This window comes from Sardina pilchardus, chromosome 20 (assembly GCF_963854185.1).
Source record: "Sardina pilchardus chromosome 20, fSarPil1.1, whole genome shotgun sequence".
Taxonomy (NCBI): Eukaryota; Metazoa; Chordata; class Actinopteri; order Clupeiformes; family Clupeidae; genus Sardina; species Sardina pilchardus.
In genome coordinates, this window is record NC_085013.1 from 16,132,616 (window position 1) to 16,203,847 (window position 71,232).

At 42.0% G+C, this 71,232-nt stretch overlaps 5 protein-coding genes and 1 long non-coding RNA gene across 8 annotated transcripts in view; 4 read left to right on the forward strand and 2 right to left on the reverse strand.

Annotated features, from left to right (window-relative positions):
- Positions 1-7,026: 7,026 nt before the first annotated feature.
- Positions 7,027-32,711, forward strand: LOC134067625 (filamin-A-interacting protein 1-like). 3 transcript variants are annotated; one of them, XM_062522997.1, is made up of 8 exons: positions 7,027-7,150; positions 7,625-7,790; positions 15,856-16,144; positions 22,144-22,323; positions 22,599-22,676; positions 23,047-23,225; positions 28,508-31,292; positions 31,933-32,711. In XM_062522997.1, exons 3-8 carry the CDS (start codon positions 15,863-15,865, stop codon positions 32,140-32,142), a joined length of 3,714 nt encoding a protein of 1,237 aa, XP_062378981.1. In that variant the 5' UTR covers positions 7,027-7,150; positions 7,625-7,790; positions 15,856-15,862; the 3' UTR covers positions 32,143-32,711. The 3 variants fall into 3 exon arrangements, with proteins under 3 accessions (XP_062378981.1, XP_062378983.1, XP_062378982.1); XM_062522999.1 differs by lacking the exon at positions 22,599-22,676; XM_062522998.1 differs by lacking the exon at positions 7,027-7,150 and having other exon boundaries at positions 7,425-7,790.
- A 427-nt stretch (positions 32,712-33,138) lies between these two features.
- LOC134067645 (cell cycle control protein 50A-like) lies at positions 33,139-37,730 on the forward strand. Its single transcript, XM_062523029.1, has 7 exons — positions 33,139-33,591; positions 33,735-33,854; positions 34,611-34,718; positions 34,894-34,981; positions 35,093-35,239; positions 35,338-35,550; positions 35,990-37,730. The coding sequence occupies exons 1-7, from the start codon at positions 33,343-33,345 to the stop codon at positions 36,181-36,183; spliced, it is 1,119 nt and encodes a 372-aa protein (XP_062379013.1). The 5' UTR covers positions 33,139-33,342; the 3' UTR covers positions 36,184-37,730.
- A 4,503-nt stretch (positions 37,731-42,233) lies between these two features.
- Positions 42,234-42,847, forward strand: LOC134067662 (uncharacterized). Its single transcript, XR_009936536.1, has 3 exons — positions 42,234-42,252; positions 42,372-42,488; positions 42,760-42,847. It is a non-coding gene; the product is annotated as an uncharacterized LOC134067662 (long non-coding RNA).
- A 1,974-nt stretch (positions 42,848-44,821) lies between these two features.
- ctsba (cathepsin Ba) lies at positions 44,822-51,095 on the forward strand. Its single transcript, XM_062523032.1, has 10 exons — positions 44,822-44,950; positions 46,384-46,507; positions 46,807-46,892; positions 47,318-47,432; positions 47,666-47,781; positions 48,823-48,908; positions 49,355-49,501; positions 49,688-49,804; positions 50,137-50,265; positions 50,432-51,095. The coding sequence occupies exons 2-10, from the start codon at positions 46,385-46,387 to the stop codon at positions 50,503-50,505; spliced, it is 993 nt and encodes a 330-aa protein (XP_062379016.1). The 5' UTR covers positions 44,822-44,950; position 46,384; the 3' UTR covers positions 50,506-51,095.
- cgref1 (cell growth regulator with EF-hand domain 1) lies at positions 50,959-55,749 on the reverse strand. Its single transcript, XM_062523034.1, has 6 exons — positions 55,738-55,749; positions 54,924-55,032; positions 54,293-54,364; positions 53,641-53,711; positions 53,354-53,478; positions 50,959-52,830 (listed from the first exon to the last, which is right to left on the reverse strand). The coding sequence occupies exons 2-6, from the start codon at positions 55,004-55,006 to the stop codon at positions 52,291-52,293; spliced, it is 891 nt and encodes a 296-aa protein (XP_062379018.1). The 5' UTR covers positions 55,007-55,032; positions 55,738-55,749; the 3' UTR covers positions 50,959-52,290.
- Positions 55,750-67,250: 11,501 nt separating this feature from the next.
- Positions 67,251-71,232, reverse strand: part of kcnk2a (potassium channel, subfamily K, member 2a) — a 20,878-nt gene continuing 16,896 nt past the window's right edge. The window contains exon 7 of the mRNA XM_062523022.1: positions 67,251-67,607. Coding sequence (XP_062379006.1) covers positions 67,281-67,607 — 327 coding nt within the window. The 3' untranslated portion in view covers positions 67,251-67,280. The remainder of the gene's footprint in view (positions 67,608-71,232) is intronic.

Here is a 71,232-nt window from a genome sequence, read left to right on the forward strand (position 1 = left end):
GTGTTATAAAAATATGATATGAAACATCAATAACATGACCATAACAACTTAGAAGGGGCGACTGAGGACACCCCTGTTGTCTTGCTTCAAATGCCATATCCATTTGTCCAATCCTATTTTCCAACCTGGTCTCATCTCAGGATGTCATATCCCTTTCTCCAATGCTATATAGAAATACTGCATTTCTACAGTAAGGTGCAGTAAAGTGCAATGCAGTATCTTTATGTCCCAGATAGGCTACTTTATTTTCCTGCATATTAACTGTACATATTTTCCCAAAAATAAAAATATTTTCCCAGTGGAAAGCTCAGTGCATGTGTCTGCAGGAGGATCAATTAATATGACGTGCCCCTTTACACCAAAGGAAATATATTCCAATCAGCCTTTTGTGGTGTACTGGATTAAAGGAATAATTTGGTATTTTACAATTTAAGCCCGTTTTCTGTATTGCCTAGCATGAAAACGAGTGTTTGACAACGTTTGCACTTGATTTTCGAAATCCCTGAAGTACTTTTCAGATACCTCACAACAGTGTGTGCCCTAGGGCCTATGTGTGTGCCTAATATAACACAACAGAATTTGAATTTCACTGCGAAACTTGCTATAGAAGATCGTTGAAGACCAGTAACCACTCGGTGAGCTGCACATTTTTAAAAACGAACGTTTAGGGGTGTTTTTGAACAGAATAGCCCATGCACAAAGCGAGCAATGTTAAAGCCATACAGAGCTCCATAAAGCTGCTAAATTCCACAAACAGGCTCAATCGTCGAGATTTTGGTGTCAAACACTCGTTTTCATGCTAGGCAATCCAGAAAACGGGCTTAAAGTATAAACCACAAAGAACGAAAGAGATAGAGGGAGAGAAAAATAGAGAGGCCAACAGGTCCGTGTGACCTCTTGCCAAAGGAAAGGAGAGAAAAGAGAAGAGAAGAGTCATACTCCTTTATCCTCAATATTCACTCCTCCCCACCTGGTCCCACAGTTCACTGTTCATTTGGTGGGACAATACAGGTGTGAGGTTCACACGTACACTACAACTGTGCACAGATACATTAGATTGCAATGAAATGATGATCAGACTGTTGCCCACATTACAAGTATTCATCCAAACATGAATATATTACATTCACAGCAGCAAAAGCTCACAAAGATGTAAATTAACAACAAAAGGCATTCAGCCTTCTCTACGTCAGGAATGCAAAAACCTGGCCTTACAAGTACAAAACTTAAAGTAAAGTAATAACACAAGTATTAGCTTGTGTCTGACCCCTGTTTTGTATTTTATATAATTCCAAAATGGTACACATCAGAATAAAGCTTCGACTGGGCTCTTTCTAATAGTTCAGGCATTGGCATTTTGTAGATTTAGAGTACATGAAACAGCTGAGACAGATATTTGTATTGGCGTCACCACACTTCTACTACTACACCACTACTATCAGACAAACTTTAGCGGACACTAAGTACAGTGACAACAGTGTTGGGAAGGTTACTTTAGAAATGTAATGTGTTACAGTTGCAAGTTACCCTGTTTAAAATATAACAGTAGTGTAACTGTTTGAATTACTTTTTCTGAGTAACGTAACTAATTACTTTTGATTACTTTTTGATTACTTTTCCGATTTTTGAATGATATATATAGTCCCCAAATCCATGCAAAGATTTCAGCCTTGGTCTACACGCTGCCGAGCAGTTCTGTACAAGCGCACAAGGCAGCAAGGGCATTCAATACATGAATTAGCATCACATTTTTTGTGAGGAAAATATAATGATCATCATAACACATTTACAGGCAGGCATGTAGGCCTACGCTGATGGCGGTGTAGACGTGATAGAGCCTATCAGAAGGTCCCGTATCAAACTATGGCTGTGGAGGGAAACAGCTCTTTTTACATACAATATTCTTTGCAAGGTTTTGCTGACAATATTGAGATGTAATTTAAATTGTAATTTTGGAAAAATTCAAAATTATCTGTAATTGAATTACATTTTTTTCTACAGTAACTGTAATATATTACTGTTACATTTATTTTGTAATTAAATTACGTAACTCAATTACATGTAATGCGTTACTCCCCAACACTGAGTGACAACATGTATCGTTATTTTGCAGAGTGCATATAGGCCTACAAGAAACAGTTAGAAACTAACCAGAAGAGCAAAAGAGCAAAGAAGTGCAATGTGATCTGTACAATACAGACAGCTGGTGCAGAAGAAGCCACTAGCAGAAGGTGAAGAATATGGTAGAGTTGGTTTGCCGTAAAAACATTACATAAATAAGGACAATGTGTGAGCTGTAACTTTATGACAGCAGTAACATACATACATGCAAATGATATTCATTATAAACAGTATAGACACATAATTTAAGTATGTACATAGTATGTGAAGTGTATTAACATGTTAAGAGTATACATATAAGTGTATGAACTGTATTAACAGTGAGAGCAGTAGAATATGGCTATGCATAACTGCACTTATGTAAGGGATAACGGCCGACGAGGTGACCGGTTCGATGGAAATAATGGCTAGGTGGAGGTCTAGAACTCCGGCGACGTGCGAAGCACGGAGACGGAGTTACCTCCGCCGTGCCATTATTTCCATCGAACCGGTCGACCTCGAAGGCCGTTATCCCGCTTATCTCCCGTTTGCATTCATAACCTGTATATTTAGAACATCGTTTTATTCCACCGTTGCGTCCGTTAACATCGCTAAAACTGTCTTGACTGTGGGACTACTTTCCGCCACATATCAACTTTCTACTTGCAGCTGGACAAAACTGCCGTTACTAGTTCTAAATGGATAGTTGCTATGGCCAAAAGCCAGTCGTTAGTTCTAAATGGCTAGTTGCTACATATGTAAGGGATAACGGCCGACGAGGTGACCGGTTCGATGGAAATAATGGCTAGGTGGAGGTCTAGAACTCCGGCGACGTGCGAAGCACGGAGACGGAGTTACCTCCGCCGTGCCATTATTTCCATCGAACCGGTCGACCTCGAAGGCCGTTATCCCGCTTATCTCCCGTTTGCATTCATAACCTGTATATTTAGAACATCGTTTTATTCCACCGTTGCGTCCGTTAACATCGCTAAAACTGTCTTGACCGTGGGACTACTTTCCGCCACATATCAACTTTCTACTTGCAGGACAAAACTGCCGTTACTAGTTCTAAATGGATAGTTGCTATGGCCAAAAGCCAGTCGTTAGTTCTAAATGGCTAGTTGCTACGGCCAAAAGCCAGTCGTTAGTTCTATCTCTGCCGTTGTCAAGGGGGCATTTCCCAGGATTCTGATTAACTTTAACTTTGAAAGATCGCTACTTTTATAGCCTACATGGCATCCAACTAGCTACAATCCACCTCCGTCATATGCTACAATGTTACTATGGTTCTGCACGTCTGTATTTCAGCTTGGATGCAACGTGACAGTTCATTTAAACTTAGCAACGAGTTTGGCGAATTAATATTCAAGTGTGATACGGGAACTACTTCAGAGGTAGCAGGTTATACGAAGTTAATGGCCACCCCATCAGCCAATCAGAGAAGAGAATTCCATTGTTGAGGGAGATAAATATCTATGGTTGCTACGGCCAAAAGCCAGTCGTTAGTTCTATCTCTGCCGTTGTCAAGGGGGCATTTCCCAGGATTCTGATTAACTTTAACTTTGAAAGATCGCTAGAATTCTACTTTTATAGCCTACATGGCATCCAACTAGCTACAATCCACCTCCGTCATATGCTACAATGTTACTATGGTTCTGCACGTCTATATTTCAGCTTGGATGCAACGTGACAGTTCATTTAAACTTAGCAACGAGTTTGGCGAATTAATATTCAAGTGTGATACGGGAACTACTTCAGAGGTAGCAGGTTATACGAAGTTAATGGCCACCCCATCAGCCAATCAGAGAAGAGAATTCCATTGTTGAGGGAGATAAAGTATTTTATACATGTTAATAGAATAGTATGGATGGGTAGGGTAGTGCTATTGTCCAAAGGCAATTTACTAAATAAAAGTTATAACATATATTGCCATTGTGCAGAGTGCATGTGGAAGATGCAGAGTGCATGTGGAAGATGCTATTAGAATCTAGCCAGAAGAGCAGGAAGGCAGAGAAGTGCAATGTGATGTGTAGGCTACTAGCCTAAGTGTCTCTGGTTATACTTGCTGTTAGACCAAGCGTAAGCGTATGCGCCCGCGTGCGACCTGCCGTATCCTGTGTAGGCTACTCGCTGCATACGCACCCAGCTGGAGGTCTTCACTATGGGGAGACTATATAGTAGAGCCTAATATCAGATAGATGTGGCCATGTGCCATTGTTTACTCTCATGATTGCCCCCAGCTTTGATGTCGATAATGCATCTTGCAGTCACTTTTTTTGCCATGATCGCCCCCTACTTTCTTGTCAGTAGGCTATTGCATCTCGCGGACGCGTCATGTTCGCTTGCGACGACGTGCACGACCGACGCACTAAACGACCGCAAAATACGAAGCTGCCATGATGCGAACAGGAACGCGTTGTCTGTAGCAAGTAACCTGGCTTGACTGACTTAACCATATGGACTTAACGCTGCACTGAGTGGCAAGAACTTCCTAAAACTCCACCCGTCGCTTCCACATGGTGGCAGTGTAGGGGAGGATACAGGGGGCCCAATTATAAAGAAGCCACCAGTGTGCTGCTCTTTTCACTTTCCCCCTGCCATCTTCTGTGAATTGCCCATGTTCTTTAGCCCATTGTAACTTTTTCTTTTTGTTAGCCAGTCTGAGATCTGCCTTTTTCTTTTCAGCTCTTTGTAGAAGGCCATCATCCTGAAACTTGATGATGACACTATATCATTTCATTCATCTAATTGAGCAGCCTAAGGTGCCCCATATTTATTGGCAGTCCTGGTGAAGAGGAATGCAAAGAAAGGGAGATGAACAATATTTTGGCACTTTATGATTGTTTTCACTGTGAAGCTATGAGCTAAACGTCTATTTTGAAGGGAAGTAAATGTATCGTTGTTTCTATCATTGAAATTAATATGAAACGCTAAAATAGTGTTTTCTATGCCTTGTTTTGCTTAACTTTACCAGTGGTGTCAATGCATGTGGATGGCAATATACCTGTGAGAGATAATTGTTCCGCATCGACGGTTATTTATTCAGGAGAAAATTGACTGAGCATTAAGTTCTTTTACAGCAATGCCCTGAGTTTACAAACAAAGATGATTAAACAAAAACAATTATGTCCTGGATGGAGTGACATGCCTCGCCAGTGTACCCAAACCCAGCACAGACAGACATGAACAAATAAGTTAACAAATAGGTCTAATAAAACAGTAAACAATAAAGAGAATTCAGATGCTGGACAGAGCAGCATTACTTGCCAGTGTCCCCGTTACCCAGCACACTTATTTGAAATAATTAGGCTATAACAAATAATAATACAATGTAAATAAGTATACAGTAATATAATAATAATGATTAAAAAAAACCCAGACAATTCACAAAACAATTTTTTTAAAAAGATGAACACACACACAATGAAAAACAGTCTAAATCTAAATCATGGCAATTGAAAAAAAATTGGATTTGAAAAATTTTTTCCTCAAATTACACTAGGCTATGTAATATAACTGTATGTGTACAAGGATAAATATAATGCTATTCTGCTTTGTCAGTATTTTGTGAAAAAGAATCCATCTGGTTACACAATTCACAGGCACTTTGTTGGCTTGTCTGTGCCATGTTATTGTGGCAGTTGACCAAAAACCACAACGGTCCATTGTTTAAGACTGAAGAGGTGAAAATATGTATCATCACAGGGATTTTAGTTATCTAAGACACAGTGGAGTGGAGATAAATCTTTAAAAAACAGGAAATCCCTATCAAAGATTGTTATAGGAGCGGATAGGGTGTATTTATCAGGACATCAGGATTTCCTATAAAATATTACCCTAATGAGAGATTTGTAGCACCATATTCATCAAGTTCAAAGTATCAAGTTCAATGTTTTTAAGAATGCATGATACAATAATGTGAGCCATAATTTATATTCATTTTATAGTAATTGTGGTCACCTGCCTACAGAATGATGCTCTTTCAGTGATTTACCAAATGTTTTATTGTGGTTCTGGGATTGCAATTACGTCATACAAATGTAACATTTCATTCTGAATTGTCATAGTATCGCCACTGTGACAACCTAATTAAACTAAATAAACCTCTGTTTAAGTGAAACAGACCACATTGGGTGGGGACATTATGACGTTCAAAATACACTAAATCCTTATTACCTCAGCCTTGGCAAGATGAACCGTCATGATACCACAACTTCTGTGGGAAAGTCTGAAAAAGCATTAAGAGAACAGGCCGAATCTCTCGCTCTTTGAGTAATGCATTTTTGAATCCAAAAATATAGTCCATCAAAACAAGAAAAGTACATGGTGACATCCCAACGATTCAGTGAGGGTGTGTACTAAAAATCAAGTTTCAAATGTGTATTATTCTTGGAAGATGTTTACCCTTCACATTGTTGACCAATACTTCTTGTATACATCAAGACAGACAGATAGATAGATAGCCATACATCCAGCCATTCTGTAGTGTAAGGACTGCGTATGGATGGGGAAGTGGTGTTGTGGTACAGTAATGCAGAATGTTACATCATGTTGCTGAGAGTGCGCGGCAAGGCTAATCTTATGACACACACATGCATGCTGGTCTGTGCGGGTGTGGTTGTGCTCCACAGGAAGGCTCCAAGAGGAGTGGATCCGTTCCCCTGCCTGCTTATTCTGGTGTGGTTGTTATTTTTCCCATGAGCTGGTGATATGTCAGCAGTCCAGCCTTTTCCCCCATTGTATAACAGATGTCTCTTTTCATTTGTATAGAAAGAGAAGGTTCATGTAACGCTCAGGCAACATGACTTCCCCTTTCTCACATTAGTGTGGGTGGTGTATTTTAATAATGCTATAGCTATGGCCACAGACACAGCCACAGACACAGCTGCAGTGTTTTTCAATCTAGCCCATGTGTGTGCTCAATTCCAGGACTGGTCGTCTGGGTGGAGTAGCTGTTGCTGGACATTCCTGACATGAGAGAATGGGAGGGCTCAGCTGTCACGTCCGAGAGCCGCCCCCCCAAATCTCCCTCAGATGCTCACGGCTTCAAGTGAGTGAGCAGAGTGGCTAAATTTAGCTTTTATCCTCCAAGCTCCAGGGTCTAAGTGCAGGAGCAATGACAGAATAACGAAAGGAAGACCCGGACTCCAGATATATTAGATGGGTCACCCACTGAAGCAGCCAATTCAATTCGTTTATTTTAGCTCTGGGTGTTCTGCAGACACAGTTTTTTTTATTCCTGTCTCTTTATTCCTTTCTCTCCCTTTCTCTCCCTTTCTCACTCACACTTTCAGTTATTTATTTGACCTGTGTATGCTATTTTGTGTGTTTGTGTTTCTGTACGTGTGTGTGTGTGTGTGAGAGAGAGAGAGAGAGAGAGAGAGAGAGAGAGAGAGAGTGTGTGTGTGTGTGTGTGTGTGTGTGTGTGTGTGTGTGTGAGTGAGTGAGTGTATGTGTGTGAGAGCGAGGGAGGGAGAGAGAACCTTACTCTGCACTGAACATAATTTCCTTGACCACACTCCAGAGAGGAGGGAGTGAGCAAAGTGAACAGGCTCCTCTCTGGTGATGCCATTTACTCCCGATGTGGGCAGCTAAGCAGGGGAAAGCCTTTCACTGTTTGATTTTATAAGGACTTACTTCCATGCCGACGGATTATCCTCACCTGGAACACAGGGACCACAGTACAAGGGGTGAGTAGGCTGCTTTGATTTTTATAAGACCGTAAATGTTCCCAAGAGGACCTGTCACTCCTCCATGCCACTGTATTTAACAGTGTGTAAAAACCATCAGCCAACTGTGCTAATGGGATCTCTGGATCTTGTAAATGAAAGTTTTGCAATATGTCTCAAAGTTCAGAAGTAGGCTATATGGAATTGCCTGAGGTGGGCTGGCTTACTAACTCTATATAAGCAAACATATATTTTGTTACTGTAAATCCTTCTGGATGGCTGAGACCTTGCACACTGACATGCTAATCCTGACAAATTGTGCTCTCAAGAGGAACTTGGACGGTGAGGTAAAAACGGCTCAAATTCAGATTCTTTTGTCCACCTTTGGCAGTATTTACGTTCTAAAACGTGGATATCTGAGACGCATATTGTATAACCATGCTGTTTGTTGGCTGAGAGGTTCAGACAATGCACTCTTACGTTTAACAATGTCAAGAATGATGACATTTTAAAGCAGCTTTGGAGTTCTTAGTCTGTGTCTTTGTAGAACTGTCCGTCATCAAATTTCCTTAAACCCATTAGGCTTAGTCAACTTCTTGTCAATTTATTGGGTATGCTATGTTGTATCTTTCTAATTTACTTATTAGCATGACCATTTACACACAGCGTTATCCAAGCAAGTAATTAAAACAGTAGAGTAATATAAGTCAACTAATGTTACACAAGCAAGTCCGAAAGTCTGGTTGTTTTCAGGAACTTCGACCATTTTCTCATAGTAAACATGGTCCTCTCCTTCATTTTAAGATCAGACAGCTTAGGCGTGCATTAAGCAGCTATGGCAAGATGCATTAGTGGCTCCCTATGCTCAGTGCCTTACATCACTGCATTATTAGCTTCCCACATCACTTGTTCCCTGTCAAGGGAAATGATAAGAGAATGGAATGTGCAATCACTCCTCCGCTTGTCCACTCCAAGACACTGCCCAAGTCTTGAGCAGAGTTTTTCTAAAATAAAACTAGAACACATGTACAGTGTGGAATATGGATATAGCTCTGTAGGCTATGATGTAGGCTAGGCTACGAACAGTTGATTACATATTTCACAGATAATGTTACTCTGTAGTCTGGATCATGTATACTTTTTTGAGAGAGGACTCAACTGTCTGATTCAGATGGTAACAGATGGCTTTAATGGACCAAATGGAACTCTGACGTATTTTCATAGTCATGAGTAAAGAAGAGCAACATCCTCAACAAAAAGAGAAGGCACAAAGGACAAGAGATCAGAACAACGTCACATCACTCAGTGAAGTGAAGACAGGATAGAGTAGTGATGACATGACTAAACGTGGCTTGGACATTGCTTTTTTAGAAAGGCACGAGTAATGCTGGCAATATGTTATCCCACCGTGTGTGTATGTGTGTGTATTTCCATCCAATGTCACTACTCCCCAAAACAATAGCCTCACACCAATTCAAGCCGGTCATATGCCACTGCAGTCAAATCTAAAGTCTTAGAGGAAAAGTCAGACAGTGATCTGTCTGTTTCTAGTATACAGTCCTCCATCTTGTACTCCACTGGGGTTGGTGAGTGTGTGTGTGTGTATTTCCATCCAATGTCACTACTCCCCAAAACAATAGCCTCACACCAATTCAAGCCGGTCATATGCCACTGCAGTCAAATCTAAAGTCTTAGAGGAAAAGTCAGACAGTGATCTGTCTGTTTCTAGTATACAGTCCTCCATCTTGTACTCCACTGGGGTTGGTGTGTGTGTGTGTGTGTGTGTGTGTGTGTGTGTGTGTGTGTGTGTGTGTGTGTGGTGGCCTGGGACAGCAGAGTGAGGTGTGGCACGTCTGACACCAAAGCAAGCCCCCTGAGTGGAGCCAGACTGACTAGCTGATACCACTAGATCCCTAAAGGAGAGGCGACTCCACAGACTCTACAGGTTGCAGATATGGTTGATGTTAGATGCTGCGCGCAACCTACCATCTTGTATTACAGGCCCTCTTTGAAACCTGTGAAGTACTAGTTTGTCGTGTGTAGTTCATGTGGTACATGGTTAAACTCAAAACTCATTTAAAGTAACACAAGAATTCCCCTTTTCGTTAATATTCAGCATACTGGGTACCCATTTAGCGTTAAGGTTAAGACCTAATTAGTCCAGAACCAGTGAAAACTGCAACAGCACTGTGTAGTGCAATATCAGGCATTCTGGACATGCATTGGCAGGCAGTGGTATGAAAATGAGTTTGGGTCACTTATTATGAGGTATAAAAACTACATTGTGTTGCTTTACCTTCTAGTTATAACTTATGTGTGGTTTCACAACTGTGATATGTGGTTGACATTTGAGAAGTCTTCTACAGTGAAATATACAGGATTTTGAAGTTCACAAACATCAGCTGTTTAAACAGCCTTTGGTGTCTGTAATTTGACTACCATCCCATAAAGCAAATTTATGACTGTTTGTATGGAGTACCTTGGAGTAGCAAATTTGCTACAGTGAAAAGTATCTTTACTTGTAATCTATCAAATGAAGGCACTGCTACAAGGTTAATCTTGTGTCTTGAAAGAGTGTAGGCCTATACCTCATATACAGTAATTAGCTTGTCAGTAGATTAGGTTATGTTTTTCTTTGAAAACGTCTCCATATCTTGTAGATGAGATGACCTTTGTTCTCACACAAAATTATGACCGGTCATAACAGAAACCCAAAAGCTGACTGCCATTAGATCTGTTTTGTTTTTGTGGGAACACCATAGAGGCTGGCAGTGACTTTTCTGTTCTGTCATTTTCTTCAAAAGAATACGACTTCAACTTAAGTAGAGACTGGTATGCTAGGCTGGGCACTTCTTGGACGGTAATGTCAAGGCATTAGTCGATGTTTCTTCATGTTTATCAGCAAGAGGCTTCTGGTGCAAAAACAGCTTCGTGAGAGCTTAGCTGGAGTGGATCAACTTCTTTAATGTAAGCTTTACTTTTCATCTCTGGTTTTGGTAGATGTGCATATCAAAGTCAGGAATTATATAACAAGATCACTGAATGTTAGAGCTTGGTGTAGAATGTGGATGTGTTTTTAATCATCCCTCTTAGTCTTAGTCTTTAACTTCGTAAAAATCCACACAGTCTAAGTGCAGTGAGTCTCTACTCTACTGTACATGAATGTGCAAAGTAGAAATGAATCCTTTTGAGATGTGGTGATGCAATGAATGTCTTATTACACTGGATATTGGTTGTCCAGAAGACCAGTACTTCTCAGTGAAGGAACCTACTGACTTAGATTACAGTATTTGAGTGTCACCTTGGTGTCATTTAATGGTTCTATTAATACCCGACTTGAACCTGAACTTCGCACGGAACTCCTCCCCCTCGGAGGACCCTTTTAAGGTGACTTGAAATGATGTCATGAAAGCGGAGGCAGTGCGGCCTCTAGGTGTTGGCTTACGGGTGATATTCCCCAGTCTGCTTTCTCAGGAGGTCAAGCTTGTGGTGTAGCCGTGCAGCTTAGCCCATTAACAGTATTTCATTTACACGTTAGGCCCTGAAAATGACTTTTGCAATTACTTAAGGCCTTGTTTGGCCCTGCACTCGAATGAGTGACGTATTGCTGAGTGAGGTCACTGGCTTGAAATAGCACAGTCACTGTGGGCATGGTTGCAGTCTTAAAAACTCCCCAAACTCAGCAAGCCTGATTGGATTCATCGGTTTTATGCCATGCATAAAACACAACACACATGACCTCATTATTGATTGCATACTGCCAGGGCCAGAGAGCACTGAGCACATGGGTCAGAAGGACATAAAACTGCCTGAGCACCTCATGGAGCAACAGCAACTGCCCCTCTCATAGTTTGAGCACTATATTTCTGAGGCATAAAGAGGATACTACTAGTTGAAACCTAGTATGCAAAATGACATTCTGCCTGAGCAGGACATGTCAGCAAGAGAAATATTGCCCTGGGATATAAATAGAGGTCTATCACTATATACAGTAAGATCAACTGGAGATTGTCCAAACTGTTGATGCTGTCATGAAGCAAAAGGCACTGAGTGGAGTGGAGCTGAGGAGAGTGGAAAAAGAGCCCTCATGATTAGAAATGTTTGTAGGACATACCATGCAGTCTTTCAAGCAAGGTATTCCGTGACCAAGTCATGGGCGCTATGTGTGATTGAATGATTGAATCTGGGGCCATTCATATAGCCTATCACTGTTTTTGTTTCATTAAAGCAAAAACATAGCCTGACGTCGACATACTGAAAACGAATATTATGTCACTAGCAACCTACAGATGTAGATTCCAGCAGATTCTGTCCTCTGTCAAACACAGTTGCATGTTCAGCTCTGAATAAAACTGTTCAGGAGTTCTTTTGGTTCGACCTGCTCTGATTCGGGCATAGTTGCTCCACAAACGGAGCAAGTCCAGACCGAACTTCCCCAACTCAAATGCTGTGAGCGGGGCCAGGTTCGGCTGGCATCCAGACTAGCAAAAGCATTCTCTTACTGATACAACATACAGTATCTGAGGACCTCAAAGAAAACATGTTCTCTATTTTTGTGACATTGTGAAGCCTTATGTGTTTAGGCAGGGTGACAGTATCTACCTAAGGTTATGTCTAGGTCTTTCCCTCATGTTCCATTAGCCTCAGCCAGTGCTGTCTGCAGCACTTGCCTGTGTTTATGTGAGGAATATGCGCTGACATCCTCTCTTACGGAACGTCCGTGTTGTTGCCGGAGCTTCCCCGTGCCCTTATTTAGTCTCCCCGCAGCTGATGTGTGACATGTCCAATGAAATCGGTCATTTCTTCAATGGCAGCGGAGGAATCTGGCATTTGGACAGCTGCCCGGTGCAGCACTGAGAGGGATGATCTTCAAAAGCTGACTTCAGAGGCCAAATTAGGAGCACACAGCAGGGCTGTCTGCCGCCCCTTAGACCCCTGCGGGAACACAAACACCTTGTTTAACATGCTTGATTTCCCCAAAATAACACAGGACCACTGCAAGAGCAGAGATCAGCAGTGGTCTATCAGACAGCAGTGGCACACACCTCCACAGTGTTACAAAGCCGAGGAGCATTTCTGCAAATGGACTCAGTCTACCGAGAATGCCTTTTAAAGAAATCTGACCGTAGACATTTGCGCAAAGTCGGATTCCATTTCCATTATCGGAATGAAAAAGTTTGCACAAGGCTCTAATTTGCTCTTATTTGTGCAGAAAATGAAATATCAAATACAAGTTCAAAATTCACAAAGAGAAAAGTAGGATTCCCCAGACTCCTTCCTACCTCCCTCACCACCCCACTTTCTACTGGTGACCCCAACAGCACAGGGTGACCTGAGGTGTGGTGTGTCCCCGGGACACGTGGGAACATCTCAAACCGCCAGAGAAAGGTTCAAAATAACACCCATCACAAACACACCAAAATAGACGGCAAATGGGAATGTGCCCTGTCCACAGAAAGTGGCTCGCCCAGTCACAGAAATACTACTCTGCCATTAACGTCTGAGGGGTTGGGGTCCCACGCGAGAGTCCTAAAGGCCGAGTATTAACTACGAGAGATGTCGGTTGGAATGTTGATTACTGATAGGGCAATATACTCTCGCTGTTTCTCCCACCCGTCCAGCCCAAGAGCACAGGTGTGGGAAGACCCTAGAAATAGCCCAAGCTAACCAACAGCTGGAACAGTTGCACTTGTTGTAGCCAAAAGCTCTCAGTTTGTGGAGGAGATGCTGCCCAAAATCTTGTGCCTTAGTCCTGCCTTCCCACTGCATTTGAAATGAACATACTGTATGGAAGAACACACAACAACCTCGTTATGTTTAACATGGCGCTGGGAATTGTATGGTAGCACAATGGTTATACAATGTTTTGTGTTTGGGTCCCCAGCTTTTGTTCACTGCAGTTATGCTCGGTCCAAATACCCAACCCAGGACATGTGTAACTCTGAGTAGGCCTGGCTTCAGACTGAACATTCCCACATACTGCAGGACAGGAAGGAGACCTTAAACACAGGGTTCCCCGATGCGTTTTACAGCCTAACCCTGTTGCCTTAACCTTGATGGTTTGTGCAGATATTTAATACACCCTTTTTGCATAAACAACTTGGGTTTTCTCTGGTGTGTTTAGCCAGACCATAGAGACAACTATGTCCATAAGACAAATTAGAATGGCGGCAGAAAATTGAAACAGCATTCCATCAAACCCATTGGGTGAGATGGAGTCTCTCAACAACAGAGACAACTATATATAGCTGAAGGGTCAATATAGGCTACAAGCAGCTGGTCAGCAGAGCATAATTCTATCTTGCACACAAGTTTCAACCAGGCATTGAATGGCAGGCTTTAGGTATTATGAATGTGTGCTTATCTATATTGATTCTGACTTACATGACTATTGCACAAAAGCATTAAATGCATAATAAGACACAGAACCCTGATGGGTGTTTGTTGGCTTGTTTTAGCGTTTACCTTTCATTTTATGGCAAGACTGGCCCAGGCTGAATTTGCAATTCACTTATACATGTAAATTCTGAAGTTCACCTACCTGAAAGCCTTACCTGTGATTAGTTCAATTAAGAGATATTCACAGCGTCACTTGAACCTGAACGGAACTTGAACGGAAACTTGTCAAAGATGTCATGGAACGATAAATGTGTCTTCCTACGTAGGACTAGACATTTTGTATTGATTGCCTTGTTTTTAAATTCAAGGTAAAGAATGAAAAGAAATGTGCAAATACAACACCGCAACTCCCCAGATAGCCTATCCTGTAGCACAAAACAATCTGCAGTGTCCTTGTGTTATCACTCCCATGTTAACAGCTGAAGACAGAGGTTCTCTTCAAGGGTAGAAGGCTACCCAGCCTGGCTATACATAGGCACATATCTGTGCCTGTTGTTGTTTTCTGGGCGTGATAAACCTCCTCACATTCATGATAAGAACTAAGTGTGATTTGTTTGCTTCAGTACATGATGGAAACTGCTGTGTGAGAGTGGTGTAGGCTATTAGTGAAGGTTACTTATTTGACTGGGCATTTTCCCACACCCAGGTGCTGTGATGTAGACTAACAGGAATGTCACACGGGATCTTGAGTCAGTTTGTGTGCTTGTGTGTCTGATAATGTGATGGGGCAGGAAATCACCCTTTTATTTTCAGATTTGCATGCACTTGGGCCAAGTTAATGATTGACAAAAATGTGTTATTTCTGTTCATCACAGAAACTGAGCCAAGCAAGTAGTGTTCAATTTATATTCAATTTGGCATTGGATATAAAGAAATGGTAAACTGAGATACACATAAAATTCTGTTGGCAATCTCACCAATAGTTAGGCAGAGAAAGACAGTGTGTGCATTATACATAAACTTATCAAGACCATCTGCTAGCGTTAATACTTGTGTTTCGCTGGATATTTTACCAATAATTAGGTTATATTCAGCAACTATGATCCTTGGTAGTATCACAGCAGAATGACAAAAAGCCAGATTTTCCCTCTGTACAAGCCCAGGTTTGAGTAGATTGTGTTTTTACCCCCATCTTGTTTTCACTGGACAGCCTGACAGACGAAAGCTGTAATTACCGATGTGTCCACTCCCTGCTCTGTGCTACTTGGCTCCCGCGCCTGCATACGCATCCCAGAGAGATCAGTGCATGTCTGCGGTCAGCGCGCAGCTCCCAGGCCTAGCACAGGCGCTGAATAACCACAGCTCTGGGAGATGAGGGAGACAGAGGGAGAGAGTGTGTGAGCTCAGGGTGGAAGCTCCTGGCATGAGCCAGGTGGTGAAGGGAGGATCAATGATGTCAGCGGGAGTGGTGTTGGATTCAACACTTTCCTGCAAGCGTTTAGTCTCCTCTTGTTGTTCTAGTGCTTCGTACCTTGGTCACACTTCACAACATGCTTCATTTCCCTTCAGTGTAATACACTGGTAAGTGATATACATTAAAGCATGGTGGAGGTCCTAAGGCATATCTGTGAACCTTATTTGGGGTTACATGTTAGGTTAGCTATTGAAGTAGACACCAAATGACTTCAAATTGTGAAATGACTTTGCATTAATACTCATTTTCCAATGTCCTTTTTTTTATATAAAGGTAGAAGATGCGATCGAAAAGCACCGGCATGGACAGCACTGTTAATGGCGTGTTGGTTGTGCCATGTGGACCTCATGACATCAGCCAAGAGGAGGACTGCAAGCTGCATGCCCCTGACAAGAGTAAGAAACTGAAGGAACAGCAGAAGGATGACGCAGAGAAGGAGCTTTCAGGAAATGAGAAAGCCGACGAGAAGCCCACAGAAAATAATCACCTAAATCCCGGGCTGAGGGACCTGTCCAAAGATGACCTTCTTAAACTTCTGGGAATCATGGAAGGGGAGGTTCAGGTAATGTCAAAGGAAACATTACACTGACGTTTGTGACCTACAGTCAATAGATTGCTGTCCAGCAGTGCAGTGTGGTACCAAATTCTACACACTGCCCCCTCAGACATCAGCCTTGGTGGAAACACCACTTCATAGTGCAGTAATGGTAGTGAGTAAACCACTGAACAATTACTTTTTCCTAGTAAAAGTCTGTGTGCCATTTATCAGCATTCTTCTTCAACATCCAGCTGCTCATTGTCATATCACTTTGTGCGGCCGTTAAAACTGTCCAGTGCTAGGATAGTGGCGTGCACGCTGCACTGTAATTTTCGGACATTGAGCCGATAGCACTGTCAGCAGGCTCATTAGTGTAATGCTCTGGTCAGACCCAGGGCCCTTTCGGAAAACAGCCTTATTTCCTGGAAGCGATCTCGGGGCTGGGTGGGCCCGGGACTGGGGCTGTATTTGGTCCGCCTCCAGGCAAGCTCAGCTCTTGGCCTGCAGTTCTCCTCCGTCCCTTCAGCCTCCTCGGCGTGGCCTCTCTGGAGGGTTTTTCCATCGTATCAGAGGCAGGCTGTGGACAGCGTGTACTCAGGCTGGGCCAAAGAGCACAAACACGTCTAATAGGGGAGTGTGTGGAGCCCATTGTTCTTAGGTGACTAGATAAAGCACTATATAAATATAACACGTTGTTGGTATTACTGATGGTTCCTCATAAGGAACATGTGCCAATAGTTCTAAAATAAGTTTCAAGTATGAGGTAACATGGCATGGGCGTATTAGAAAATTAGATAAATAATTGGTTTAACCACATGGTGAAAAAACACCTGATTTTATACAACATATGAACACCTGAGTTTGTAAAGCAATATGTACAACCTCAATGCAATAGCTTGTTGAGTGTAATGATATATGTGAGGGCAAAGTGAAATAGGTTAGTGGTGAAAAATGCTTACTGCGGTCCCTGAATGGCATCTTGGAAGGAATATCTCCAATATGCAAAGCCTGATCTGTGTTTTAGGAGTTGGAAGCAGCACAGTGGCTCTGACACCTCATCAGACTGTTCCTAAAACTGGGATCACACTTCATTCACACATTCACATGTGTATTTGGGGCACATTAGATCATGGATGCTCACACTTACTTACAGATTTACAGTGCTAAAATATGATGCCTTTTTACAATGTGGGTGGGCCCACAAAAGCTGTTACTTGAGAACATAGGGTCAAAAGATTCATACTTAGAGTCTGGCTCCATCTAGTGTCTTTGATAGGTTTTACCAAGGATGACTATTCATCAGTGCAAGTGACAATATCTGCTCATGCCCATGTAGCGTTTGTAATGGTGGAAAAAAGGTTTTGTCTTAAAGTGCAGTGGCTTTCTGTGTGTGTGTGTGTGTGTGTGTGTGTGTGTGTGTGTGTGTGTGTGTGTATATATATATGTATATAGACTATGTTCTATCACTGATTCTTGAGATTAGGGACAAAAGTGCTTTTGAAAAGTGACCAACAAAAAATCTATACTACATTAATTTGAATTGGATATATTCATAAACACAGGTCTCATCTATCATACCATGAAAAGGCACAGGTTTTTTATTAAACCATTTTTCATAAAAATTGATATTTACTCACTTAGGAACTTAACATTTGTCAACTCCGTCAGACATATGAAAATATGTTTTTTTGTGTGTTTGATCAATTCAACAACACTGTAAAGGCTTTAAGTGTGTAGAAATGGTGAGCCTTAGCAAGGTTTAGTGAGAAATTGCATTGCATACACTTTTAATATAATTTTACATTGTTTTGGAGTGAGCCTTTTTAAATTATCTTAATTTAGTTGACTATTTTTTCATTTCTAATATATACAGTCAGTGGTTTAGTGCACACAAGACACTGATGCATGTAGATACATTGGTGTTTTAATGTATGAACACAGTCACTTGAAGAAAAGAAACATACATTTGTTTATATAAATGAAAAACCTCCATCTTACGGTGTTGACACACAACTGACGGTGTTGACACACAATTGACGGAGTTGACAAACTAATCGAGAATCGAACTAATTAAAGATATGTACCTAGTTTTGACATGGCAAAGGGAGAGAGTATCAAGGGAAAGGGTATCTACAGTGTCTCAGGCAGGTGAGTTCTTTGATTTGCTTCTATTTCTTTCAGCAAGTAAGTAAATACATAGACAGAGTTTTATCGGCCATTACTGCCTTCAATGTAGAGCCAAGTATTAGATATTTTTATATAATAGTTTGCAGTGATGGGCAAGCTACTTAGAAGATGTAGTGACCTAAGCTACCAGTTACTCTACAGTAAATGCAAGCTAAGTAATAACTTTCGCAAAAGTAGTTTACTACGTCAGAAACTACGTAATTTATGTAATTTACAGAAGCTATGTAATTTACAAAACAATGAACAACAACCAATAAAGTAAACCAGCTTCATGCCAAGTCAGTCACCTAGCCAACATAATCAGCACAACAAATACAGTAACTTAATTACCTTGAATTTCACATGTGGGCTATAACATACAGTATGTTCAGTTCAAAAACGATAACCAAAACTAATTTGAGAAAAACAGGCTCCACGTAGTGAAAATATGGTAGGGCCTACTGAGAGAGTGTACATATGTAGCCCAAATTAAATTTTGTAATTTCTTAAGTTGGCAGGATAAACGGCAAGCTAACTTTTTACTACAACTCAAGCTCTTAACTCTAAGCTTCACCTCTTGATTACCCCAGTTTCATTCTACTTCGCTGAAATGTTGGTGCTGCATTTAAAAGTACAATTACCCATTCAGTTTATCTTTACCATGAGCAAGTTAAAACTAATGCAACCAATTTTGACAGCCTATTTCATAGACTTTGCTTAACAAAACTGCTACCACCAACATCTTTTCATCAAGTACAATTTTGTTGCTTCATCTCTGGCTTGGAAAATTTGTTTGTTTTTCAAGTTTATACAGAATATACTGTAGCCTAAATGATACATTTATGGGTCGCCAGAATGAAGCTCTACTGTGAGCTCCACAGATCCTCTGGAAAATGTAGCGACTGTAAAAGCTACTGCACTACACAGTAAAACAAAATAGCTAATCTATTGAAAAACGATCTGCTTCAGAAAATAGTTACGCATCAAGCTACTGAGAAATGTAGTTAAGCTAGTAGCTTTGCAACAAGTAGTGAAGCTACTGCCCATCACTGATAGGTTGTCTAACCTGCTTGACTTGGGTATTGGACAAGAGATGTTGAACATGCCTATGCTCTATGAAGTCCATAACATTAGGGGCTATGGCATATCAGGAGCTCCTTGGTCTGGCTTGCTTGGAGGGGCCAAGCTGTCCCCGTTAGTTTCAGAGTCTTTTACTGGACAGAAACAGACATCTCTCCTCCCATATTTAGGTGAATATTGGCCTGTAGATGGTTGGACACAGTTTTCTGTGAATATCTTGAGAACTGCAGAGCCTAGGGGTCATGTCAACCCATCACATAACCACTCATTTAATGTTTAGCGCCACCTAGTCAAAACTGCATGAAATTTGAAGTGTAGGATCTTGATGACACCCTCTGAATGTATGCCAAGTTTTCTGTCATTTGGTTCATGGGGGACCATACAATAAATCAATATACGTACATTAAGTGGCTGTACACTACGCACACGCATACACACACACACACATAAAGATACATGCACACACACACGCGCACACACACAAGCAGACACACACAAACACACACATAAACAAACACAGACAAGCAGACACACACACAACATAAACACACACACACATGCACATGCATACATACAGTACACACACACACAGGTACGCACACACTCACAAACATGCACATACACACACACATACACACACAAACGCACGCACAGACACACATGTACACAGACACACACACACACGAATGCACGCACAGACACACATGTACACACAGACACACACATGCACATAAATACATACACACAGGTACGCACATGTACACACAACATGTACACAAACATGCATGTACACACACACAAATGCATAAACACAAAGACACACACATCCACGCACATATTCACAAACATGCATGTACACACACACACACACACACACGCATAAACACAGACACACACATCCACACACATACATACACACAGGTACGCACACACTCATAAACATGCATGTACACACACACACACGCATAAACACAAAGACACACACACAGTAGACAGGCAGGCGTACAAACGCACACACGGACCTGCACACACACACACACACACACGTAAACACGTACACGCACGCATGCACAAACACACCTGTACACACACACACACACACACACTCACACACACACACACACACACCATTACCCACACACACTCTCACACACACACACACACACACACTCTCACAAGTGAACATACACACACACACACACACACACACACAAAACACACACAAATACAGGTAAGCAGACGCACACACACATACACAGACATACACACAAGCGAAAACTCACAGACAGAGAAGCACACATACACAAAAGCAAGCACACACATGCACACACACACACATTTACATACATAAAAGTTGCAGTAGGAGATGGAATAGGAGATGGAAACAAATTGACAAGTGTGATTTATTTTTGCGGAGAGATTGTGCGGAACTGAGTGGTAGTCATATTGTGTACCGCTTTGCAGTACATCTAGTTAAAGTTATTATTTGGCATTTGGGTATATTAGATATTTCTGAAGTCAATCAACATGCAAACTTTTCAGTATTATCATGTTTTGCAGTTGTTATATGTTACTTAATGAGTATTTGGGAGCACTTTTCCACTCCATCAGCTTACATGTCAACACCGTCAGACGAAATATCTGACAGAGTTGACGTCTGATGGAGTTGACAAAACAACATGTTTTTTTTTACTTAATCATGTGTAGTAGATGGTAGCCGTTCTGATTTTCCTTAGTTGCTAGCTGCCACTAAACTAAACCAAAATACCAACTTTTATTTCAAACTTCTTGATTGAATTCATCCCTACTTTGAAGACAGTGTTGACACAAAAAAGCTGTGACCACAGGGTTTTCAACTTTTTTGCTGAATATTGACATTTTTTTTAAACTAGCGAGGCCATGTGTTGGACTGCTGCATCCATCAACAGGAAGAAGTCTAAGGGGGTCCTCAGGGTTAAAGCTGACCAAAATATGCCTGATTTATTTCGAATTTGAAAAATATCTGACGGAGTTGACATAAATTGAGGACAGATTTTGAAAGGCTGTTGTTAATGTATAAAATAATGCAATGTTCACTTAAAGTATTTTGTGATATTTTACTAAGTCATCCAATTAACCTCATAGTCATAATTGTGCATTCTGGTCATTTTAAACACTTTATTTTTGTAGTTTGATTCTGTCACCTTTACGGAGGACAAGTTCATTTGCATGGGCTTTCATAGTACAGTGCCGGTATTTTATGAATTTACTATGAAATAATATAAATATATACAAAACTAAGGGTCTGAACATACACAAATCTTTCATGTCCAACTTTTAAAGCCTTTTTAAATTAAATTATTTATAGTTTTTTAAGGAAAATGGCAACATTTTGATGGGGGACGTCTTTTGTCCCTTATCTCAAGAATCAGTGCTATATAGTTCAGATTTCTATTGATTTTATTGCATTCATCTGATTTTACAATTACCCTTTCTATCTCTATCTATCTATCTATCTATCTATCTATCTATCTGTCATGCTCAGTTCAGTTCAGTTCTCTCCAACCATAAGAAATGCAAGGAATCATATTATGATTTGGAAAAAAATATATTCTGACAATCTCAATCTAGTCTTGTGCTCATTGCAACAAAATTGAATCACATAAATGTTTTACACCAATTCAGTATTTGAACGTATTTGAAAACATACAGAAAGACAATCAACTCACATAAACCTTAACATTGTGAATTAACTACTTTCCTGTTCTGACTGTGACTCCATGACTTTGTGGCCACAGGCCCGGGAGGATGTGATCCGGGTGCTGAAGTCTCAGCATTGCCGAGGAGGAGCAGGGGCCCTGGAGTCCCGTTACGGCTCAGTGGGCCCCACCAAAGCCCTGCAGGCCCTGCACAGAGACGGCCTCCTCCTGCACTCCAAGGGCCACAAGGACGACGTCTACGAGAAGCCCATTGCAGCGGTATGTTTATCTTTATGTCTACGGCATTTAACAGATACGTTTGTGTGTGACTACTAGCACATCAATAAACATTATATTAATATTAAAATTAATATAGTTATATTAATATTACAATTAATAGGGAAATGAAATAGTCTGGTTAGCACACAGACCTTCTCAACTGGAATTGACATTGGGCCTGGAAAAGGTTCATTGACTTCCAGCAGGGGCGTAACTAGCAGTAAAATTAAACTTAAATAAGTGCATTAAACTGTATTTGCATGCCCGGGTTTTAGGGACATTGGAAATGGGCTTCAATAGCTTCTTGGCCAGATGGACCTGCAGAGCAAATCCCAAATTTGCCAATGGTTCATGTAGGTATTCCCAGGCTACAAATCAAATAGCTTCAAACAAAATGACTGGTACAGTCAGATCTTCTGTTTCTAAATGATAAATCTCACCAACGAATGTGGAGAACAATACAATGATTAAGTATCATAGAAAGAAAATGTAAAATTTTAAGTGATCGTTATACATCACAGTATATCATTAATATATGTTTTGCCGATTTGATTAAGAGCAGCGTACAGTCAGATTTTCTGTTCTAAAGTTACACAAGTAGAGAATAATGCCAATCATTGCCATTCAAAAATTAAACACGAATTTCAACAGATGTGATTAATAACCTTTGTGTGTGTGTGTGTGTGTGTGTGTGTGTGTGTGTGTGTGTGTGTGTGTGTACAGCTGGACCAGTTGCAGGATAAGCACAAGGAGGCGTACCGGCGTATGCTGGAGCAGCTCCTTATGGTGGAGAAATGCCACCGCCGCACCCTCCATGAGCTGGACATCGAGAAGCGCAAGCACGCCGACTACATGAACAAGAGCGATGATTTCACCAACCTGCTGGAACAGGAGAGAGAGAGGTGAGGAGAGGACAAAATTAGCAGTGGAGATCACACACTGTGATTCAGAATAAAAATCAAGAATTTGGCTCAAACTCTTGGTGGCTTTCAATCCATTTTCACAATAGACAAATAGAAAATAACAAATATGTTATATTTTGCAATGCAAAACAACAAGCAAAATACAGATGATATAAAACAGGAAAATACATGTATAAAGGGCACTGCATGGGAATGAAATTGAGATGTATTTACAATAGTCATTTAATGAGGGTGGTGGCATGAGAAAAGAAACAGCTCCTTCATCTGGTATTTTTGGCATACAGTTCTGTGGCACCTGCAAGACAGGAGAGGTTGAAAAGGGGTGTGTCCACCTTGTGAGGAATCTATAGGTTCCCGGCCCACCTCCCAGTCCATGAAGAGTGAAAATGCTGAAAGTTCACAATGCTTAGTGTGTCATCATTGGTCACAGGTTATTTGTTATTTTTCAAAAAGCCTTTCGCAACAAATGTGAAAGGAAATTCAGCAATTCAGTAAATCTCTTCATATCGGTTAAGCCCACTGAAAACCATGTGTCTATCAATCAATGATTGGGTCAGTGGGACACCAACAATCCAGACTGAGTTGAAGGTCCAGTCTACCGTCCCCCAAATCTCCTGCTCTAGTCTCCTCTGTTTTTGTGACGTTATCTCACAGCTCAGTGCACCAAACTAGGCTCCCATGACACTCAGTCCAAGGGTCACTGCACAGGGTTCATCGCCATGGCCACAGCAAGTGTGTCCCGCACCGCGCTCATGTAGGACAAAAACTAGAGACGGTTGGAGCAGACATGTAGAGAGGACTCGCTGGTGAGTCCACATCAATGGAGAAGGACATGGTGCGTGCAAAACAGAGAGAGAAAGAAAGAAACTGCACACATGAAAAGGAGAGAGAGGGGCCACACAGGGATCCGTGCCATCAAAGACAAGTGATTAAACTGTCATAAAATTCTACTACATACTACAGGCATTCATTAGCAGAATATGTCAGAAACACAAAAGAATGATTCAAAGTCTTAGACATAATGTTGATGTGAAATGTCCAGGGTTCATTCAGATTTCTACCAGACAAAAAGAAATTCAGCAATATGAAGATATATTTTCTTTCAGATTCCTCCTAATTAATATTTTAAAAAAAAATCCCTTCTTGAGTTATGTGTTAAGTTACATGTCCAGTCATCAGATTTGAAATGATGATGACAACACAGATTAGTCTGCGTAATGGCCACAGTCTTGCTGTCTGTGTGTACTGCAAAGCCCTTTCTGCATGTAAAGGGTCATCATGAGATTTGTGCTGTAGCTAAATGCCTATTTGGTTGCCTCACCCATATGGTTGGTTGAGGAGTTGCTGTGCAGGGAGACCTGGTTGATTTGCATGGTTCATTTGCATAGGCTGACAGATGAGCACAGATGAGGTGATTTGGGCCGGACAGCGGACACATTGACTTACTCCGGCCAGCATCAGGTCAAATCATGGGTCCAGCGGTCTCACAAGTCATAAACTTCACATAGCCTCGCCCCAGACAGATGGAGCATGAAACGCTCCTACTTTACAAGGCCTTCTCCCCTGCTTTTACAGGGAAAAGTCCTGGGGGGAGACAGGGAGGCTAAATCAATGTCAAAGCTGTCAGCATCAAAGGCTGAGGAGGCTAGAGATGAGTGCGGGGAGAGAGAATCTTCACATGGATCTCATCAGAGAATAAAAATCAACTTGAACCCGGCCTAGGGTCCGTTTATGGCTGACCGGGATTACTCAAGTTTCATGCTCTGTTAGATGTCCCATGACAGAGACACTTGAACTTGGACTCGAATGACATTTTCATATGCCTTGTCACATAGGGCACAGTGTAGAAATGTACATTTCAACTGTATTTCCCCACAACATGTTTTGTAGAAATGTTGTTCTTAAAATCAGTTTATTAAAGACTATTGCTAGGCTACAACACTGCACTTTGCCTTCTCAGCAAAGTAAGGCTGACTATGAGCTGACCTGGAACTGGAGTCCTCTTTGGGCCAAAGCATATCTTAATCTGCCAGGGTATTTCCTATGGCCTGCATGGTTAGATTGGAGTGGTCTCTATTTGCCTCCCTGCCACACAGGTGTTACCTCTCCACTCCATGACCAGCAGCACTGCCACTGAGCAGAGGGCCTGATATCACATTCCACTTTAATGTGGTCATGAAAAGACTTGAATCCAACATGGGCTGTCAAGCTTCTGGTATCAGAGAACGACCTCAGTCACCTCAGTTTCTCTCTCTTTCTCTCTCTCTCTCTCTCTCTCTCTCTCTCTCTCTCTCTCTCTCTCTCTCTCGCTCTCAAACACACACACTCGCACGCACACCTATATGTAGAGAAACAAATAAGCACAGATGCAAATTTTCAGTCTCTGCCACGGCCAAGTTTGTTTTTTTATCTGACGGTGTATTTGTATAGATGTTTTTCTGTCCGTGTCTTGCTTTCCCACCTTTTTGAGGCCATATCAGCCCAGAGAGCGCACATGCCTCCCTCCCTCAAGTATGTATATGTACTGGCACACGGGAATGAAAAAACACATGGCGTTCCATATGCAAATTATGTTAGGTACCTCTTGAGGAAAGACAAACTCACCATGTAGGGCCTCTGCCAAGAGACCTGAACTTGTCTGTCATAGCATAATTAGTGTGTCAAGATGGTCTGGCATCAGAGAGTGTTTAGAAAATGTGAGTATTTTTGTGCAGCTGCTAGGGAATTTTTGAAGGCCAAGGTTAACATGCTTACGCCTCCTTTCCTCCATGTTTTTGACTCTCATTCCAATTCCAGTAGTGATTCACTATGCAGTGCACTACAGTATGTAGTGAATGAGTGGATGTTCCTCAGGCCGGGAGAGTTTCCATCCAACATTTTCATTTCATTTTGGCCACTTGATTTTATTGCATGATTCCATTAAGGTTGTCCTCAAGTTTTGTATCCTATATTTCACACATGGAAACACACACACACAGATTTTTATTTATTTATTTTTTGCTGAACTTACAAGTGTGATGGAAATATTAAAATAATTTAATGGGAACAGCATTGAATCACAACAGCACTGTTTCTATTCAAGTTTTACAGGTTGAACGCAGTGAGGTCAACATATTGCAGCAACAACAGCTCTCTTTAATTGTGATTTCAATGCCCACAGCTATGGACAAAGCTGTACTTATAGATGTTTAAATCCAGCCCATCCATTTGAGAGTAACACCAGATTCTGCCTGGCCTTTGCTCTGATTCTTGCCAGTCTAGATGAGAGTTAGTGTTGTGACCTAAATTTGGATTGTCTTTAACATTGGCCTCATGCCTTTGCCCTTTGCGTGAGAGTAAACTGTGAGGGGAGAGTTTCAAAAGGTGTTAATGACTGTGAGAAGTGTGTACATAAATATAGAGTGTGACATGGCCGGGGCAGTCCGATAGCCTGCGGACAGGAGTAAATCTGAGTTTGATCAATGACAGGACTTGTTTGTGTTGTGTTAACTAGCTTTTTTAAAAATTAGATGAAAAACTCAGCATGGGCATAAAAGTCGAATTGTAAACATGTGTCCTTCTCATTCCCACCTCTCAACGTTGTTGACATCATTTTATGTCATGTTTTAGATGTAGATTTAGACATTCTGAATTACCACAAAGAATTATCGCTTTGTCATTTTCATTTTCTCTTAGGAGTACTATTCTTGTGTGTTCTTGTGTATCTCAAATTACAAGTAAATTTGCATGTTTTTGAAAAACAAATGAAAATCCGCCATGCCTGCTATCTGACACATTTTGTACTTACAGTAGGAAACTGTGAACAAAGAAAGATAGCTCCTGGGGTAAAGAAAATTGGTCAGCTGCACTAATTTTCCCCAGCCACTCAAATCATGTGGTCATTTCTGTTCATAGCAAAACTCAGCCCAGAATTTATTAGTAATAAACAGGGGGAGGAACCAATGAAAAAGGAGAGTGAAGAACAGCCTCCCCACGGACATAATCCCACCTCCTTGGAGACCCAGCCAAGCCTTTACAAATGTGTGCCATATAAGGGCATGATGACATCACCAGCCCATGCCTGTGCAACTTTGCACATTTTTCACTGTTCATTGGTGTAACAGCATGTGTTGGAATTTGATGTTTCAGTCGTTGAGGAGAGGTCTAATGTTATTGCAGTAGCAAGATAGAATAGTGGATTATCTAAAAGGGATTTACCTGTGGCACATCCACACTAGAGGGTAAGTTTTACATTGTGGTTGGGCTATGACAAAATGGTGACAGGCTATTTCACTTGTATTATAATAACATTAAAAAATTATAATAATTTTGCACAAAGTTAGCCAGACCTTGTTCGTCTCCAGTGTTAACATATACATTTAAGGCAAGAGCTGTCACATTCCTTTGAAGAACGCTTTTGTGTATTTGAATACATAGGTCTCTTGCTGGGTCTTCAAAGAAAGGCTATGCATAGACAGTGTGAGAAGAAGGGAAGGGGGGGAAGATAGCCCACTAAGGGGCTTAGTTAAACATTCACTTCCATTTTGGATTTTTGGTCACGGTTCCAGCCACTAGTGCAGAAAACAGTAGGAACACTTTTGGCTGGCAAGCCTGTGTGTTTGTGCTGGTGAGGCTCTCTGGCTTGATCAAGTGTGAGAAGCATGTTAAATGCCAGCAGGAAGAATCACATGAGAGTTCAGCCTACAGTGTCACCCGCTTTGCCCCCAGTGCCATTGCTTCACTGTGCCATATCCATTCGACATGCCTAATCTCGACTACTGTATAGTCAGGGCACACTGTGAATATCTTGGCAACTTGGTCAATTCATTTGCTGGTAAGCAATAAAGTTCACTTGGAAATATAATGATTTCCTGTAGTTGAGATATTGCCACCTTTCTAAATGTAGCGATATGGGCAACTTTATGTGCAAAGTTGCTGGGCAACCACGAAACCTGTTCCATGTGTTCTGACTGGACGATTGTGATAATTTGCCTACTGCTGACTAAAGTTCTCCAGAAAAAAATGCTTCCCAGGATCAACAGAAATTTGCCTGAACAACAATGCACAGGAACACTGCCCTGCAACATTGATGATCAGGTTTAGTGTTTTATTCATAAAGACATCTAAATCCAAAAAGTGGGGTTCCCTGTTCTGAAAATGTATAGAGTGAAATATGGAGTGTATGTATGTATCTTGGTAAATGATTAACAAATAGTATAAATAATGATACAAGTACATCATTTTGACATATAATTTGTTTCTTTCATTATGTCTCACTATAGGTTAAAGAGACTGCTGGAGCAAGAGAAAGCATATCAAGTGCGCAAAGACAAAGAGAACACCAAACGGTTAGAGAAAGTCAGAGCAGAACTTGTGAAACTCAAATCCTTTGCGCTCATGCTTGTAGATGAACGACAGCTGCATCTCGAACAGATTGATCAGCAAAACCAGAAGACCAAGGAGCTTACTCAAAACCTCCAGGAGAAAGAGCTGAAGCTCAGTGAGGTTGGCAACCAGGCAAAAGAGGACAGTCAAAAAGTTCTCACGCTAGAGACAGAGTTAAAGGACACGTCAACAAAGCTTGCGAAGGAGCATGAAGAGATGACTGCCAAGCTAACAAGTCAAGAGTCCCAGAACAAACAGTTGCGACAAAAGGTGGCTGGGCTGACATCAAAAATCGAAGCTCTAGAAGAGACAAATGGAGCACTGCAGAAATCAGCAGATGAATTACAGGAGCTCAGGGACAAAATTAGCCAGGGAGAATATGGAAACTCAAACCTCATGGCGGAGTTGGAGAACCTCCGTAAGAAAGTTCTAGAAATGGAGGGCAAAGACGAGGAGATCACCAAGACAGAAACACATTGTAAAGAGTTGCGTAAGAAACTCCAAGAGGAGGAATGCCAAGGCAAAGAGCTAAAGCTGGAGGTTGAGAGACTTCAGGTGAAGATGGCAGAGCTGGAGAAACTGGAGGGGTCCTTTAGTTTTAGTCGAGATGATTGTTCGCAGCTCCAAATTGCTTTGGAAAAAGAGCAGAGTCTCTCAAAAGAGCTAACAGATGAACTGGTAACACTGAAGATCCGTGTGAAAGAACTAGAGTCAAGTGAGTTAAAACTGGAAAAGGCAGAATTAGCCCTTAAGGATGACCTTATAAAGCTAAAATCTGTTACTGTTGTGATGTTTAATGAACGCAAGAGCATGGCGGAGAGAATAAGATCAGAGGAAAAGAAAAGGGATGAGTTGAGCAAACTGTACAAAGCTGAGCAAGAGAAAGTAATGGAAGTCACTGAGAGACTGATTGAAGAAAGCAAAAAGCTTCTGAAGTTCAAATCAGAATTAGAAACCAAAATGTCGATTCTTACAAAAGAGAGGGATGAATTAAAGTCTAAGCTGGTTATTGAGGAAGACATGAATAAGGAGATCAGCACAAGAGTATGTATATTGACACAGAAAATCGATGGAGTTGAAAAGGAATCTGGCAAATACATGTTAAAGCAAGAATCAGGAAGACCGTTAGATGAAAGTAGACAGGATGAGAGTAGAATAAAAGAACTGACTAAGGAAATCGAGAGGCTGAAGAATCGTTTGAAACAACTTGAGGTTGTGGAGGGTGATCTCATTAAAACTGAAGATGAGTATGACATGTTAGAAAAAAAGTTCAAGACAGAGCAGGATAAGGCCAACAGTCTCTTTCAACAAGTAGAGGAGATGAAAAGTCAAATTGCATTTAATAAAGCAATAGAAAGAGGTGAGACTGTGATCCAGGAGGCAGAATTACGGCAGAGATGCCTGGCAGAAGAGGCTAAAAACAGGGACCTGGAGGCTGATGTACTTGCCCTGAAGGAGAAGATCCATGAACTTATGAACAAAGAAGACCAGCTGTCACAACTGCAAGTGGACTACAGAGTCCTTCAACAACGCTTCCTTGAAGAAGAAGACAAGAAGAAGAGCATAAGCAACGAGGTTCTCAACCTCAGCAAAGAGCTTGAGGTTACTAAGCGTTACAGTCGCGCCCTAAGGCCAAGCACAAATGGGCGGAGGATGATGGACGTTCCAATGACATCTACTGGAGTGCAGACTGACCCAGTGACCAATGATACTATTGAGGAGGACACACCTGCTGTGTTTATCAAGAAGTCTGTGCAAGAAGAGAATCACATCATGAGTAACCTTCGACAACGATGCCTCAAAAAATCGACAGAACGATCAACTGTTGACCGCTACCCCTCTGCAGCTAGTGACATAAGGAAGTCCTGGATTCCCTGGATGAGGAAGAAGGACAGCAGTCACAATGGCTCTGACAAATCTCTGCAAATAAACGGGGAGTGCTCACCTGCTGAACTCACCTTGTCCCAAAAACAAGGGCAACCTTTACATATCAGGGTAACTCCAGACCACCAGAACAGCCAGGCAACCCTTCAAATCACAAGTGCGCCTACCTCCAACATTTACTCAAGTACAACAGTGATCTCAAATCAGGGCCTTCAGAAGCCTCGCATAACCATCATTCCTACCACCCCGAACATCACTCCCACGAAAAACAGAAATACTGAAAGTCCACAGGGGCCAGAGAGGGCCAAGTCCCCAGTCACAATCACAACAATCTCCAGGGCAAAATCTCCAGAGAGCAGGATCCCCTGCTCAGACAGATCCATGTCACCTGTCTCAATCATGTCCGTCAGCACTTCCTCACTCTCAGACATCTCAAGCTCTCCAGAACCACAGGAGATGATAACTGGTCGGGCTGTTTTCAAGGTAACCCCTGAGAAGCAGATGGTGCCCGCACCTATTAAAAAATATGCTTGCAGCTCCAACATAGTCACCACCGAGGACAACAAAATTCACATTCACTTGGGCTCTCAGTTCAAGAAGCCCTCTGAAAGCAGCAACCATATGGGGGCTATCAGGTTGCCTGCTGAGGCAGCTGAGGGCAAGGAGATCTCTACTGGAACGGTTCTGCGCTCCCCACGCCACAGTTCCATAACTCCCAAGGCTGCAGCCAGCAAAGTGACAAGCAGCATCACCATCACCCCTGTGTGCACAGCCCCAGCTAGACCAGTGCTGTCTGTGGTGAGTGCTGGACTTCTATGTGATGGGTAGATTCATTGTCTGTTTGACCAATTCATAGTAGGCTTTTATTTAAAGGTACCCACAACCTACAGTAGATTTAAGCTCTAACTCTAAAAGTTGGCTCATTCTGTTCAATTGGAAAATGGGGAATGATCTCCTGTATTTAGATAAGGGCCAAAAGAAGAGCCAACTCAATATTCTAAAGGTCAGACAATCACAATGTAATTTCGAATCAATACAATATATGTTATTCGCACTGACGGAACATCCCTGTGAAATTAGGCATTATTGCATTAGTTTAAATTGATTAATATATGCACAAATTATTATTATTATTATTATTAATATACGCACAAAAATCACAAGCTGTCCTTCACAAGGAAAGTGCTGTCCTCCAGAGTGTCACAATGCACAAAATAACATGTCATGAAAAATGTATATCTGGGGAATATATAGCCTAAGTCACAATCAATTTCCTGTGTGTGTGTATATATATATATATATATATATATATATATACACGCTGTATATAACACTTTCAATGATTGTACAACATCTACAGAGCTTGTATTAATCTTTCCCAATGTTCTTCTCTCTCTCTTCTCTTATCGCTTCACTCTCTCTTCTCTTAACTCTACAGCAACCAGTACAAGACATTCTCTCTCCTAAGTCTGGAGCAAGCCGAATCCCCATGTCCCGTGGTATGAAAACAGGGAAAGCAGTATTGGGAGCTCTTGGCATCTCCAGTGCTATGAAGATGGAGGCACGTGCAGATGGCCAGTCAATGAGAATAGAGCTGAAGAAATCTACAATCAGTGGTGCTTCCTTTCTGAGCGGAGGGAAAAGTTGAACTCTAAAAAGGACATTACACAATAAAACAACCCTGCTTTTCAAGCAGTCAGGGATTTTAACAGCTCAAACTGTGAACTGTACTCTAAAGACCATTTCCTAAAACAAGTCAGGTGGCATAATTTGTAAGCACAAATGTGTCCCTTTCTTGAGTGTACACAGCTAACAAAAGAACTGGGTGCACTGGTGCTGGGTCTTTGGCCACAAAGCCTTGAGTAGTACATTGTTACATTGTTGTTCATGTGTTTTGAATACATACTCTCCTAAAGTCAATATACTGGTAGACAAAACCATTTAACATCTATATTTAGGATCAGCTTGGGATCTTTTCTTAGTATTAATCATAATCAAGTGAACAAAGGTGAAGTTTCCTGCTGGGACATGCTGCTAAATGACTAAAACGATAACTGCTTTTCTGTATTCATAACCATCTCACGAAGTGGGACTTTGTGATACTATTTTTATGTTGTTCATTGTAACTGTTGATGCCATATCTCCTACGAAGTAGCTAAAATGGTTTTTTATTGTTTATTGAATGAATAATTTTGAAATAAAAAAAAAAGGTTTTCATTTCTTTTGATGGATATACACCATATTTATGCAAGGAAAACATTTTCAGATATATTTTTCTAAGATCTAATATTTAGAAGATTAAGCTAAACTGGCTACAGTGTTCAGATTTCAACATTTAAAAGCCTGCTCTGCATCTCAGGAGGGCCATGGATGCGTGTGAACGTAACTTAGAAAACTGAATCTACATTACCTTCCACAATGTCTACAAACCTCGATGGGAGAAATGAACTAGGCCACCAGTAATTTCCTATAAACAGTAAACTATATCAAGTATTTAATCAGCAGATTATGTGTTGGAGTTTAAGTGTAGGCCTACAACTACTGCACATTAGAAAAGCACGTGGAACGCTGCCCCCCAGTGGAATGAAGAAAATGAATGCGTTTGTTGACGTCATTACGCAAAGCTTCCGTGTTTACCACCCTGTCAATCACAAAGAAGTGCAGCACAGGGGTATGGGTATGTAGCTGTGCACTTCTGATAACGTTACCTGCTGAAGATTTGTCATATGTGTTTTAAATCAGTCGATCGGAGTGATTGGCCATCAAACTGTTCAGATTCCGCTTCTGACGCAGTGTTCAGGTCGCTTAACGTTACTCAACTCGGGTGACATCCAATTAGCTAGCAGCAATGATGGCGTCGAGCTACAATGCTAAAGAAGAGGACGGTCACCATTCAGGGGCCGTAGGTCCTGGTGGAGCAGGTGTCAATAAGAGCAAGAAGCCCGATAACACGGCGTTTAAACAACAACGACTACCAGCTTGGCAGCCCATTCTGACAGCTGGCACTGTCCTCCCAGCGTTTTTCGTGATCGGGCTGATCTTCATCCCTATTGGCATTGGCCTCTTCGTCACTTCCAACAACATTAAAGAGTTTGAGGTAAGCCCCGTGCCTTTGTATCCAACCAAATAACATTATGTTCATTTTTGGCGAATATCAAAGTAGGCTATATTAATACATCGCCTAGTATTCCTGTCATGTACAGCTCATGTTGGCCTGCACGTTTACATTAAATGTTTCAGATCGACTACACAGGAGTGGAGGAGTCCAGTCCTTGCTATGTTTGCTCTTTCAATTACACCTGGAATAATACAACTCCCTGCCAATGCTCGATTCCATTCTCTCTCGAGCAGCCCTTTGAGGTAGGCTAATCTTGTGTTGTTCGAGTATTTTGAAGGCTTAATCGATCAAGATCAGTTATTGTGAAAGTGATGTTTTTTTTACAGTATTTTTTAGCTTTATTGTTTTATGTCATTTCAATTCTTAGACTCTGGGTTACATCTCACGCATGAAGTATATGGTTATGGTTATGGTTATGCTATGGTAAATATCTGCACCATCTGCACCTGATGCCCTTCTTGTGAACGGAACGAGAATAACCTTGCCATCATCAAATATTGATCAGATGTACTTCTAAATAGCTTGTCATTGATTACACTTTCACCTAAAAGTGCAGTGCTTTGCCTTGTTCTATTATTTCTGTGACGGCTTTGTGTGGACAGATCGATAAACTGTTTCAATATTTGGACAAGATGTTGAAAATGTAATCTCACTGTACTGGGTGTATGAAGCACCTGATAACAAAAACCACCATCAACAAACATTGTTGTGTGGCAATAAAGTATCTATCCATCTATCTATAACACGGTTGCTTTTGTGTTCTTTTAGGTAGGCTTTCTCCATTGCAATTCAATATTTGTTTTGGTGTACTTGTGCATTGCTATTGTGAACTATTTTCATTGTGATTGTAATCTATTTGGAAAAATAGGTCTACCCTCAATGACTTTTCGAAAATTAGATAAATGTTGAATGAATGAATGTATTATTGTATACTATTTGTTGTTCAGCTGTGCAGCTATAGTGATTGTACATGTCCTTGATGTTGATATTTCCTCCAGAGCAATGTCTTCATGTACTACGGCTTGTCCAACTTCTACCAGAACCACAGGCGTTACGTGAAATCTAGGGATGATAGCCAGTTGAATGGTGATAAAAGCTCATTATTGGTATGTACAGTTTGATTCTTTGATTGGTTTAATTTGTTCTGATGGCAAAAGTATTGTACCATAACATTATGTTTTCATATCCTTATTGAAACTGGGAAATCTCGTTTTGTTTAAAAAATTAAATGTATTGTGAAATGTACATGAATGTTTCATACCTTTCCTTTTGTTTTTCTAGAGTCCAAGTAAGGAATGTGAACCTTACCGCTCTAGTCACGGATCACCCATAGCCCCTTGTGGTGCTATTGCTAACAGTCTCTTCAATGGTAAAATAATGTTGTATGATTCAAGATTCTATATTAAGAAATTACAATGAAGTCTGTGTTTTACCTGTTTTATTGACTATTATTATTATTATTATTATTATTATTATTCAGATACCTTGGAGCTGTTTTACAATTTTCCAAATGGTACCAGTATTACCATACCATTAGTAAAGAAGGGCATTGCTTGGTGGACTGACAAGCATGTGAAATTCAGGAACCCAGGAGGAAACAACAACAATCTCACAGCTGCATTTGCAGGTAACCTGTCTTATGATAAATCATCATATGAGCATTAGGGTGCTGATGAAGACAGAAACATTCATTAAAACGTTAATATTATGCATATTTCATTTCAGGCACAGCCAAGCCTGTCAACTGGCGGAAACCCGTCTATGAGCTGGACCCCAGCGACCCTGACAACAATGGCTTTGTCAATGAAGACTTTATTGTGTGGATGCGCACAGCTGCTCTTCCCACATTTAGAAAGCTTTACCGCATCATCCAGAAGAAGAAGGACAACATGATGCCAACACTACCCAGAGGAAACTACACACTGAATGTCACCTACAGTATCCTTTTACACATATTGAGCATCAACTCAAAGAAAAATACATAGCTGAAGTCACCTAAGTAAGACCCACGCAGCGCAGTTTGGAATGAAGTTTCTACGTTAAACGGTTGAAGCTGAATTAGACACACAAAATCTGTTAGAAGAATAATAAGAAGAACTCGGATAACCATTGAAACTACTCAACTATTTGGGTATAACAGAATAGTGCATTTTCATGCACTATAATAATAATAATAATACGAAGCAGCCTAGGAAGAACAGTACAGTCATTTTCATGCACTGTAATAATGACTACCATTTCATATAAGTGCTACCTCTGAGGTATGAACAAACATGTTTTGGATCTCTTTTTCAAAATGTCAATGCTGTAAGCGTAATAATTCATTTGCCTAGTTGTTTGATTAGTTACAACTTTTCCCTTAATGACATAAACCCAGATTACCCTGTGCGCAGCTTTGAAGGTCGTAAGCGTATGATTCTGAGCACCATCTCCTGGATGGGAGGGAAAAACCCATTCCTTGGCATTGCTTACATTACCGTAGGCTCTGTGTGTTTCTTCTTGGGTGTGGTTCTCCTCTTCATTCACCACAAGTACGGCAGCAGGAACAACAACGCAGACATCCCCAACTGAGAAGACCTCACCTGAGGTGCCCACGCACATTCCTGTGTAGCTGCTGATTCCTTGCATGGACTACTGGCTTACCCATTGGCTCATTTTCTGTGTAGACAATTGAGCACCAAAGTTATTTAAGACATTGAATCCATATACATTGTCAAGTGTGTACAGATTATTTCATACAAGGGTCAATATAAAGTATTGGAAAATCAACCAACTGAAATGTTCAATTACTATCGCAGTGCACAGCATTAGTGCTCTTTATTTAAGTTAGTAATGCTGGTGGTGACTTTCTTCATAGAATTCTTTATTCAGTTTCAGAATAAGTATATCACATTCTTTAGAGATACACTCTTCTCTGCTGTATTGATTTTACTTGACAGAAGTTATTTTATGGCCTAGTTTAATCATGTAGTTATCCTGCCAAATACTGCTGGATCGCAGTGGCAGTTTGCTTGTAAAAAGCTCACGGTTCAAGATACACCATTGATTTCAAAATCAAGCACAATGCCACTAAGCAACACCGTTTGGTATCTTATACTTGAAACTGGTTACCCTGATTTGACCAAAGTTGTTAAGATAATCTATGCCACACTATAGAATATATGCAGTGTACCATCCCAATCAAGCTGATTGTCTTTTGCTCAGAAGTAAGGGGGCTGTACAGATTGAAGGATACCTATACAAACTGAAGGATGTTCCTGCTTTTCCGTTCCCTATGTGTTGTCTTGTCCAGCTGAATGTAATGGGTCTTGCACTGGTAGCTTAAATGAAGCTATTGTTAATGTACATTTTGCAGCCATACCCTGTAGCAAATATTCAGTCATTTTACATAGGGATTGCAGATTGATGTCAGTATGAATCAGACCTGCTTCTTGCTTAGTTTTGCTGCTTTATGTTTGTTGGATCAGATTGACCTTATTATATCTGACATTTTGTATGCATGTTGCAGTTTTTGTTTATGTATCCCATCAAGGGCTATATTTATTTCTTTTTTAGTTTTTATGTTATTTAACGTTTTACACTCTTTGTTGTATTTATTGTGACCAGTTCATTTGAGTTGATAGTCGTTCATTGTTGTGTTCTTTGTGGATGATGAGAATCCTATTTGTTTTCACTGGTTTGAAATAACCCAAATATTGTAGTGTCATACAATGCACTTTAAAATTGACATACGTTTTAAAGCAGTACTTGGTGATTATTTATTGTATGCGGTTGCTTACACTTTCTTTTACAGTATCTAGCTAAATATTGGTGAAATAACAAGCACAAACACTGCTTTGAGGCAACTGTAGACCCCTTCAAAACTGGATTTGGTATTTGAGCCTCCCAATTTTTAAGTCTATTGACAAGTAAATTGACATGTTGTCTATGTATGCCTATTTATGTAATACAACAAATGTCAGCTATGTGAACCGTTGGATGTTCGTAGATATGCATGTGAGCTGAGCTTTGTAGACACTGTAAAAGAAAATGTAATCATATTTTTGTAATAGGGCTACATCTTGATTTTTAACAGCTGGAGATTGCTAAAATGAATAAATGATCCTGCTTACTCTATATTTCATAGTCTTGTTTTAGTCAGCCGTTGCACACCACACCTACCACACACCACAGCCCATCTGCTGAATCTTGTGTTTGGTAATACTCTTCAAATAACGAGAAAGAAAATTGGGTGTTTGAGTCTGAGAGAATGCACACAAGGTAGCTCCCTATTGCACCTTACTAGTGATGAACAATCATACTCAAGAAAATGATCAGAGACCCCAGTCATCCCAACAATAGACTCTTCTCTGTGCTATAGTCAGGGAAACGTTAATGGCTGCCTGAAAGCCAGAGCCATGCTATCCACAGCCTATCCACATCTTGAATATGATGACTACCTAGAGATGACAAAATCTCAATGCTACAGTTATACTACATGTCACAGGCGAGGGGCGCTGTTGCCACCTCCTTACCACAATCTACCCCAGGGAGACCACTGTACCCTTCAAGCATGCACACCAGAGCTAGATAAAAGTCTGTATTTTATTTAAGTAACAATTGAAAAGTAGTATTCTTCTGTGATAGAGGGCATCAAAGTCCAGCTCAGTTAGTCCACTTCAATTATTCCGTCAGTTGAGGGTCCCGGAATGTGTGTGTTGTAGTGTAGTCTACCACACCCGCTCCAGTAGTCTCTGGATCCCCAACCGGAAAAGGCCGAACAGATGCGCACGCAAAACATGAGATATGTTTACAAATAGTTAACTGCACTATGTCCCAACACTCATGCTAATGAAGCAGCTTTATTGCCTTAGTTGTGCAGCAAGCACACACTCCCCATGCACACAGGCTAACATATAATTGACTTAATGTACAAATGAGCGATAGAAAACAGCTTGGCACATCTTAAAATAATCCACATATTCACAGGGACGTGTTTCAGTGTGTGTGTGTGTGTGTATGTGTGTGTGTGTGTCTTCCACTTCAGTATGCATCTACTGTAGACACAAATATTTGAAATACTGTACCATTCAAACACAGGCTACTCAAACACACACACACACACACACACACACACACACACACACACACACACACACACACACACGAACATGAACACACACAAGAGGGTCTCTGTGACCCTTAAGATACAGTACTTGACTTTGAAAACAAATCTGAATTCTTAAAAACCAGCAAAGTGTAACAGCTGTGGAGGAACCTGAGTCTCTTGTGTAGTAGGCAGTCTACCCAAGGAGGCCAAGGCTAGGGGCCTAATGTTCTGTTTGACATTCATTGAAGGGTCCAGACAATTGTAGGGCTTTCTGTTGCTTCTTCTTCTTTTTTTTTCAGAAATGTAGCCAAGGCCTACTACAGGGCAGACACAAGGCTTATACTGGCTTGAATTGAGCCACAAAAACAAAAATCGCTTTATAAGTGGAAAAATGAATCTACAAAATACTCTAAGTCTTAGAATGTTCACATCATATTAGTCAGTGGTGTCTTTTTTTCACTGCACTAGATACACACGTTTTGCCACCTGAGAGAATTCTGATCATGTGCGGAGGTCATCTGACTTAAGACGTTAAGAGCGTTGTTATTGCAGCAAACTTGTTGATTTGCAGATAAATTGGATCCAGGTAATGCTTATCAGTTGAATTGTCTATCCAAAACGTAAATATCGGAAATTGGAAAATTGATTTCAATTTCCTAATATTGTGGGGGGGGGGTTTCGCCAGGTAAATGCGTCAATAAGCTTTTAGAGTGGTTTTTTTTTTTTTTTTTTTTTGCATATGTGTTGAGCTTGATAGAAAATTGGATAATTGGGGAAAAAAATAGGAACATTTTAGTATCTGCATGCGCCTCTAGGCTGCTGGGGAAACCTCGCGCCTGACCCGTGGCTGCGCGTAGAAAACGCAGGCGACTCGTTGCGTTTCCGTGGAGCTGAGCTCATGTATGTACATTTCTCATGTATGTGTGTGTGTGTGTCTGTGGTTGTACCGCTGCATTAAAAATGATGCGGCAAGACAGGTGGACGAGGACGGGAGAAGATGCTCTAGCTGCGGCAGGATATTTAAGAACGGACGTGGCGTCAGAATTCACCAAGGAAAGACCAAGTGCAAAGAGCAACTGCAGCAACGCAGAGCACCTGAGATGTCTCAGAGGTCAATCTCTGAGTATGCCAGCTATGCTTTTCAGTCGGGAGAGGAACAGAGCCAGGAGGCACAACACAGCGCTCTGGAACTCTCTGCGCATTTGTCTCAGAGCATAAGGAGAGGGGGTGAAGACGCAAGGTGGAAGGATTTTGAGAGGAAACCGTGCTTGAATCTACCAGTAGCGACAGACTGTAGATGGGCGCAGCTGGATAAAGACTTGGGAATCATCCTCGACAATACTTTGAAAGGGGACGCCATCAGGAAGATCGGGCCATGGTGCAATTAGTTTACCATGTATGTCATGACACCTTCGGCGTGAAGGTGTCATGAGGAAGGCATTTTTCAATAATCCTTTTCAGTTGACAGCAGAGCTTCTCGGAAAGCCCAAGAGCGGAAAGCTGAAGTCTTCTAATGAAGAGGTGGAGGACAGTGTGGCAGCAGCACTGGGGGAATGTCCTTATCAGTTGCCAAGGCCAACACCTAACATCCCGTTCAATATGTCAGATTTTACAATGGATGAAGTGAGAGCAGGATCTGCTTCAGGCCCATCAGGAACCTCATATAAGATCTACAAAAACTGCCCTCACCTTCTGAAAAGGTTATCCAAGCTCTTGCCTACACTGTGGAAGAAAAGCCAAGAGCCGGAGCTCTGGACACTTGCTGAAGGTTGCTTTTACACCTAAAGGGCAGAATTCTGCTGCACTAGATGAATTTCGCGAGATCTTACTACTGGATGTCGAAGGGAAGATATTCTGGTCCATTCTTGCTAAGAGGCTGACCTCATACTTGCTCAGCAACAAGTACATCGATCCCAGTGTCCAAAAAGGTGGAGTCCCTGGGTACTCTGGATGTCTAGAACACACGCAAATTACGACACGGTGAGGTAGTGATGAAAAATAACAATACAGGTCTCTTTCGAGGCCCTGTGATTATGAGCGTATCCTAAACCCATGGGTGAGGACCCATTGGAGGGCAAGTCTGGAGTCAGCAGCCACGGTAATTCCAGCGCTAAGCTAAGTTTAATGGTAGCGTGAAGGTTCGGTGCGGTGATTGCTAATACTACAGCACCAGAAGGAGGAATGGGTCCCTGTAACGGTTTTGCTTTGTATGCCTGAGTGGCCCAAGAAACAGGGCTTGGTAGGTGTGCCCAGAGGTGCTATCCCCTTCAAATATAAGCCTCAATATCGGTCTGAGCAAAGTGGCAAAGAAAAATGGTGTCCACCACCCGTAGACGGTGTTTATGGGCCAAACTGTGAGAAGCCCCGAGTGAACCTGTTTGTTCCACAGCGAGCCTCCTGCCAGTGTCGCTAGCACGGAGCGTGCACACCCACCGCGTCTCAACACGCATGGCCTATGGAAGGCAACCGAGGGCCTTTCTCATTAATGAGGGCTGTAGAATGAGTGGGAGGCTCTTCTGGACAGTCGGTGAAATACCACTACTCTTATCGTTTCAGTGAGGTGGGGAGGCGAGCCCCTGACGGGCTCTCGCTTCTGATGTCACACGGTGCGCGAGCCGTCGCGACCCGCTCCGGGGAGAGTGGCAGGTGGACAGTTTGACTGGCGCAGTATACCTGTCAAACTGTAACGCAGGTCCTAAGGCAAGCTCGTAAGGGCAGAAACCTCCCATGGAGCAGAAAGGCAAAAGCTCGCTTGATCTTGATTTTCAGTATGGATACGGACTGTGAAAGCTGGTGAACACAGGTTAGCTCGAGGTGGGTACGTTGACCGGTGCTTGTCCAGAGTTGGGCCAAAGATCCTTAAGGCGGAGCAAGATATGTCGTCGTAATTCATGTCTATGGGCGCAAAACGGGGATCACTTCCTCTGCATAAAGGGGGTGTGTCATGCGTGTCATGTCCATAGACTTCAATGGAAAAGAGGCGGAACAGCTCTGCATAAAGGGGGATTTTGCCCCCTCCCTCTTGCGATTCGGGTTCCAGGAAGTGGCTTCTCATGAAGTATCTTGCTCCGCCCTTAATGATCTTTGGTTGGGCGTGGCGAGGTCCAGGGCAGTGTGGGCCGATCCCTCTGGCCAGGGTAGGCCTGGCGGTTTGGCCCTGGGCGTTTGGGCTGAGTAGGGAAGTCCTGTTGTCCAGGTAGGCTGTGAGGCAGCGGAAGTCCCCCTGGAGGTCCAGACCAGCAAACCCTCCAGGGCCAAGACTTATTTATTTATTCCTTGGTTCGCCATGGGTGACAGAGAAAAAAGAAATTCTCCAGAGACTCAGTCCAAGCCGCTTGAGCCGGAGGGGCCCCCGCCTAGCAAACAACGCCAAACTTGCCATTGCACTTACTCGTGCCCATATCAAGACACTAGTTTGAAAGCAATTGGAGGAATGGTTTGTAAAAGTACGCATCATTTTGTTTAACCTTATCTTTTATTGACAGAGCCCTGATGTCAAGAATTAATATAGATGTATATAGATGTGATGGTGGCAAGGGTGCCTCCATAAGGTAATTATCATTTCTACCTGATTGACTTACCTTGCTTTTTTTTTTAATTCTATGATTTTATATCTTAATCAACAATAACAAATTGTATGGCAATTGCTGTTTTCTTTTTTTCTTTGTAGGTGCCAGAAGTCCCAGCCTGAAGCCAGAGGCTGCTATTGCAAGTCAGATGGGGGATGATCTATGTTAGGCGTCAGAAAGGTGGTGTACGCAGGAAGGCAAGGCAAAGATGTGATTAGGTATGATATCACATAGACATAGTTACTGTGCAGAAGTGGAGGGTCACTTTGAAATGTCCTCTGTATAAAAAAATCTATAGATAAATATAGTGCACCCCCAAACTTTCTAATTGTGGTGTATATTGTACATCTGCATTACTTCTAACTATTGCACCTTACTTAAGGCTGCTTGTGAAGGTTTGCTTTTATTTGTCACACAAGCTGAGAAGTTTGCATTAATGATATTCATAGAAGGGGTCAATTGTAATGTATGCTTCCTTCTCTTTTACAGACTACCTTCAATAAGACAGGGCAACAGACACATGACAAGTGACTGGGAGAGAGAGACTTTAAAAGGACTGGCCTGAAACTGAACTGGGTTTCCAAGTTCATGGTTGAGTTTAAATGTTATCAACTGTTCTTTTATCAAATTGCTCATATATGATGACTGGCTTTTACTGCTTTTTAACTTTTTATACATTTTAAATACATTTAAGATTGAATATTCAAGATTGTCTTCATTCCATCTCATTATACTGTAGCAGTACATGTGTAACACAAAAACACATAGTGATAGATGTACTATGTAAATAATAATAAAGTAGTAAGTGAGTAATTTGTTTAAAATTGTCAGCATTATATTCTTTAAACTTGTTTGCTTCTTAAAAAAGGCTTTCTGCCATCTACAAAAAAAGCATAGCATAATTCAACATAATTGATGGGTCAGATAAGCCCAATTAAAGAAGTTAATTTAAACCATTATTGGGTCAAAAAGACACACTAATATTCTGGGTCACTGTAACCCAGCATCCTGGTCAGAATAACCCAATAGAACCCAATATATGGGTTGATTTTCTTATCCATATATTGGGTTAAATAACCAACCCATCATGTTAGGTCATTTTAACCCAAGACGTTTGCTGTCCAATAGTGACCCAGGCCCTAGGTGAGAAACAACCCAATTTGGGTCGTTTTCAACCCAGTAGTTTTTAGAGTGCAGCAGAGCCTGTTCCCTGTTCCCTGTTCTTTGCTGTGGCCTGTTGGGGAGAGGGAGCCCGCACTGCAGACAGGAACAGAGTGGATAAACTCATCAGAAAGGCTAACTCAGTGGTAGGGGCTGAGCTGGAGACGGTCCAGCAGGTGGCAGGGACCAGAACATTGAATAGACTGGGCTCAATACTGGCCAACCCTGCTCACCCACTCCACTCTCTGAAGGTGGTAAACAATAGCACCTTCAGTCAAAGACTGATTGCACCAGTGTGCAAGTCTGAGAGATACAGGAAATCTTTCATCCCAACTGCCATAAGACTCTATAATGCACAAAAATAATTTTACTTAGTCATTTATAGTTTTTAAGTATTTTTAGCTTATTATTTACTTATTAGGTCTGGATATATGTGTATGAATGTGTGGTGTTATGTCTGTCTTGAAGCTGCTGTGACACTGTAATTTCTTGTTAAGGGATTAATAAAAGGATCTATCTATCTAAGCCTGGAGTGCAGCAACCACCACCAGCTAATTCTCTTGCAGCAGATGTGACATATTTCATGGAAAGTTTAAAGGCCACTGAGTCTGTTTGTAATGTGAATGGATGAAAGCAGTGCTGGTGTGAAAAAAATATTGTTCCACATGACTATGCCGTAAAAGAGTCAAAGCTGGGATAAACTGTTGAAAAGCGAATGTCCCACAGCTCCTGTAAGTCTGTACTCCCATACAGGTCATGCCCAATGTCCGTGGGTTGGGTCAGGTGCCTGCCTTCAGGGATGTCATGTAAGAAAGGCTGGTGAAAAAAAAAAAAAAAAAATCAAATGCAATGTTGATGACACAGTCATTTTGTACTTTTTAAAGTGTCCCCCTTTTTATCTGGGCTTTTTGCTGTTGTTTTTTGTTCAGAATGCTCTTGTGTGTTTCATGGATATTATGCAATACTGTAAAAGTTTTTCTGTTCTATAGCCTACTGTAAACATTATACTGTACCTCCTGTAGTGAACAGTAGGCTAAAAACAAAAGAGATGATTTGCTTTTTACTGGAATTCTTTTGAATGTGAACATTATGTGGACATTACATGTGGACATGCAAGATTTCTGACCCTCGAGACCTTGCTCATCTATGCTGCGCACAACAGTGCCTCTGGTGCTAGTTCGCATCGTCACAGTCTGCACACTGTTTTAAAACAATATATCTATGGGATGGATACTGTCGACGACATCATAGAATACAAATAAAAACAGGTTTCACACAAGCACTTTTGAAACTTTAAGATTTAAATTTGTCCCCCTGTAGGCTCACTGCGTATCACAGATTTTATATCACGTGAGAGTCACCAGACAGATGTTCACATGACATACCACGTGATTGAAAACTTCTATTTAAAACAGAATCGAAAGCAATGGGAACATTGCCTAGAAGAGCCATCATTCAGACGCTTCGCCTTTGGGTCGAACTCCAACCCTAATCAGTGTGTCAGACAGTGGACAGGAAGGTAGGGTGTGCATTAAGTCTATTATTCACAGTGACGCAAATGGAACAGGAAAAGAGATATTTTGCTACCGGATTTTCTCCTATTATAGTCTGGAGAGCTCACTAGCTAACGTTAGCCGCTGATGCTAGCCTAGCAATTGTACACCTTGTTCAGAAAGTAGGAAAGTAGGTCATGATGTTTACTAAGTTTGTGGGCGCACATCCAGCAGCTACCTACCGTGCTGTGATTTTGTGTACTGTGTGGAAGTGTGGATAACATTAATTCTTGTGGGGACGGTGTCGGGTATTATTTATTGTAACGTACGTAAGCCACCCCGTAACGTAATGTCTGTGTGCCAAGTTACTCTGACTAACTGTATGCTCATTTGTTGGTGCTAAAATCAAAACAAGCTTATGCTTAGCTACCCGTTTGCAGGACTCCTGAGTGTTGAGCTTATACATCGAATTTGTATATGGCCTCGAGCCGGTTTGGTCTTGCGCAGGTTCATCATGTTTATCTTTGTGCGCAAATTGTTGTTAAACTAGATTGGAGTCCTGGCACTGTACATGTTGTTACTTGTCTCCAGTTAAGTCATGCTGACGTAATACAGCAATAGCCAACGATCGTAAAACAAAACAATGTGGTTCTTCGTTTAGGTGTAAACATCTCTAGCTTGCATTGGCCATACGCTCCTGTGAAACGAGGCGACATTGTTTGTTTGTCATGCTTGGTTGACCTCGAGTTTACAGGCAAACACTGTGATCAAGGCTAGGTCCTGTTAATCAACAACAATGAGACGTTTACGAAATGTTTTTTTTTCTCTCCACAAATGGAGTTGTAGTTCCTCTTCATGTCAGTTTCCTCATGTGGGTTTCTGATGTTTGCTGACTGATGCATTAATCGATCAGCTGACGTCGTTGCGGAAGTGATTCTGGTGATTCATGCGCCCCATGACACGCTCTCTGTAGCCAGGTTAAGTGGCCTACGCTGAGCTGTCGGTTGAAATGGAAAAATGACATGTTTGAGCCTGAATCGGAATCAGAACATGATCAATATTCAGTACAAAAAGTCCATGCGTAATGAAGTGCTTTGTGTCCTTGTGTACTAGCAGGTGGATCCTAAAGGGAAGATGAGAGATCTACTTTAGCTTGCTAAGAGTCCTTGTCATGCCCTCTTGATTTAGTTATCCAAATACAATAAGTTAAAGGGACTTGAGCTCAAGTCCAGACTTATACGTCTCTTCACTGTGCATGACTGCTGCACAGTCTGAAAGGAACCCTTGTTTGTGCGTCACTGGGTCCTTGTGGCAACCACTTGAGTCTTTAGTGGAAATATCTTTTTGCCTCCATCCTTAGGAAAGAATTTGTTGTTTAATGTTTATAGTGGTATAAGCATGCATTTGAGATGGGACCTTACTGTAACCACAATAATAATCAATCATGACTTTGTTGCAGAATGTGGCGTCTGGTTTGTTTGTGTTTCGTCGCTGCACTGGCAAGCAGCTGGGCTAGACCGCGTCTTCCCCCTCTCTCAAATGATATGGTGAACTACATTAACAAAGCCAACACCACCTGGAAGGTAAGACTTTCCCCACGCAACTATCAGGAATCACCTGGAGTTTCCATCAAGGAAGTAAAAATAAAACTGTAACATAATCCAATGTGTGTGCAATATCTCAAGTTTCTTTTTGGGTAATTCACATCTCCATTTACTAAGAATACTCATGTAGGTGTTTCAATTTGTAGAGCGGTCAGACACCTCTTTATATTTGTATACAGGGTCGATCTTCAAAAATCTTAGATGTGAGCAAGTGAAACTTTCAGTGGCTTTTCCTTGAGGATATCATTGTTTTATTCCTACGACTTGTTCCTTTGAAGGCCGGCCACAACTTTCACAATGTGGACTACAGCTATGTGCAGAAGCTGTGTGGTACTCTGCTGAAAGGACCGAGACTCCCCATCACGTGAGTGTTCTTGACCGGGGGAACAGTCAAAGAGGAATCGAGAAATTTAGTCATGAGTGTATCTTGCACACTCGTTGGAGGAAGTGAAACCTGGTGGAGTGGAATATTAAACGTTATAACTGGCTTAGTCTTGGTTCAAGAGAAATGCAAAGGAAAAAAGAGCAGATCTTCTGTTTTTGAGTTTGAACTTTTAGAATGGGATTTACCATAATTGCTCAATGTGAAAGAGGAAATGTAACCTTCATTTGTCACATGAAGAGGTCGGCAGTCACTTCACAGGAAATTGAGTGATTTTGTGTAGAGATGCAGGCTACATCAATTCAAATGTCAAGAGGAAATGTCATCACTCCCACCAGAGGTAGCACTACCTAGAAATCCAACACTCAAGTCTCTCTTTGTCTCTTTCCGTCTCTCTCTGTCTGTAGGGTGCAGTATGCTGGGGATGTGTCACTGCCTGATAGCTTTGACTCGCGTGAGAACTGGCCTAACTGCCCCACCATCAAAGAGATCAGGGACCAGGGCTCATGCGGTTCCTGCTGGGTAAGGAGCTTGTCCATACAGCCCGCCACTCCCACCTTATCACTGGGGACTTTCCAAGGAGTCCAGTTGTGCCAAACTCTTGGTTAGATATTGAGTTTGACCTGCTTGCTCAACTCGCAGTATTAACACAATAAAATCAAGAGAAACATTTAACAAACCTTTCTAGGAGTTACACAGCTGTTCAACAATGTCCAGTTGGCGGACTCCTCATGAGTTTTCCTCCTTGCCTGTAGGCTTTCGGTGCTGCTGAGGCCATGTCTGACCGCGTGTGCATTCACAGCGATGCCAAAGTGAGTGTGGAGATCTCCTCCGAGGACCTGCTGACCTGCTGCGAGTCCTGTGGGATGGGGTGAGTGGTGGTTCTGGAGTGTTCCAAGCTCCCTCGTTCTCGGTCCCATGGCATGAGTGTTTGTGGTAATCTTTTCATTATGTAGCTCTTTATGAGCCAGATCAGTCTCCCAAGGTCAAAGTTGCAACACATATTTGATAACATTCAGAACACACACAACTGAAAGTAAATATGTGGTCTAAATCTGATCCTGTATGCATAACACATACCCCATGTCTACAGCAGTGATCGTTTAGTAGATCATTCTTAACCATGCTGAGTTGTGGGGGTTGTTTGCTTCACCTTTTGGCCAACTGAATAATTGAAACTTCACGTTGTGTTCATGGCATTATCTCATTATGTGAACATGCGTGTCCTTTCCTACACAAAACTGCATGTAATATGGATCAAATTACAAAAGTCAGTAATGGGTGAAACGACATAATTGAATCTTTGTGCTAGAATTCAACTAGCCCATCAGTGCATCTATGCTGATGGCTAGTGCATCTTGGCTCTCCTTGTTCACGTTTGGGATGCTCCAGCTGACAGCTGAGACTTTGGCATACAATAATGCATGTTCTGCTCATGCCAGACGTTCAGTCTTTTTCTGGTAGCTCCTTTTTGTTCCCCTCTGTGAGTAAGATGAGAGCTGTGATTACTCTGCTACCCCCTCAGAGCTTTAATGACTTTTGTAGAAAACTCCCTGCAACACATTGCAGAGTTTCTTCTACAAAAGTCATTAAAGCTCCTCCACTGGTTGAGAAACACTGATTTTGTTTGGAGGAAGTTATCCTTCTCTATTTCATTTTACTCCATTCAGTGGTTGGTATTTGACTGTTTTTTTTAGATTTTGAGGTATCTGAAGTTTATCAAAAGTCCAGTGCTTTATTTACTATAAAGCTTTTGTCCTTATCAAATGAGATCACTGTAGCATGTTTTGTCTGGGTGTAATGGCTTGAAAATCACCTGTTGTCTGTAAGATGTGTACGAGTGGTAAATATTTATTGGTATCTACATTTGTGTTGATTCATTAATTCATTTCTGTCATGTTTTGGTGAACAGGTGCAATGGTGGCTACCCATCTGCAGCATGGGACTTCTGGACTACTGAGGGGCTGGTGTCGGGCGGACTCTATGACTCTCATATTGGTGAGTTCATAACACCCCTTTCATGTTGTAATTTTATTCTGGTTTTATTTTTTAAAAAGTTCTGGGTCCTTTAGATCTTTGGCCTGTCAACTTTATTATTAACCTGTTGTGTTCCGTTGTGATCCTATTTGGCCCAGGATTGTGCCCTCTGGTGGCCAGAGGTGCCATTACTATCTAGATATGTTTGGTATGTTGCTACTGTACTCTTTTTCTGTAGGTATTGTACTGTTTTACACTCTGTAAAGCACCATGACACGTGTAATGTTTTGGCGCTCTACAAGTTAAATTAAATTGAAATGAGATTGAATTCTATATTCCCATGAGGGACCCTCAGGGGACAAATTGACACCGACTCTTGCATCAGATATCATTCCCAGTTTGTGCATGTACACTGTCTATTAAATAAATTCTGAATTTAAAAAAAAGCTAAAACTTGCTTTGAACAGGCTGCCGTCCCTACACCATTGAGCCCTGTGAGCACCATGTGAATGGTTCTCGACCCCCGTGCTCTGGAGAGGGTGGCGACACGCCCAGGTGTACAAAGAAATGTGAAGCTGGATACTCTCCTGCCTACAAATCTGATAAACACTTCGGTAAGTGTGTGCCCACACTTGTGGCTTTTGTCCCTCTACCCCCTGTAGAGATGCTGGTAATTTTTACTTAAGTTTTACCAAGCTTGTTAGATGGAATATTTTTAGCTTGTTATTCCTTCTAAACAAATCAGCAGGGGTGATCTAATTTTTGTTGTTTTTTTACATCTTGGAATGGAATGATTGCAGGGAAGACCTCCTACAGTGTGGGATCAAGTGAGAAGCAGATTATGAGGGAGATCTCTGAAAATGGGCCTGTAGAGGGTGCCTTCTCAGTCTATGAGGACTTCCTGCTGTACAAGGGTGGTAAGCACTGCTGTTTAATCGTAGTCTGTCTCTTGGAGCCTGTTATTTGTGATGGTGATGGTAACCAAAGATCATTAAGGACGGAGCAAGATACTTCATGAGAAGCCACTTCCTGGAACCCGAATCGCAAGAGGGAGGGGGGCAAAATCCCCCTTTATGCAGAGCTGTTCCGTTTAAGTCTATGGACATGACACGCATGACCCCCCCCCCCCCCCCCCTTTATGCAGAGGAAGTGATCCCCGTTTTGCGCCCATAGACATGAACTATGACGACGTATCTTGCTCCGCCTTAAGGATCTTTGTGGTAACTACTGTTGTGTTGCCTGCCCCCAGGAGTGTACCAGCATGTGACTGGGTCTGAGGTCGGAGGTCATGCCATTAAGGTCCTGGGCTGGGGAGTAGATAACGGCACCCCCTACTGGCTGTGTGCTAACTCCTGGAACACTGACTGGGGCGAGAATGGTAAGTAGTAGGAATATTTCTGTTACTTTTTTTAATAAAGGAAAGACTGAGTATTGCCAGGGTATTACAGGTTGTATTTCATTTGTTTTATCCTAACCCAAGTTGATGGTTGGAAATGTTATATTGTGATATTGATGCACAATATCTTTTTCTTTCTTTCCTTTAGGCTTTTTCAGAATCCTCAGAGGATCAGATCATTGTGGCATTGAGTCGGAGATGGTTGCTGGTATCCCTGCCTAATGCCCTGTGATTGGTGAAGACTGAGGGCGAGACGAGGGCTACTGCACTCAATGAGCCCTCCCGTCCTGTACAAACATCCACATGAAACACTTCCCAGCTGCTGTACTGTAGGTGACATGTGACATGACTTGTGGCTTAGTACTGCCTGATGCAGAGTTGGACACTTTGTTTCTTAGAAATCAACACAATGTGGCTTTCCTTTTAAAAGGCTTCAGACATGGTCCACATTTTTTTAGTTTTTAATGGTATGATTTTTATTGAGCGTGACTGAGTGAATAGTATTGAATTGGAACTAAGTTGACAGGGTCTTATTTTGCACAATTGAACCACTAGAACTAAGTTGTGTAGTATTGTGGATATCAAACATGCTTGTTCTGACCTGAATCATAGATCAAACTGGCTGATGTGTTGATGCTTTTATATGTAATGTTGTTTTTCCCCCTTTTTTTTAAAAAAAAAACCCCTAAAACTCTTCTATCGTGATGGTGTGTTGTAAAAGTTAGTATTTCTTTTGGAATTGGATTCAGGGCTTGGATTGTACTTTTCAGTTTTTATTCCTGTGAATAAATAAAATTGTCATGTCTCTTCCATGTCAGTCTCCCTTTGGGCTATTGTTTCTAAATGATGTACAGTCCATGCACTTTTGTTCAATGCAGCTCACTTGATTGTGCATGTCAACAGCATTTTCTGAATACAAAAATAAAGTACAGTGAACACCAACACTCTCTTAAGCAGCGGGCACTTTATTTTGACTGCAACCCACCCCATCTATGATGTCCCTCCTAGAATAATGCCCCCACCCTCATCCCACCATCGTAAAATGTCTCGTTATGAAATGAAAACCTGAAAATTGGTTTTGGCTGGAGTGTGTCCTTTTTAAGCAGTTTGATGCTTGCAGTTGCTCTATCACTTGAAGAAATGCCTCACACATTGTGTTGTATTGTTTGCATTATATGCATTGGCTTTGTGTTTGAAGAAATGTAGACTCTGTCTGGACACATGTAATCTTACAGCAGACATAGTAAGACTTGTTTGTGGGAATAAACAGTGAGTGGTGTTCTGGAAAAAATCTGTCATATTCCATTAGTTGTGGTGTTTAGCTGTAATGGAGGGTTGATTTCCATAAATACACATACACGCACAAATATATACAAATCGGTCAGCAAATTCATCTACACAAGACCATAACATCCCCATATTGTGGCAAACATGACTTTTATGGCAGCATAATGCAATTAATCAAGTCTAGTTAATAGTGCAAATACGTGTTAAATAAGTGATTGACTATGTGTATCACAACACTGAAAGTAAATTTGAGACAAGGAACCAATCTATTCTCTATGGTAATGAACATTAGGCACAAACACTTTGTATACAGACCTTCTGTCTGAAAATGCATAGTTGTTCAGGATGCACATACTGCTAACTATATAGAAGTGTATGTGGTGTAAAGTGCATTATTTGTCAACAATTTATCTAGAAATTATTCAAATATTAACATGGGCAGGTATTAAATAAGATTCCATCCTGAATTTTAAAATCAAGCCATTAAAAGATTTCCTTTTTGTTGAATTTCTATCCAGAATTATTTTAAAAATATATAATAATAACAATAAAAAACGTTCTCCAGACAACATGACACAAAATGGTTTTCAGTCACTTGGCACAGCATCCATGAACAGTCTGTCCTACTGTATATGGCTGACTCCTGTTTCTGGTCTGCATAGGCATCATTCTCACAGGCAGACCACAAGCACTGCATGCAGCACAGGCAGTGTCCCCTCTCTACATCTCAGGCTGTCCTTGGTGCACAGGAGCATGATTCGGATGGTTCTCCACCACATTGGATTCTAACCTCTGCTCCTCAGCCTGCTGCTGCTGCTGCTGCTGCTGTTCCTGGGCCGCCTCTGCCTCTGCTTGCTCTTCTTGAGCAGGTTCCTTCCCCCCTGCATCTCCTAGGTTGTCCACATGCTGCCCCTCAGGCACCTGTCCCTCCCCCTGAACCCCTCTCTCCTCCTCAGGCGGCTGCACTTGGTGTTCACCCTCCTCTTGCGGAAGCTCCTGCTCATTGGCAGAGTCAGATGGTCCGTCTGCCTGAGCCTCCTGTGCCTGTTCCCCCACTGGGTCTCCCTGCTGCGGGGAGGCCTCTTCCTTTGGCTCGTCCCGGGCACCACCTGCAGAGTCGGACTCTACTGCCGGGTCTGCCCCTGGGATGGGCTCCAACTTGCTGGCTTGGATGGGTGGGGAGAGCAGCTCTGACGGAGCCAGTAGACCATCCTGGTTCTGATCCTGCGTCTGCAGGAGGTAGTCCACCATGGCAACCACCTGAGGACGGAGATAGACCACAGGGTGTACTGTACTGTAGAACAATATCTGATAAGGACCTCAGGCGCATTGTAACACAATTTACCATTAAACTCCATTTCCACATTGCATTAGCATATGGTGTCAGATGCCAAGATATACTGCAGGCATGTGATTAAACAGTAGGCATCACAATGGGTACATAATTGGATCACCCAGAAAGCCTCTACTGGCAGACCCAATCAAGGTCATATTTAGTTATGGTTATGGAATTTGGCAGACGCTTTGGTCCAAAGTGAATATTTCAGCGGTTATAATTGCAAAGTGGTTGCAAAAAGTGTATTGTCTTTAAGTAGTATAGAATTAACCTCGGTGAACCCAGACAAACCTGTTATAGCAAATTTGAATTTGCTCTGCATTTTTGAAAGGAGCCCATTGACGTCCATCCGGTTCTTTAGAATTATATAATATGGATAAAATATGTACAATCTCTAGCAACACCCCTAATGAGACATTAAAAATAAAAGAAAAAAAAAAAACTCACTCCATCAGTTGATTTGGGGGTCTGTGAAAGATGTGACAGAAAATCTGATAACAGCTTCATCAGCTCTAGGCCATCCAGCTGACCGCTTTTATCATAGTCATGAAGGGAGAAGAGGAAGAACACCTCTAGAGAACGGGAGGAAGACGCTTCATTATTAAGCACAGACCGCATAGCACCGCACCACACCACTTTAACAACAAGAACGTCAGCTTTTGGACTGTGCAGTCTTTGGCACTGCTGCAAAAGAAGATAGGCTAATAATAATAACCTGGGTGATTGATCTTTACCTTGCTCCCGTGTACTGACATCTGGATTTGCCTGTTCATTCAAATTAGCCTTGATATAGCTCTGTAAGAGACTGTTAAAATAGCAGAGATGAGTTCTACACAGCACAATACAAAGTGAGTATGTCCATTTAAATCACAGGAACGTCTAGTGAGATAAAGACACTGTGTGTCAATCCACTTAAGGAAGAGCAGCTTTGTCATTTTCCTCCTGTAGTGTGTAATGAGTAGTCAGGTCATTTTCATCCACAAAGCCAGAAATGTGTATTGGATAGGTATACCACTGGACCTAAACTGTGTGCCCATGTATTTTAGGGACCGTGAAAGTTGCTTAGACGTGAAATTGGGAAGAAAAACAATTGTGAAACAAATGGACTGTGCTGTAATCTATTTTTCTATTTTTCCGACACAGGTGCCATGCCCATGTCCTTGTCTTCACCTGTTGAAATCACACCATAATCTCTGATGTGTGTAAAGACTTTGTACCCCTGCTACTGGACTGATTACCTAACAAAAACACACCAGGCTGCATGAAAAAAAGAAAAGAAATATCATCTCCCATGTGAAAAATGAAAGCAATTTGCTATTTCCTTGGAGAAATTGAAAAAAGGTATAAGACAGAAAAGGGTATGAGACAGATTTAGCTGTAGCTTACCTGCGGCTCTCATCTGCAGAACCAAAGGGATTGACGAGCGTAAGAGGCACATTGTCACCCGTGGACTCTGACCTTTAAGGACAAGGGCAAGACGGAGCACAACGTCACAAAAAGAGCACACAACATGTAGGCCTACTCCTTCATCAGACAGAAAAGTCAGCGTAATGCACAAATGATAGGCCTAATGGCTTCTGGAAGAAGATATAAAAATCATGAAGATGTATAAACCATACATAATAAGAACACAATAAGAATCTGATCTGTAAGCATAAAGTGGGCTAGCTCATATAAGAACAGCCACACACAAATATCAGTAAATATATCAGTAAATTCTGGCCCCATTTACCACCTTATTGTGTGTGACCTACATTACTGACAGTCAAGGCATTATGCAAAAGATCATGAGATATGGGTGGTTGGCTCATCCGTTTAGGTGGGGCCTATGACAACAGCACACCTGAGTCCAAAGGTGCGCATTTGCATCATGTACTGAAACAAATGACCAAGAGCATCGTTGCTGCTTTTCTAGATACAAATTACATTCTCTATTTGAAAAAAGGAGATAGTAAGTGCGTGTGCTACGTCTCTACTGTAATACCAATCCCCAGTACAGTAGCCTACCGTAGCCTACCTCTGAGACTCTTGACCCTGCTGCGGAGCACCCTGGATGAGGAGCGGTGCGAGGAGCAGCGGGAACACCGCCGCCGCAAACATGTCCACACTGACAGGGCTGCACCGGGCTGCACAAGCACACAAGCATGTAGGCTAAGATACACATGCTCCAAGTCCGCTGTAGGCTACATGCTTAATTGAGTTCACATCACAAAACAAACTTTCATTCGGCAGACTGCTTGCTTACCCTGCGACTGTATATCTCGCCGCCTACAATTCAGCCACATTGTAGCAAAAATGTAGACAGTAGACTTATGTAAATACACTGCTGGTAGCTACATAGTTCCCGAAACAACATTTTGATACAAAAACATGCATAAGTTACAAGCAATCGTAGCCTACCTTGCTTTGATACTGAGGTCTTCTCCTCGTAGCCTAATGAGAGCCGATGGTCGTCGGTTGGACTAGCCTACTGCGATCGCTAGTGTGCTGTGTTATGATCAATGACAGGGTACACGTGGATACCAGGGACGTGTCGCGGTCCTAACAATATCTCACAATCTACTCCTATAGCGCTTTGCTGCGGCAAGGTCCGCCTTCCGCCGTTTCTCATCGCCACGTCGATGTAGCTGACTAAGCAGCGACTGGAGTACCTAGAATGTCAATGCATAAGCTATGCTCTGTCTCAACCGTCTCCTTCTAGATATCACAGTAGTGCGCACAAATGACAAAGCAGCTCGATATGTGGAGACCCTAGTCAATATTTGGCATTAGGCTACAAGGCTATAAAGTCTATATATTTTCTAGTTAACATTCACGGCAAAGTAGCCTACCTGGAACATATCCATCCAGAATCCACATGGATTAAAAATAAAACTGGGTGGGGCGCACCGGCACAGTAGGCTAGTAGTCTACCCTGTTCAAACCACAGTGCATAAATAAGGTTGGCCTCTGGGGGCGATACAAAACAAAGGCTATTATACTGTAATAAAAATATTTATTAACAGAATTGATGGACAGAGTCCTTGCAAAAGGCAGACCATGGAAGTTTATCCTGTAGTACATATTAGGTTAGGCCTACTACATATGAAACCTGCTCACCTCATGTGCTTTTCAATCTTAGTTAGGCCTACTATTGCTATTACTGTAATACATTCGTTGCATTGAACTGCCTTGTACTACATTTATATTTAATCATATTACTTCAGTCTGTAGGCCTACTGATGCTGCACTATTCTCACCCTCTTGTCAATTGTATTGCTTGTACCTGTTGAGGTGTCCACGACCATGGCAACCTGAGAGGGACAACAAGGTGGACATTCCCAGCCGCACTCCCCCTCACCCATAGTGTCATTTATTGCAAAATGCAAATGTACTGTATTTATTCTTCCTTATACATAGCGTTATTCTACTGCCATTCATTCTATTCTTACTGTCCTGTATTTTAATTCCTTTTATGTTATTGTTGAATGTTGTACTTTGAGAGCAAAGATTAACCAGAGTCAAATCTCTTGTTTGTCTTCTCAAACCTGGCCAATAAAGCTGATTCTGAAATACAGCAAGTTATTTCTAGTTACTCGAGTTGCTTGTGCTGAAATACACCAGTAGATGGCCCCCTTACTTCATGCAGTCGATTATCCTAGTCCTCCATGAAATGTGTTAAGAGGCTGTAGCACGTGCCAAGGAAGAATCAGGAAATGGTTCCAGAGATGTCTTTGATTATTATTCTTTTTTTCACTTCCTTTAAAATGGTGGGATTTTGACTTTGGTGGAGGCCTGCACTCTGAGTACTCCTCTAATTATTTCATGGTTCCCATTAGCTGCTCTGACCATCAACAAATCAGAGAAGGCACAGTCCTCAATGACACTGTCATCAAACTACTATTGAAGACTACTGTAATACACGACTAGTGCACAGTGTGAAATCAGTGACCTGTAAATAAAGCTGAAGAAGTGTGAAGTTTGATTTTTTTATTTAATTAAGAATTATGTTTAAATAACTGTGCTCATGTGCTCTGAATGTGTGTCTTACATTTTGTTTTATTTATTTTTTTTAAGTTACTGTTCAAGGTGTGCATGAGAGAGTGTGTGAGGTTGGAGAAGAGAGTGAGAGAGCAAGAGGGGGGAGAGAAAAGAAAGGTATGGGCACAGTGAGAGGGAGTGAGGGAGTGAGAGAGAGCAAGAGAGGTTGGAGCAGCTACTAAAAGAGAGGCAAAAACAGTCGAGAAAGGAAGGAAGTCAGAGAGAGATCAGGAGAGAGAGAGAGAGAGAGAGAGAGAGAGAGAGAGAGAAAGAAAGAAATGAAAGAGAGGGTAAAGGAGAGAGGGAGATCAAAGGCAAGTAAAGAGCCAGATGTGAAGAGGCTCTCAGCTCTCCCTCCCTCTTGACTTAGCAAACCTCCAAGCCTGTCAGTCTTGCCTATTCACCTGCTAGTAAGGCATTCATTACCTGTGATAACACATAATACCACGCCAGAGGCACCTGTACAATTACTTGTATGGAGTCACTGGCACCTGTGGGGAATGGGTTGACATAGAATGGCAATGTGCACAAGGCACTTCTAATCAAAACGACTTACATATGTCAGTTGTACAAGGGCCGCTGTCACCAGAGTAACTTGGTGTGCCTTGCCGGAGGGCACAATAGCAGAAGCCAGGAATTTAACCCACTACTTTTTCAGACTACTGCATGTTAGTCCAGCTGCTTAACCACTACACCTACACCACCACCACCACCACAGAAGCTTATTTAAAAGGAATTTTCTATGACATAGTCTGTTGAAATTGTATTGCATGCTGTTAAGCGTATTTGTTCATTCATTTGTTTTGTTTATTGTAAAGTGTGCTAGGTCTAGGAAACTATAGAGCTTATGTTTTTATATTGTGCCATGAGCATTCTTCTGCCTGCTATATGTGATACAGCAATGTACACCATATGAACAGGGAGTAGTTTAATCAAGACAAAAGCCTCCCGTTGCTGGCTAAGAGTAATTGAGACAGTGGCTCCTTGTTCCTGTGCATGAAAAGTCATTGGGAAAAATGGAGTGCATCTGTATAGCTTACATTCACACAAATGTTGGTAAGTACAAAGGGTCAGGTACCCTTGGGACCACACAGAAGCCATCGATTCTCCCGCAGTCCATTCAATCTGGACTGATCTCATAATGCAATTACATTTAATGGGGAAAGATATCACTGTAGCCTTCTCTGTCCATTCTACAGATAAATTAAGTGTAGGTTTATAGGTTTTGTATGTTGTATGTGTGTGTGTGTGTGTGTGTGTGTGTGTGTGTGTGTGTGTGTGTGTGTGTGTGTGTGTGTGTGTGTGTGTGTGTGTGTGTTTGTGTGTGTTCCACAAGAATAGGAAGAATATGACAAACTGGATGTTCTGCAAATTTGGTTTGGTTTGCTTGGCATCCCAGATGTGTTGAAGATGTGGGTGGTAATATGTGCCCAATAATTAAAAAGATGCATTTACCGGTAGTCAAATGTGTATGACTGCAATGTTTTTGCTGCATAGATCTTCCCAAGTAAAACCAGTATCTAACAGTATATTTAAGATAATATAATGATAATAAAGATAATAATAATATATTTTCAGTCAGATCTTCATATAACTTTGCCAACAAAGATCAAGCAGGTAGCCTATGAGATATTCCCTCTGTGTCCCAAATGTATTTACATTTACTGTGTTGAAATAGATGTCCAGGTTTAAAATGACTCAAATACCATGAAGCCTTAAATCTGGGCCTCTCCTAAATCCCTCTACCAAAGCACAGTCCCTTTAGATACAGTATGGAGGGTGATTATTGCACTTAGAAGTCGATCAATAAGACCTCTTGAGGTCTGAGGCTTGTTTTTAGCTGTTGGAACAGTGTACTGCCGGACTCGACATAAATGCCCTTGCAGCTATGACAAGAAAGTTTTATAAGCCATTCCTAACTCCCACAGGTGCAGAGCAAGAGGTTCTGTAATAACATGTACCCAATCAGTCTTTTGCACACAAATGAAAGGCCGATGCACTATTATTAATGAAAAACACTGCAACCAACACATTCTCTGATATATCATCCATCTTATGGACCCCCACACCCACACCCACACCCACACCCACACCCATAGCCACCCGTGGTCTCTCTGCCTCCCATCCAGACTCAGCAGAAAAGCCACGCAGCTCCAGTAGCAACCAGAGCATGACAGAGAGCGGTGTGGAGATGGAAGCGCTGCGTTGGCTGTGCCATATTCCCACTGTTATGACTGGCATGCGACGGGCCCGCGGCGTGGCAACAGGGGCAGCGGCGCGAGGTGGGAGGTGGAGGAGAGAGAACGAGCGTTGGCATAACATGATCCCCTCCCTTTCTCACCGTCTAAACCAACATGGCCAGCACAGACCACAGCGTGGGGTTGGGGTTGGGGTTGGGGTTGGTTTATGGGGGGGCTGGAGGCTTCCCAGGAAGTGGGACTGGAAGGGGCAGCTATGCTCTTGTGCTCTGAAGTGATGTCACAGCACCGTTGCGGGCGGGGCCGGGTGTGAGAGGGAGGTCAGGGTGCATGTCAGCGCAGTGAGGGGACCACTTTTCCTGATTCAGCCAGGGTGGACAGTGGACACTACACATGACTGTACATCTGCACATCTAAGCCGATGTGATGATCCATGACTTGGATAGTTACATTTCATTCACTGAACTCCAAATGAATAAATGACTAAAACATAATATAATAGTAATATATTTTTATCATACTATTGCAAAGGGTTGAAAATGATAAGGCCAAAGAAGGCTTCTTACTCAAGATATGGCTATTTGTTGGTTTATTCAGAAAGAGTGTTCTCGCTAGTCCTTTAACACCTACAGTATTGTGATTGTCATTACTTGTTCATATGCTCTTTGGTATCATAGAATACTGACTTGGCACCACCGTCTGTGAAGCTGTGTGCACCATGTCACTATAACTCTAAATTATTTCCAACATCCCCCCTAAAAAACAGTACACACTCTGCACTTTTTCAAAATTGTAATTAGAGGCATGTCAAATTCAATAAGGCATGGGATGTGTTTGAATATATCTCATAAATAATATGATAACGCAGAGGAAGAGCACTGACTGCTGCCAGCCCTTTGGGTATAGTTGATGAGAAACACACCACACACCACACCTGCACTCTACTCTCCATTCACGACCATGGGGACAAGCCAGTGCCAACATTTTCACCCCCCCCAGTAGTTTCTTCAGGGGAGAGAGAGAGACAGAGAGGAGAGCTGCAGGCAATGTGAAAGCTTGGCTGCCACCCAGACTGCCAGCAGCAGTCCCTACGATAATGGGAGTCTACAACATCAGAGAAAGGGCTACTGTCTGTCTGGAGTTGCAGTCAGGCACTGGCATGGCCACCCGTGGCTCGGCTGTGCTGGGACCCTGCGATCCCTCTCAGTGGTGCAGCTGGAGTAGACCTGTGCAGGTGCTGGTGTAGGAGGGAGGGAGTGACCCTGGGATGCAGGACGCCAGCGGCCCATGATCTCCGCGGCTGCCTTTTGAAGTTGTATGCCAACTCCCCAAAGTTTGGTTCTGTAAATGAGACTCCAAGGAATAACTATCAGCTACAGAGAAGGTGGTGCTTTGCTACCTTGAAGGATGATGTGTGTGTGTGTGTGTGTGTGTGTGTGTGTGTGTGTGTGTGTGTGTGTGTGTGTGTGTGTGTGTGTGTGTGTGTGTGTGTGTGTGTGTGTGTGTGTGTGTGTGTGATCAGTGTTACTGGATACAAAAACACAGGAGTACAGTTGTAGAGTTATAAATGGTAAGAAAGATTTTCAGATTTTTTTTTTACTGTAGGTTATGACTGGCAAGTTCTTCATCTTAATATTTCAACTTGCCTGTGTTTTTCTTAATCTGGCTGCTATAACCTAGCCTGGACCTCCCACCTGTATCTCTGCTAATATTTGTCACTGAGATAACACTCAGAGAATGGGTCTGCTATAATGGCTAGATATATCCCTAATGTGGCAAATAAAGAAGAAGGCCATCTCTTAGTATCTCCTAGTACCTCTAGAACTTAAGAGAGCGTGTTCTTGAAAGCATCAGAGTCAGACTGACCAATTGTTGTAGTATTAAAGTTCAGTCCTTTTCTTTTAACTGGTAACATTGTCTTTCCCATCTCTACGATTATGGATTTGGGAGGGGGATATCCCCACTGAGGCCCCACATTACTGAGGCCCATTGAGGATTCCTGGTTTGACAGCACTTACTGTAAAAGGATCTATCTATCTACTTTAACAGTTTTGGGCAACTAAGTCAAAAATGGTGTGCTAGTATTGTCAGCATAGAATAGAGGCATCTTAGCTCTTTAGTCTGACACGTTTGGTGAGCTGAGGTCTAAATTCACAACAGATACCTCCCCTGCAGCCTTCCCCATGTATATGTGTCATGTCATGTCAAGCCCTCGCTCAAGTCTTCTGCTTCTTCTCTGCACACTTGGCCCAAGGCTGATACCTTTCTGTGGGGCAAATGGACCATCATGCAAGGAGCTAAAAATAGCACGGCACAATACCAGCACAACGCTCTAGTTAACATGCTAGTGTTGAGGAAAGTGGGGGAGGGCGTTACAGTATTCAGAAAAACAGACATTCATCTACAGTGTGTTTACTTCCCAGAGCCCTTTTTTCTGCATCAAAAATAGACCTATATACTGTAGCACACAACAGCTAATACACATGCGCCACACATCACACAAGCTTCAACAAACATTTCAGAGAAAGTCTTGGTGGCACTTATTGGCATCTATTTTCTACAGCAAAAACACAGTAAAAACAATTCCAGATATCCATAGTGTTATTCATTTAACCTATGTGAAATAAAACATCACATGGAAACAAATATTTCTCTTTCAAAAGTATGAACCTTTGTGATCAGATTGTACTGACAAAAGACACAACCCCATTTCCACTGAAGCGGATGATGTAGATGCCACGATGTGAACGTGAGCGCTGTGTCCTTGTACACTTTATCCATAGTGTTTATTCTGTTTCACCAAGAGTCCAGCTCCGGTGAAGCCAAGTGCGACTCAGTGCCTGAGCGAGAGGATTTAATATTTGCCACTATGCCCACGAATCGCATCCCGTGTTGACACTGAGCAGCTAGACATGCTTATTCAATAATCACTTCATGCTCCAAGGGCCACACTCTCATTGGCCAATGATGACGGCAAGGTTTCCGGTCAGCATTCAGCCAACTGTATGGATGGCAGTCAGGAAAGAAGGCAAATCCATTTCCCACAGACGTGTAAGAACTCTGGCTCATCACAGGAAAACCCAGCAATCCGACAACCCACCCGAAAAGACCCATTTTCACAAAGCAAGGGTCGAGGGAACTCACAAAGACTCACAAGCTAGCAGGTCATGTGATACTTTTGAAAACAGCACTAACTTCAGTGTACTCTGAATCTGTCAGTCTATGGGTAAAGTAAGCATATAGGGGCAATTGCTCTGTCGCTAGTTTGGAGTTTAACACGGTTTTAAACTCGGTGGTGACGCAAGAAGTCACGTGACGACTTAAGCTCCATTGCTGTGTCATATGCACCTGTGGTTTAACCTGCTGCTGCGTTTTACCTTGATCTCAATTGCTGTGTCTTCAAGGAAATTCAAATCACCCACTAGAGGGCGCATTTAATGCGTGTTAGTCTAATCTCGGAAAGGACATGGTTTTGCGGTAGACTAAACCATAGTTTGCAGGATAGCAAGATAGGTGACAGCTTACGCTTCATAAACCGACACATACACACACTGTTGGCTAGTTTGTACTTATTACACAGTAGGCTACAATAAAGGCTACAGGATAGCAGTTGCTTAAGTTGGCAAATGCCTAACTACAAATGTACAATTGTACTTTAAAGAACGAGTACCTATGCCTATTCGTAAAATAGCCTAACGCACGGTAGATCGTACCATCAACCCTCGACTATGGTCTTTATTTAGGCTACTTAGGCTGCGCAAAGCATTTATTTGAGGCAGACTTCCAGGCAAGAACTTTTGTTACGTGCGTTTTATTGTGAGACCAGAGATACATGCGTTTTGATAGCGGCACCGGCAGGCTATTAAAAGCAGTAGTTTTCAGTTTAGTTTGGGGTTTAATTTACTTTTGGACTGTTTGGTGATGTTGCTAAATGTAGAGACTGATGGGCACTGAAATATTATTATATTTGAAGGTTCACTATTACGTTTCATGTCGTTGAAAGGGATTTCCACCCGCTGTTTGCGGGAGGCGCTTTCATTCATTCAATGACTGAATAGAATATGTAAGGGATAATCAACGACGCGCCGTGCGTTTATAGGAAAATAATGCACGTTCGAAGTGGTAATAAGGACCCGACGCCGCAGGCGGAGGGGACTTTACACTTCGATAAGTGCATCATTTTCCTAGAAACGCACAGGGCGCGTCGTTGATTATCCCTTACATAGAATAGAATAGAATAGAATAGAATAGAATAGAATAGAATAGCATAGAATAGAAGAGAATTAGCCTGGCATAGCCATACGTAAGCTTCCGCTCAATTTTCATTTCCCTTCACCGTTACCATATTAGTACGAGGGTATGGTACAACCAGGCTAGAAGAGAATAGGTACTTGTTTCATCCCGTGAGAGAACCAACCAACCAGCGGCGCTCGGGAGCAGCATGATTTGAAATCGTCTGCCCCTATCCGACACAGTAACATGCATTTCACAGGCATTAAAGACAGTTGTGACATTATGTAGCCTACACCGCACAGATGCATTTTGCCTGGCAATGGTGTAGGCCTGTTTAGGCTGACACAATACGTAGCCTAGTCCCACATGGATTCGTAAAGCTATGCGCACGGAGCCATGGAATGTGGGTTTAGTGCCCAGCATAATTTATCCATAGTTGTGGCGATTAAAAGGCTTATTTTTGCTCCTCCGTGTAATGTTCTATTTAATTCGTGACAATTTATTGATTGACTGATTTAATGTTATAAATAGCATAGCCTACTGGATAAGATTTCAGATTCAGATTTCCACAAAAGTAGCCTAGACTATTTCATGATATATTTCAACATTATTTGCGTTTTATTAAAATGTACTTTACATTTCCAAAGTGTTTTGGCACTTAGAGCGCATTTAGCCACAAGAGTCATAAAAAGTATCCCGTCAAAATCCTGAAATGCGTTAAGACCGTTGAATTACGACTGCATCTGCTGGGGTAAAACTCAAAACAGCGTAGGCTACTTCCGGCTTCCAGGCAGTTTAACCCCAGTAACTAGGAATCAGCTGATCCTGTCTCATTTCTGACACAGCAATCACGTTAAACTTCGTGCGCAGCTGCGTGTTAAACTCCAAAACCTCCGTTTTAAGGAGCACGGTTTTAAATCGTAGCACAGCTAGCACAATGCTAACTGACAGAGCAATTGGCCCATCCTGATTAAGCCAAGTAGTGAGTGCTTCACACAATTTTTGATCAATTTATGCCAAACCTCCCACATTCTAAAATAAATGTTCATTCTGATGGAGAAACACAACAATATGCACAACTGAAAAGCAATTGCAATTACATAAGAATAATGTTTTTTTTTCGTGTTTATTTCTGTTTGTTATCTCCAGCACCATGATTGACAACAGTGTAGAAAGTTACAAACAAAAGAATAAAAAAGAAATGCTCCTTCAAAGCATCAACATAACAGAGGTATTAGCATATCATGAGGGAAGCATGTAGTTAATTTAGTTCCGAACACAGCTAAACGTATCTTGTTAGTATAAATCAATATAAAACCATGCTAACCAAACCTCAAGACAGAGCAGCAAGGACCAAGTAAAGGCAAGAGAAACATATTAACTATGGCACTGCTGTTGAAACAATCAAATGACACCTCAAGACCTAAAATGACATTTTACACTGTCATCTACTGATCCAAAATCATCATCAAATTTGCTTTACTTATTACTCCAATGCTTTTTTTTCTTTTCATCTCAATCTCATTCATGTTTAATACATGATTGTTAATACTGTTTCTTTAATCAAATACTTGTATCAATGTCATGTCTTTTTCTTCTTTCGAAAAAGTTTCCTTCAGAAAATGAGGGATGCTATCAGTAGGGCACAGGACCATTAATATTATGTGCTATGTGTGTGGCAACATTGCAAATAAGGATGGAGATGCAATATCTTTACAGAAAGTAAATACAAAATCATTCATGGTGACATATATCATCAGTGTACACAATAGCATTTTTGTAACTAAAAGGCTGTTAAATAAAAGTGCATTTTTGAATGGCAGGTGTGTGTACTGTTTATTGTTTTCGTCTTCTTTCACACAGTCAGTCATATGGATTGGGGTGTGTTGTCAAGATCACGACTCTGTTTTGAGTCATCTTGATAATCAACTCAACAGGTTTAGCTGAGAGAGGTAACAATATGCTAACATGCCAAAACCTCCGACTCAATTGGTACAGCAAGGTGCAAGGTAGGTTTTGCGACCCAGTGAGCGTGACAGAACTGGAAGCTAGCATGCCAAATATGCAAAAAAATATGCAATTTTAATCCCAGAAACACACTGATAAAAAATATAAATATAAATGGGTGTCAGTACCCCTTGAGCAACCAGCTATGACTCAATCTGTCATTCCCTTTCCTTCATTTTAGGGTTCTTGTAGAAGTGGCTAGTGGAACGCTCAAGGGATATCTGGTATCCACATATGGTTCTGGCATGTTAACACCGTGACACCTCACTCAAAATACACCCCATTGTCCTCATACATATAACTACTTAAGTTTTATTCAAGTAACATTCAAAGTCATTCCTCTCTGTGCCTCTCACTGCAAGTTACATTACAACTAAAGTCAAAAGCCTCTTGTACAATATTCCCCAACAGTTTTCGATTAAAAAATGGTCCTGTTTGTGATAGCGTCAGTATGAAAAAATAGATGTGCTATATGATTAAAAAATAAATCATCCATTGAACAGTCTGACAAGCTGTGACTTAAAAGGAGCCATTTCCCCACATTAATTCAAGAAATGACAAAAAAAGAAAAAAACATATCAAGAGGCAAACTACCCAGCAGTTTTCCCTCATCCTGCCTGACCAAAGACAGTCAGCTGTGCGCAAATTGAATATCAAATCAGATCAATTATATCAGACATTTTTGGCAATAATGAATGCGGTATGTGCTTTATACTGCATTTAACCTAAAACGAACACATAATGCAAAGGCAGCCACATTGCTTCAGGGTGATAAACATTTGGCCTTTACAGAAAAGATGTGTAGCTGTGTATTGCAGCGGACAGTATCTCACACCTTCCATTCTGTAACCTACAGTTTTGAGCCACGTTGCAAAAAGTGAAAAATCATATCCACAAAAATAAAAATTAAACCTCTGAGATCAGATCAATTCTTGATTCTGTTGCCAGCAGAGTTAAAAAAAGAATACGCCTACTTCGAATTCTTGTTAGATGGCCCATGGTTTACAGCTCTGCAAGTTGTGATCACCTCAATGTGCTGACAATATGCTGCGAAGGCAAAACATACAAATCCATAAAAGCTCACTGGGCCTCAGCTCCCCGGGGCCCATGCAGGCCAGTGGGTCAGAGCAGAAACAAGCAGAAAAGGAGAAAGTGGTTTGCTGCTGCCTGTTCTGTCTTTTCTGAGTAACCAATGCATATTTGAACATAATAACTCATGTGACTGAACTGCACTGAACTTTTGCCTGTCGGAAACTCTTCAAATAAGTCATGGAGAGCAAAAAGATGGAGGACTTTTTGGAATTTTCATTTGGCATGCACTAATTTTGGGAAAGAAATGACTCCAAAAAACACTTAAGGCACAAGTATGATTCCTTGGTTTACAAAAAAAAGAGGAAAATAAAAAAGAGAGACTGGTTTTGCTTTCTCGTGAAAGAACAAGTACTTCACAGGCATTTCCTCACCAATCAAATACAGAGAGACCATTTGGCTGGTACAAGGCATAAAGTGACCCATCAGTGTTCGGATACATTGATAATGGCAGACCCATTCATGTCCTAGAAAGTATGCCAACCAACAGTGATGAAAGTGACTGCTTCTAATCGCAGCCTCACACACACACGCACGAATGCACGCACGCACGCACGCACGCACGCACGCACGCACGCACGCACGCACGCACGCACGCACGCACGCACGCACGCACGCACACACACACACACGCACACACACTCACACACACACACACACACACACACACACACACACACACACACACACACACACACACACACACACACACACTGTGTTGATGGTGCTTGGTGACATAATCCACCTTCCCACAGTAGGCTGTTAGTACAGTCTGAAACTGGTGGCACTGTCCGTGGCATGGGCATCAGATGGTCCAGAGCCAGGCCTCATTTGAGGTGTTCGATGATGGCGATCTCCCCTCGCTCCAGGGAGTCGGAGCCGAGGCCATTCAAGTACAGGCTGCTGTTTTTGGTGCGGGGTGGCAAGGATGGGTCCCTGTCCCGCTCGTCGATGAAGTTGACCGACAGGGTGCGCTTGCCCGGGGTCATTTCCTGCGCAGGGTTGAGGCCCAGCTCGGACGACAGCTTGCGCTTGATGGACGCCGCCCGCTGGAACTTGTCGTAGATCTCCACGCTGAGGCGCCGCCGCGTCTCCTTGAACTCCGCCGACACGTTAGCCGACCACTCGGCCGCATGCACACGGAACTCGCCGACCTGCAGCGAAAAGTGGAAAAGTAAAGAGACAAACATCAGACTGGCATCACACTCTAACTGAGATGGGATTCTATTATGTATCTAACTATGAGTTAAAGATGGTAACGCTACATACCAATGGCAGTTTGCAAAATGGAATTGTATTCCAAGACATGGGACACTCTGAAGTGCAATCTGGGGCTGTTCAGTGTATCACATGTCTGGCTAATGGCTTGGTCAGATTACACAATATCAGTTCAATTTTGTTGTATCTTATACATTGCCTGTAGGAATGACACCAAAGAAGGAACGCATCTTGTAATGTGACATATTCCATGACCAGTGACTCAATTGCCTGGAATGCATCATGACACCGTGACGAAAAGTCCGAATTTTTGGGGTGTCTACTACGATTTTATGACTATCACAACAGCAACGTGAACAATAGGCTACATGATCTTGTAATGTGGCCAATCTCCTGACAATGCAACAATGTGGCAATAAGTTATACTGTAGTTCTATCTATAGTTGAAACTACCACAGACTCTTGACTATGGTACTGGGCAATGCTGATCTAGGTAGAATATTAGTGTCCAAAAATGTCTTAGTTATCTAATCTGTCACCCAGATTTGCTGTACCCTCATTAATGTTGACTCTATTCTGACATTATTTCTGAAATTTTTTTAACATACACATTCTATCATATAAGCATTTCTACTGCACCTTGGCTAACTGGGTATACTATTTTTCAACCTGCCATTTCAACCTGCTATAAAATCTCTTGTGAGCTAATCCAAAATATCTTACTTTTAAAGGCATTTACAAGCCTGTTTCCAGGACATTTTCTCTAGTGCATGCATACAATTAAAGCGCCATCGCATCCTGGATGAAATGACACCAAGATGAAAACAAATTACACTCCCTATTTACACTTTGTAGCCTAAAGCTGTTTCCTCAAGTACTTTCCTTAATGAGTACACAGAAATTCATCAGAAGGACATTACAATTTCCTTTATTAGTTGTTCATTCATGCTAACTGTCCATAAAGAAACAATGTGAGCAAGGTATTGAAATGAGGTCCATTAACTGGCCCTGCTGCTCTTGACTCCACACATCATGTGAAGACTACAGTACAGTAACAGATCTTTTTGTTTTTCTCCTTAAAGAATACATCAGAAGGAGAGGGCAAGGAAACTGGGTAGCTCTACAGCTCCTCTGCAACATTCAAGGCGCCCAGAGGAAACATATATTATTAATGAGCACAGGCCATAAGTGGGTCATTGAAACGTTTTGCTTGCATTAAACCCAACATTTGCCAACTGTCTTCTTTCATTGTGAGACAAAGGCATAGATGGACTCACTCAGCAGATTGTTTGGGTTGGTGCTACTGTAAGTACTGTATTGTACAAGGATAAGAGATGCCATCTAAGCACACCAGCGTTTGTATCCTAACATAAACATGACAGAGTAAGAGAGCATTGATATGTTGCATGTACATTAATTAAGGTTAATGTTCGTATTTGGGCTTAACTACAGAGTATGATGTGTTTCTGGGTGTGCTCTGACAATGGAATTGCTTTTAAAAACTTTTCAGAGGTAAGTTGTGTCCTCAGAGGTTCAGTTTAAATTGCTCTCTCTCTCTCTGCTTCTCTCTGTGTGTGTGTGTGTGTGTGTGTGTGTGTGTGTGTGTGTGTGTGTGTCTCTCTCTCGGTTATGTGTGAGACAGACAGACAGACACACACACACACACACACACACACACACACACACAACCTCTTTGATTGTAGCTAGGCAATCTGACTTTGGTAAATTAGGCACTAATTGGCAGTTTGCATTTAATTTTCTGCTGGGGGAAATCATCCGTTTTAATGTTCTGGCTATATTGAATCTGTCTGTAAATACAAATGCAGTCGTTTCACAATGTGTTACCATGAAAAAATGAAATCTAAAAAAGTATGGCTACAAACTGCCCTGCCATAAATATACTGTGTATTCTGACATGACATTGTAACATATTGCATCACTCCTGTTTAACTGGTTGCTTAAGAGGCAGAGAATCCAGAGTGAATTGGTATGAAATGATCACTTCACAACAGAAGTGCTGAAACTGCTCTGGAACTTCAGCCTTGAAGCCTTTAATCTTTAACAGGCTCAGGATTGTCAATGTGAACTATTCCTTAGCTGAGTGTTTTGCGCCACCAAAAATATCCGTAAGGCTGAATCACTTTGTGATTCGTATCAATACATTTCTGTGCCTTTCATGAAACGCTGAACTCCAAGAAGCAGCACAACACACCCGACACGTTCAGGCCAAGACCGAGCGAGTTCCATCCTCCTCATAAACAGCGCTGCACTAATTGGGCAACAGAGGCCACCGTGGCTGAGGGATGTTTTGATGGGTGTCAGCGGCACAGACACTAAACATGAATAAAGTCATTAAAGTTTCAGGGCGCTCCATTGCCGGGGTGCATTCCAAAAAGCATCTGTCATGGCAAGGAACACTTTAATGCCTTCACTGGAAGAAGATCTATGAGTGCGTCACACATAAAGCTGTTGTCTGGGGATGGAGGGCTGTTGTCAGGACCAAGCAGCAGCTTGTGAGAAACATGACGGTGACTGCATGTATTCATAAACAGCCTTTGGTGGGGGGACTGGGGAAACGGAAGGAGGGCGTTGAGGAACACTTCTTTAACTGAGCTTCAGAGTTTCACTGAAAGGGGTCTCCATCCTCTACTATCAGGGGCATCTTCATTAAACAGAATCCATTGAGAAAACAGGAACAGGATGGTCTAGTAATGTTCAAACTGAAAAAGCGCCCTGCCTGACTTTTCTTGTCAAAAAGGTGTGAGCATACCCTAAGTTGTAAGGGCGCCATAAGACAGGAGGCAGCTTGCTGCTTGTAAAATGCAAAGTGTACAACAGTTTAATAAATACGCGAATGATGTCGGTCGCTTTTCCATTTGCAGCTGAACTTTTTTCAATTGGAATCGCTCAGGGCACATGTACAAAAGCACGAGGCGTAGTAGGCACAGAAAATGTGAGGTGCCTGTATGCATAAGCAGTGTGCTAAGCGATCACTGCCAAGAAAAAACAACAGAATGCCTATCAATGCAGAAACAGTATCCTGACTGATCAGTGTCCTGCCTAATCCACTTGTCCACAGTAATAAGGACACCATCTCTTCTACATTACTTACACTGCTTCTGCCTCATTCAACCTGGCGCCCCAGATGCTTCAGACATCAGTAGTCATCAGTGTGTCTGAGTTGCAGGTTACTTGGCCATGTATTGACCAGCACTGTCATAGAGACTCTGATGCGAAATGACAAGATTACCAGAGGTATCACTGGCCAAACACAATAAACTGCAAGCCACAGATCAATGACATTGATCCTATCTGTGTCGCAAATCAACTTAAACACCAATGCCTCAGCCCAAGGGCAGCCTGCATGTGTTGTTGTATCCTTTTACAAGCGTGGGGGTGGTGGGGACGGGTCGCCATCTGAGTCCATGAAACATGGCGCCCCTCATGGGGCAGTTAACACGCAGCGAGCGTGCCCAGATAAGGCTGGAGTTAATGAAAAATAAACACGGCAACCAAGCCTGTGAATGCTCGATTCCCACAAAGCACAGTGAGAGAGGGGTG

Excerpts from the sequence above, each read along its gene's own strand:
- LOC134067625 (XM_062522997.1), top strand. The coding sequence starts at position 15,863 with ATGCGATCGAAAAGCACCGGCATGGACAGCACTGTTAATGGCGTGTTG. Across the intron at positions 16,145-22,143 it reads TCATGGAAGGGGAGGTTCAG|GCCCGGGAGGATGTGATCCG; the intron begins GTAATGTCAAAG and ends TTGTGGCCACAG. Across the intron at positions 22,324-22,598 it reads ACGAGAAGCCCATTGCAGCG|GGACATTGGAAATGGGCTTC; the intron begins GTATGTTTATCT and ends CCCGGGTTTTAG.
- LOC134067645 (XM_062523029.1), top strand. The coding sequence starts at position 33,343 with ATGATGGCGTCGAGCTACAATGCTAAAGAAGAGGACGGTCACCATTCA. Across the intron at positions 34,719-34,893 it reads GTGATAAAAGCTCATTATTG|AGTCCAAGTAAGGAATGTGA; the intron begins GTATGTACAGTT and ends TTGTTTTTCTAG. Across the intron at positions 35,551-35,989 it reads CACACTGAATGTCACCTACA|ATTACCCTGTGCGCAGCTTT; the intron begins GTATCCTTTTAC and ends ACATAAACCCAG.
- cgref1 (XM_062523034.1), bottom strand. The coding sequence starts at position 55,006 with ATGTTTGCGGCGGCGGTGTTCCCGCTGCTCCTCGCACCGCTCCTCATC. Across the intron at positions 54,365-54,923 it reads CAGGGTCAAGAGTCTCAGAG|GTCAGAGTCCACGGGTGACA; the intron begins GTAGGCTACGGT and ends TTGTCCTTAAAG. Across the intron at positions 53,479-53,640 it reads TGTCAGTACACGGGAGCAAG|AGGTGTTCTTCCTCTTCTCC; the intron begins GTAAAGATCAAT and ends CCCGTTCTCTAG.
- ctsba (XM_062523032.1), top strand. The coding sequence starts at position 46,385 with ATGTGGCGTCTGGTTTGTTTGTGTTTCGTCGCTGCACTGGCAAGCAGC. Across the intron at positions 46,508-46,806 it reads AAGCCAACACCACCTGGAAG|GCCGGCCACAACTTTCACAA; the intron begins GTAAGACTTTCC and ends GTTCCTTTGAAG. Across the intron at positions 50,266-50,431 it reads CACTGACTGGGGCGAGAATG|GCTTTTTCAGAATCCTCAGA; the intron begins GTAAGTAGTAGG and ends TCTTTCCTTTAG.